At 43.9% G+C, this 71,677-nt stretch overlaps 4 protein-coding genes and 1 long non-coding RNA gene across 9 annotated transcripts in view; 2 read left to right on the plus strand and 3 right to left on the minus strand.

Moving 5' to 3' along the window:
- Positions 1–580, minus strand: part of LOC125519060 (F-box/FBD/LRR-repeat protein At5g22660-like) — a 1,369-nt gene extending 789 nt beyond the window's left edge. Inside the window, exon 1 of the mRNA XM_048683950.1 lies at positions 1–580. This exon is cut by the window's left edge and continues 317 nt beyond it. Coding sequence (XP_048539907.1) covers positions 1–532 — 532 coding nt within the window. The 5' untranslated portion in view covers positions 533–580.
- Positions 581–6,525: 5,945 nt separating this feature from the next.
- On the plus strand, positions 6,526–11,609 carry LOC125518013. 5 transcript variants are annotated; one of them, XR_007287934.1, is made up of 6 exons: positions 6,526–7,156; positions 7,830–8,029; positions 8,575–8,660; positions 8,927–10,144; positions 10,701–10,942; positions 11,361–11,609. It is a non-coding gene; the product is annotated as an uncharacterized LOC125518013 (long non-coding RNA). The 5 variants fall into 5 exon arrangements; XR_007287933.1 differs by having other exon boundaries at positions 6,527–7,156; positions 8,927–9,152; positions 9,242–10,942; XR_007287930.1 differs by having other exon boundaries at positions 6,527–7,156; positions 8,927–10,942.
- Positions 11,610–15,333: 3,724 nt separating this feature from the next.
- On the plus strand, positions 15,334–18,113 carry LOC125518012 (probable cinnamyl alcohol dehydrogenase 5). Its single transcript, XM_048682975.1, has 4 exons — positions 15,334–15,551; positions 16,590–17,217; positions 17,305–17,458; positions 17,586–18,113. Exons 1-4 carry the CDS (start codon positions 15,445–15,447, stop codon positions 17,801–17,803), a joined length of 1,107 nt encoding a protein of 368 aa, XP_048538932.1. The 5' UTR covers positions 15,334–15,444; the 3' UTR covers positions 17,804–18,113.
- Positions 18,114–19,373: 1,260 nt separating this feature from the next.
- LOC125520088 lies at positions 19,374–29,400 on the minus strand. The gene is made up of 14 exons (XM_048684894.1): positions 28,936–29,400; positions 27,138–27,720; positions 24,778–25,732; positions 24,583–24,660; positions 23,438–23,509; positions 23,245–23,349; positions 22,999–23,148; positions 22,217–22,402; positions 22,055–22,134; positions 21,526–21,598; positions 21,350–21,451; positions 20,806–20,917; positions 20,062–20,146; positions 19,374–19,972 (listed from the first exon to the last, which is right to left on the minus strand). Exons 1-14 carry the CDS (start codon positions 29,252–29,254, stop codon positions 19,789–19,791), a joined length of 3,084 nt encoding a protein of 1,027 aa, XP_048540851.1. The 5' UTR covers positions 29,255–29,400; the 3' UTR covers positions 19,374–19,788.
- Positions 29,401–31,396: 1,996 nt separating this feature from the next.
- On the minus strand, positions 31,397–36,897 carry LOC125525785 (110 kDa U5 small nuclear ribonucleoprotein component CLO-like). Its single transcript, XM_048690795.1, has 10 exons — positions 35,975–36,897; positions 34,680–34,748; positions 33,400–34,593; positions 33,223–33,321; positions 32,958–33,116; positions 32,787–32,872; positions 32,503–32,701; positions 32,287–32,397; positions 31,980–32,186; positions 31,397–31,894 (listed from the first exon to the last, which is right to left on the minus strand). The coding sequence occupies exons 1-10, from the start codon at positions 36,737–36,739 to the stop codon at positions 31,799–31,801; spliced, it is 2,985 nt and encodes a 994-aa protein (XP_048546752.1). The 5' UTR covers positions 36,740–36,897; the 3' UTR covers positions 31,397–31,798.
- Positions 36,898–71,677: the final 34,780 nt, after the last annotated feature.

Below are 71,677 nucleotides of genomic sequence, written 5' to 3' on the forward strand. Positions count from 1 at the left end.
CGTTCCGTACCAAGCCGAGCTTCCGGAGATTGGGGAAGGCGTTGGCGGCGAGCGGGAGGTCATCGGGGATCTTCCAGAGGGCCAGGGAGAGGGATTGGAGCGAGCCGTAGCAGAGGATGTCAGCAGGGAGGGGCGACAAGGTGGTCTGGGGCTGGGTTTGCTTGTTCAGGAAGGAGAGGTTCTCGATGCGCTTGGTGGCGAGGAGGCGCGGCCACTCTGGGAGCTCGAGATCCAGGGAGGAGGCTGTGCAGCCGAAGAGGCTCACGGTACGAAAGGGCCCCGGGTGGTCGGCGAGGGCCCGTGCGACAGTGGCGACGCGCGTGGCCTCAGAGAGGTGGGCGTCGGCATCACGCAGGACGAGCGGGGTGGAGCGCCAGATCTGGCGCCACTGGGAGGCGAAGGCGGCAGTGCGCGCAGCATCCGTAAAGGGAAGGCGGTTGATGATGTCGCCGAGGAGATCGTTGGGGAGGGCGCTGATGCGGTCCTCGCCGTTGTAGCGTCGGGCGGGGTGGGAGGCGGCGCCGTCGCCCATGGTGGAGAGGTGTGTTTTGACCGGAGAGCGGATCTGCTAGTTGGGCAAACAAGTGTGAGAAGCGAGTGCCCTCAGCCCTCGGGCCCGAAAGCTTTGTAGTCTAGTGCACGCTGCTCAATAGCACACTGGCACTATCTATTTCTGGAGTTGACTAACTAACACAGTTTTTTTTATCTGATGAACTAATCAAACTCTAGATTAGTTGTTGGCTAGTAATCTTGGAGTCATTGAGAAAACCCTAACATAATGTTTTTTTGAGAATACACAAATTACGTATCATATTTTTGTAGAAGAAGAAGCAAAACAGTTGATTGAAACTGACGAACACTATTGTAAAAAACTTACAAACACTTCATGTTCTCTTTCTATATACCCTTCGTATGTTTCAACTAGTAAATATTAGTGTATTGTTGTGCATTACTGGTCACTTGGTAGTGATTATATTATAAAGTATAGCTTTATTTTAGCAAACATGTTGTGCATTACTGGTCACTTGGTAGTGATTATATTATAAAGTATAGCTTTATTTTAGCAAACATGCTTTTGTTAGTCCAACGCCCACAGAAATTGCACAAGGCTTACATAGAGAAAATACAAAAGACCATCGCCCTTGATGAAGGTAAGAAAAATAAATTCGAAGAGATGCGCCACGTGATGAACTGATTTCCCTCGGGATGCAACGCTATCCACTTGGCAGCACACTAAACAAATATACAAAGAAACACCGCCATTGATAAAGACGAGGCAAATCTCTTGAAGAAATGTGGCACGTGGTGAACTCTTTCGGTGGGGATGCCATGCTACCCTCTCGGTAGCACACGTGACCAGTGTGCGTCTTCGTCATCAAGTAAGGGTACATCAAAGACAAACACCGGACCTCTGATTGATCTCACAATAGGAGAACTTGAGGTTGAAGGAACTGGATATAAGCCCAAGATAACGGTTGTGTTTATGTTTCAACATCATCCAGAGACATCCAGAGAGAATCCATTTACTAGGAAGGTCTCTCCAAAAATAGGCCAAGCATTTGCACCAACAGAAACGAACATCTGCTTCCTTCCAAGACCACATGGCGGGCCTCCAAAGTAGAGATCAAAAAAGGAAGGAAACAACTTGTCAAAATATGTTTACACAATGAACAACTTTCCTCTATTGCATGAGATGGAAAGTAAAGATTGCATAACCTTCACACCGTCCTACTCCAAACCTGCTAAGAAAATGATGAGTACATTTTGCATTAGTTTTTACCTTATTTCTTTTTGCATCTTAGTCATAGGATTTTTTGTGTTTTGCCGCGTTCGCATGCCCTTTTTGTCACATTTCACCAAGATTCCAAAGAAGTAGGAGATTTGAGCATTGGTGGGAGAACATCTATTTTAGTGTAAAATACGATAATTGCACATCATAAAAGCCTTCCATATGGAGATGATCAAGTGGGGAGAAACCAAGCCACTTCTGGTTATTTAGAAGAAAAGACAGTGCATGGTAACTTCACCCTCTCGTACCAATGGTCGTATCATACGTTGCCACCTCCCCCTAGTCGGCTAATTCAACCCCGTGGGATCAGATCTCAGATGTGATGAATAGAGAGACCCCAAACCATGAAACAGACGCAGAAAACCTCACCTACAAAAGGGATAAAGAGATGGAATTAGAAGAAGGGCAACATTGTCGAAGTTAAATCCGGCAGGTCCCGGGTAGGGGGTCGCGATCTGGTAGCCTTGCCACGATGGTAACAAAGACACGGGGACACATGTATTCACCCAGGTTCGGGCCCTCTCAAAGAGGTAAAACACAACGTCTTGCTTTGCTTATATTGATGTGGACGGGGTACAAAGTAGAGATGATTGATACGTCTCCAACGTATCTACTTTTCCAAACACTTTGCTCTTGTTTTGAACTCTAATTTGCAAATGGAACTAACCCGAATTAACACTCTAATTTGCAAATGGAACTAACCCGAATTAACATTCTTAGCAGAAGTACTTTGGTGTTGTTTTTTGTGCGGAAATAAAATTTCTCAGAATTGGCTGAAAGTTGGCGGAGATTTTTTATTCAATATACAAAAAATGCTTGTCAAATATCTGCTGCAGGGGGGCCACCACCTGCCCACAAGGCAGGGGGTGCGCCGAATTGCCTTGTGGAGCCCGCCGACCTCTGTCTGACCTAATTCCAACTCCATAAGTACCATCTTCCTGAGAAAAAATAGGGAGAAAGTTTCATTGCATCTTACGATACGGTGCCGCTGCCACCTCCTGTTCTTCAACGGGGGCCTAATCTGGAGTCCGTTCGGGGCTCCGGAGAGGGCAATTCGTCAGTGTTGTCATCATCAACCCTTCTTCATTAACAAGCTCATGATGCTCACACAGGGAGTGAGTAATTTCATCATAGGCATATTGGAGGTAGATGGAGATGGATGAGATACGTCATGTAATCAAGTCAATTTGTTAGCGCTTGATCCCTAGTATCAACTATGTACTAAGATTGATGTTAATATGCTTAATGCTTGTCACTAGGGCCTGAGTGCCTTGATTTCATATCTGAACCTATTATGTTTTCATGAATATATTTGAGTTCTTGATCCTATCTGCAAGATATATATATATATATATGCACATGTTATTGTTTTGAACTGTAGACCCCAAGGTGACAGTAATTGGGATATGATAGGATCATGTACCAGGGGTGGCTAACACCAAGGAACCCTGCCTCATCAACTACAAGGGGGCCCAACGGGCCCACGACATGGCGCTAACCCTAAGAGGCCAGACGACCTTCTTGACGCCCAAGACCATAGGACAGCGGCACCCCCAGACCGCATCTAGCATGTAAACCCTAGGCCTCTCATGTCTATATAAAGGGAGGTCTAGGGTTCCCCTTGTTCCATATATCCTCAGAATAGGAGAACTCTTGGTAGCAACATCGTACACCATTGTAACCCCTCGCACAAGATATCCTATAAATAACCGGAACCATCATGACATAGGGTACTGATATCCGGAGGCCCGAACCTAAATAAACCCCTTGTGTGACCTTCGATCCATGACTTCCAGCTGCGCTTGGACCTCTACCGTGGGACCTGATGGCAATATGCTTCGTCAATTGGCTCGCCAAGCACGGCCGGCACCGGGTGGAGACCGATCATGGATCGGATCTTTCTCTGCTTCCTGTAGCCTACCGCCGGGAGAGAGCTTAACTTTTGTCTCCCTCATGTTCGTAGCGGATGAGGCGGGCCGGGTTGACACCAACCTACCATCTGACCTCGCCGTCTCGGGACCTCGCAAAAGACCTCATGGTGATCTCGTGCAGACTATGGAACGTACCACGCCATCAAACCTAGATGCGACCCGCGAGCTTCCTTTGAAACATCCATGGAGTGGAGGCCGCGCCGACAATCTAGCTAGTCGTGATGGTCTGCGGGGCTTGTCACCTTAGCAAGGCATCCAGAGACTACCGTCACCATCCCAGGCAAGGACGAAGCCGCCGACGTGGCCAGTACAGCTTTGACCTCAGGCGACAAAAGAGACCACGCACCAATCTCCCTCACCGATGAGGACGAGAAAGCGGGCCTCCAACTCTTCCGCGAGGTCACTTACTCCGACCTCTGGGGAAGGAAGGGTCGTCCACGAGCTAAGAGACTGATGCCTCTTCCAATCAAGGGACATCCCTGTCCGGGGCCCCATAGGCGATATCTTTCCACCAGGTCATGATGACGGAACCAACCACAAACGTGCTACGCACGATAGAGTCGATGGAGCTCGTGGCCTTGGTACCTCCAGCGGCAAGACTGATGTCACCCGCAACTCAACAACAAATAGACTCCATGTTGACGCCTCAACCACAAGTCAGCACATGCCTCCCCATGAGTTCACCGATGGGTATCACCATGACGAATGTGACCTTATGGGATTCCACGTCAACACTGCCATCGATAACGGGGTACACCCTGAACTATCTGACAACCCTCATCGACGCACTGACCCCGCATCAAGGATGCTGGAGGCCATACGTGTTTCCTAGCTTAACGTGCAGTTCGCGCTTCAGCAAAAGGCGCTGTAGGTCTTCTCCCATGAGGCCCGATGGAACGAGACACAGGAAAGACTGTGTCGCCCATGCCGCCAACCGCAGAACCTCCTCAACGACTTCGCCAATGGAGGCCGGGAGCAAGGAGTCGACTTCAACGAACCAACATCGGAGCCCGCAACGCTTCCGCCATCGACCCCGGCCCACGGCCTCCAGGCAGCGACCGCGTTGGCAGACCGGCAGCGAACCATGCCAGGAGATCCCAAACTCCTGGCCGACCTCACCCACGTGCTCCACGGGATAGTCGAACTTCTGTATAACATCTCACACTCCATGGAAAGGCTGGCAGGTACCGAGAGCGTCCTCTGCACCGCCAACCACCCAGCCCGAGAACAAGGACGGGGGTCCATCCAGCGACCGGAGGCCGTGACGGCGGCCATGACAACGCATTTGTGACAACTGATATCGGTTGTCGCCCTGCAACAGTGTGTGGCCCTACCAGCAGTAAACCTCACACCGGCCAGACAATGATCATTACATAGGCATAACATCATTAGTAGACCGACTCCTTCCTGCATCTACTACTATTACTCCACACATCGACCTCTACCCAGCATGCATCTAGAGTATTAAGTTCATAAAAAATGAAGTAACGACTTAAGCAAGTTAACATGATGTAGACAAACTAAACTCAATTAATATGAATAAATCCCATCTTTTTATCCTTAATGGCAACGATACGAATACATGAACCATCCGTATTGTTCTAATTAATCGGATTCAAACATTTGTTGTAATTGAGATGATTATTGTATTGTATGGTGTTAAAACATTAAGGCCCTATTTGATAGCAAAGTATTATAAAAACCAAAGTATTGAAAACTACAGTAATTTAGTTTTTTTCTAATTGGAACACCTTGCATTCCAAAAATCACCGTGGACCAGCCAAATCAGCGGTCACCGCATCGGATACAACTCTAGGGAGGTTTACCGACCACACTTAGTAGCCAGCATTGACGTTCCACCTACCAATAGCCGCAAGTTCATGGGCAGGAACATTACACACGCGAGGACAGAAGGAAACATTCCACTCAATAAAACCAAGATGGAGGAGGTATTTGATCTCACGGAACAGGGCGCCCAGGGTGGACCGGTCAAGAGAAGTCGTCGTTGCAGCTTGCTGGATCCCGATGCAGTCTGTCTCGAAAACGACACGTCCCATACCATTCACTTCAGCCAGCTTAATTGCATGCATCAGGGCACACGCCTCCGCAATACCACAGTTTTGAAATAACAGAGTATATTGAAGTATTCGTGATACAGAGGACCTATTTGGTACAAAAACTAAAAATTAGCTGACTAGCAGTTAGCACTACAAACAAGCCTATTTTCTAGTTGTTTGTTAGTTGGCTAGCCATTGCATCCAGCAATAGACCGGCCTAAGAACAGCGCTGCTCTATCTGGCTGACCGTATCATGCATAAGAACGCAGAGATCCATGCATCTAGGTAGCTGCGATCCATTGCACCCCATGTGGAAACATGACATGCATGGCCTCCACAGGTAGCAGCGGCGAGCCATGCGACGCCTCCTACAATTTTGCCTCCGAGGGAGAACTCCAGAAACGACAAGGCGGTGGCAACGCGCGCATGGAAGCGAGGGGAATCGCGTAAGATACATACCGGGAGGAACCTAGCCTCCTCGTAGTTTAGCGCTTCCTGGCCATCGGATCTGGTCCTTGATGCATTCTCGTCCGTGTGATCATGAGATGGAGGGATCTGGGACGTCGGATCAAACCGTGAAATTGTAGATCGAAACAGTGTCGAAATCCTGTGCCACCATGTGTGATTCCAGTGCCCCGCCGAGGGCAATTTCGTCATTTCACTCACAGTACGATAAAAGGGCTGCTCCCGTGGAGACAACCCTGGCCGGCTCTTCTCCCTCTTGCTCCGCCTCCTCCTTCCCACCTGCGCCTCCCTCTCCTCCTTCCCCGCCACTGCCCGGCCTCCTTCCCACCCGCCGCCGCCCATCCTCCTCCCCACCCGCGTCTCCCTCTCCTCCTTCCCCGCCGCCACCCGGCCTCCTCCCCACCCGCGCCTCTCTCTCCTCCTTGCACCCTTCCGATCTGGCGCCGCCAAACCCTAACGCCCCGCCCCGGCCCCGGCCCCGGCTCCCACGGGAGGGAAGGAGGAATGGCGAGGCGAGGCAAAGGCGACGGCATATGGGACGCGGCGCGGGCGGCATGGCCCAGGGGGTCGGCCTCCTCCTCCCCTACGCCTCTCTCCTCTACTCCCAGCGCATAGTCGCGCCGCTCCTCTTCCTCTCCCACGTCTGTCCCGACGGCGACGGCGACTCGCAAGCAATGGGCGAGTCCCTGTAGGGGGGAGAGAGAGGATGAGGGCCTCTCGCGCTCGCTTGTGACCCTCAGTCGTGGCTAGGGTTTCGGGCTGGGCATTGCCTTCGTTGTCGGCGCGGCTCTGGTGGACTCCGGCGGCTCCTCTTCGTCTCCTCCCTCGCCCCCACGCGAGGCAAAGAAGAAACGGAGCACCTCACCTGGCTCCTCAGAACTCAGGCACTTTCGGCTATCGGAACCACTTCTCTTGTAAGTAACTAGAGATACTTGAAGTAATTAGTAAGTTTGGTCCTTGCTTAGCCATATAATCATAGGACAAATACGTCGTGGTTGCAGTTGTTTGAATCCAGGTGATGTTTTTAGGTGCTTCGTGAAAATAGCTACGGTTTTCTGTTTGAGATGGGGATATTCGCTACATTAGCAAATGCACATTTGATTATGATGTTATGTTGTGTTGTTAGCATGTAGGAATATTAGTATAAGCTCCGCAGAGAAGAAAAGCCACGAATTTGTAGGAGCTGGTTACATCATTTATTTGTGATGTTTATGGTTGTAGTGGTTGACGGCGACTATGTTCTCAAGACAGGTTCCGATGATTTGTATCTTTGTTGGTTATCTGATAGAAAATGTGAAGGTTCTTCATGACCACAATGAGACATCAGTTTTGTTTACTTTTGAACATAATGAGTACATGTTGAAGGTTTGCCCGTCATGCTTCCTCTATAGCCTGTATGAGCTTTAGTCGGATCACAGCGTGTCGATGGTATATATATGTGGAACTACCTAAGGTCACAATCCTATATCATTTGTTGATTTTAAATAATATGGAAATGGCCTAAGAGATCATGAAGTACTGTAGGATTATTTTTTATATGATATGTGCCTTCAATTGATCTTTGCTAACCACAATCTCTTGGGACAGATTGTTACATTACCTGAGATATATGTATTTTGTCTTCAAGGCTTTAAGTGTGGTTAGCACAACATACAGAGACACTTTGGTAGTAGTGCAATGGGGGTCTGGCTGCGTCTTTCAAGAGTGGTGTCAATAACGAGAGGCTTCTATGACAATGGAGGCAGCGACAAGCACATATATACTCTAGCTTTGAGGCACTAAATTGTGTATGTTCTGAACTTACATTAGAGCTTCACACATCATTATATCGTGAGCCAGCAAAAAAATTGCATTGCAAAATTGTACGCTTTTCTTTCGACCGTTTGACATCTTAATCGTTTTAGGTTGGCATGGAGGTCTATGATTGGATTTTTGTTATTGTGTTGAGCCATGCTTTGATCTATTATTTGGCCAATATTTGATGTCATATTTTCTTTAGATGCATCACTTGTAGTTATCCTTTGATTTCTATTAGTTGGCCATTATTTTTTTTCTGGAGCCGTAATTCTGTTATAGCATTTCCCTGCCTTTTTTTCTTTGAAACACACCATTGATCAGAAACTAATTGTGCCAGCAGGATATTTAAGCATAGCTAGGATATTTATATTTTAGTTGGCAAATAGTTCTGCCAGTTTTTTTGATTTATCTGTTATTTATTTATTTCACCTTTTAATACTTTGAATATATGAATATACTAGCACATATTGTTCGTTGCTTTGTAAAGTTAACTTTTGTAGGATGCTGATTTGCAAAGTTTAACTTTCTATAACAGTTTGGCGTGTTCCAACTAATCGATGCCCTGATGGTCCTCTTCGTGTCTCTGGCGGTAGTACCACTTGCCATCCAGCGGCCAATGAGGTACAATGGCACAACTGACATAATCTCTGTTTTTCCCTTACATTTAAAATTTTGTTAGCTGCCACGTACTTATGGTCATGTACTTACTAATGCTTTGACCTGAAACTATAACCACTGTAGTTGTACCGCCTCGATGTAAGGTGGCAGTAAAAGGCCTTTTGATTTTACCTTCAGCACTACAAGCAGCTAATAGATAGGCCCATTGCTTGCATGATGATAAGTTTTGACCACAAGAATGTTCTAACAAATCTTATCCTTGATTGCAGCTAAAAGAGAACTGACTAGGTCCCGGTCATCTCCGCCTCTGATGGTGCTCCTAGACGTGCTACACATCGCCTACCCGTCTCCTTGGCCGCTTCGGTGCCAGTGGCGTTCATGCTCGTCGGCGGGATGGTGCAAGGCGCAACTCCGACGTGGTTCCTCGCCGGTTGGATGGCGTTTAGGCGCAACCCCGGCGCCCACTGAGTACTGCCTCGGCTACAACCTCCCTTGGTGAGCTCCATCATCCTCTGCTTCGGCTACTATACGGAACATGGCCGTGGCTATGTTGATATAGTGCTTGTCTGGTTGATGCTCTGTAGTTGTGGATCCATGCTTGAGCTCTCTCAGAGCTCAGGCACTCTCGGCCGTCGGATCTTTTTCCTGATGCGATCTGGGTCGTTGGATCTCACCCTCGGTTCACCTCGTCCGTCGGATCAAAACTGAGGCCGTTGCAATGAACAGCGTGCGCCCCGGGCGCACCGAATGATGCATAGCTTTGTGATTAACCAGTTTGTGGTTGTTGAATTGTTCTGTACTGGATGGACTTTCTGTTTTGGCGAGTCCGCTAGAGTTGCTCTTAACTTGCGCGGGCTACGATGATCGATTATGGCTGATATAAGCATGCTCTCGAGCAATTGAGGCACTTGTGGGTATTAAGTTGGACCCCCCCCCCCCCTCGTTTCTTTGAGCCGTTTTGATCATGTGCTTATTTTAGTGGCTCTGTCCTTGGATGGTCATTTCTGATGAGTGATAACTAGGGCAGTTTCACCCTTGTAAGAACATATTGATCTGGTGATGGAGACACTAGGGGAAGGGTCATGATCGAGCAAAGGCGAATCTGAGCCCATTCAAATGCAGTTCTGGTCTCAAGCACGGTGTGCTATGTTTTTGCCGTTCTGTATTTGTATTTAACGCCTCTTTGGTTTGTACATTTCCACAATAATAGCTTCAAATCTCTTTTGCTATTTGAAACTGCAGTTTTTTAAGGGTCACACATACACATGATGTGTTCACATGTTAGTTGAAAACTTGGTGAATTAAATATATGTCTCAGCTACTATTGATAATCATGGCTAAAGCAAAATTTCTTCTTTAAGTTTGCTTCCCATGTACATGTGTTACTGCTTGTGAATCTCTACAGTTCATGAGAACTTGCTGCAGCTCACAGTAGAGCTGCCACAAAAAATTGTTGCTGAGCTGGCATTGATCCTTGGGAAACAGAGGTATGCCCATTCTATTGTGTTCTGTATGTTCCATTTGATGCATCTTGAATCTGCTTTTCCACACGTTCAGCTTCTAGCTCCAATACAGCACCTTCATATTACCTGCCAATTCGCAAGTGCATGTTCTGTATCAAATATAATTGTTCCCTCTGTCGAAACATAGATTCTGCATTGTATAGGATTCCAGCTCTTTAACCCTTTCTGCATGCTCTTACACATATGTGCTTTCATTAAGAAGAAAAATCTACCATGCTAGCTTAGTTGATCCAGGGCTTAAGCTATATACCAAAATAACACCGAGAGGAGATCTGTGAGAAGTACCTTGAGCCTTTTTATTTTTATATTCTGTTTTGCACACTCATTTAATGCCACTTGGAATATGAAGTAGAAAATACCTTAAAGAGCTTGATGCCTTATAACATTACTTGGTATTTTATCGTTCTTATTACTCCATCATAGGCTTATATATGTTATTTTCAGTCATACACCACATCGAACATCCAAATATTGTGTGGCAGACCCTATCCTATGCTCAACCTGATACGCTCTTTTGTAGTGTTGATTGTGTGTGTTAGGAATATGGCCTTTTGTTTTGCAAGAAGAAACTTGATCGAAGCTTTGTGTGATGAAGTTTGTGTTGCTTGCTATGAGTGTCTCGAGCAAGAGGACCAAGTGTTGGCGGGTGGGCGTCAACAAGGTGGGCTGTCAGCACGGTGTTCGAGTTGGTCGGTGTTGGTGCACCTGCGCCATGAATGGATCAATACTCTAGGAGGTTCTGTCGAGGCCTAATCCATCCAGGTAGTTTGTTATACTACTGATATGAATACACATTATTTATCAAGAGCTTTTGTATATCATATTATCAAGGAAAAAAATCTGTGTATGCATTTCTTATGTTCATGTGCAGTTCAGAGCCATTGTTATCCATCCAGCACTTAATTTAACTAAAGCTTGTGAAAATATTTTTGCCATAGAAATAATCACTTCGGATTGGTAGTGTCAAAAGGATGCAAAATATTTGTACACATTTTTCCCATTTTCATGAGACTTCCACTCTGCTATTGCATTAGTAATTTTCATTGCCCTGTATTACATCATTGATTGTAATCAGAGTATAATTATCTTGCTTCATGGTGCTTTAGGTCAAGATGTTTGGTATATGCTCATCTTGTTGAGTTTAACTTTTAGCTAATAACCGAATTGTTTCCTTTTCCAGGATTCTTCTATGATGGAAGATGTTCTAATCATCTTACAGTCAAGGGTTAGGGCAGATAAACTCACAAAAATATTTATTTGGATCTTTCGGTTTGGAAGTGCCATGTTTTCTACTTGTACTCTGCAGGCAGTGTTACTGATCTGTTTTCAATCTCAGTATGCCATCTATCCGGATTTTGTATCGCTTGCATAGTGCCTAATATCATGAGCCAATTCTAATATTATTTATAGAGCTTTCATATTATCATTAGTATGATGGAGCCTGTCAAGTATTGTCCACTACTGATTGCATTAGCTTCACCTCAGAACGTGGAAAGAGGAAGTAGAGTTATCAATACTACTGTAGATATTGATGTTTCCGGAGCATCGTTTCCAATTGTCTGTTATCTCATTGTGTTTATGAAGCAGATACATCTCCTGTGACACTTAGTCTTACACTTGCTGATATAAACTACTTGGCAATATTTATAGAATGTATGTCTTTATGTTTGTACTACTCGATACAAATCAGTTGTCCTCGGCAAACATTGTGGCTTGCTTTTGGTACAAATTTTGCCTCTATGATCTGTAGTTTTGTGTTTATCCTGGGCAACAACTACACTTTGCTGGGCATCAACTACACTTTGCTTTTGGTATATATTTAATTCTATATGCCCTATATTAAACTCAGTTATCCTGGGCAACAACTATACCTTGCTCTTGATGCATCTTTGTAGTGTTTGTGATATATACTGAACACATTATTATGGGGTGGTTATTTAAATTTCTTTTGCATGTTCTAAATGCTTTGTGATATTAAAGTTTTAGTCGTTGGGTCACCGTGAGGCAACACCCGCAAGGCGCGCTTCTGATCTTATCAGACCAAAACGTTCGGACCGGCACCCTCGCGCCAAGGCGTGATCCCGATCTAGTTGTTGCGAATAGTGGGGGAAAGATAACGATGTGTTCCCTCGTTTCTTTACGGCTGCTTTGTTAAAAGAAAGGTCCAGAGGTTTTTTTTATGCAGAGAAAAAACCACAGTTTCCTAAATACCGTAGTATTAAAACCGCAGTTTTTAGTGGCAACCAAACAGCTCGTTGTAACTAAAACTATGGTAATCTCAAAAACTGTAGTACTCTCATAATACTTAGAAAATACTTTGCTATCAAACAGGGCCTAATAAGTTTTATTTATATTATTGTTCTATTATGATAGGATTATGTTGTTTAAAATCACGAATTTGCCTAAAACAAAGAAAACTGGTTAGTGGTACCGCGCGGGCTCGGGCGAAACGGATGCCCTAAATTTGTTTCGTCATGCGGTACCGCAAACCAGTTTTTGGGGGTACCAAAAAGGCGCAAACTGATTTTGTGGGACGTGCTTTTTAGGATATGCTAGAGATGCTCTCATACAAAAAAAAAAAAAACTTCAGTGTGTATTACAACATTGATCGTTACATTAAGAAAATGCTGACAGTATATTACAAAAAGTTCATCGTGCATTATTAAAATGTTCATCGTACATTAAGAATTTGTTCAATGAATATTAAAAAGGTTCAAGATATATTTGAGTTTTGTTCAGCGTATATTACACAAACATTCACTCTGTATTAAAAAGTTGATCAGCGTATATTACACAAATGTTCAATGCATATTCAAAAATTGGTCAACCTACATTACAAAATGTTCAATGCGTACTCAAAAATTGTTCAGAGTATATATTCACATTCTCAAAATGTTCTAAATAAAAACCGAGCAAAAAAGCGGGGCGCTACAGTGCCAGTTCTATGGGAGCCACTAGTTAACGAACGCTCCTTCGGGAGCCTCGCAACAATCAACGCCACTTGGCGCGCTCTTAGCCATTTGCCACGTGTCACGCTCTGGGCGTTCCCTCCGGATTTTATTTTATTTATTTATTTTTTCACACGCGTTTTTGGCTATTTAAACGGGGTTTTTTTACGTTTTGGTTTTTCACATGTCTTTCTTAGCTTTTTGACCAAAAAAAATTTGAACAAAAAATTTTTTTGCGCGAAAAAACGTGTTTTCTTTTTTTTTCCCTTTCACGAGAGGCACGATTTTGCTTTCGCGAAAGTCACGGTCGTGCCTCCCGGAAACGGGAAAAAATATTTTTTCTTTTTTTTCTTTCACGAGAGTCACGGTTTTGCTTCCGTGAGAGGCATGGTTATGCTTTCGCGAGAGTCACGGCCGTGCCTCTCGAAAACAAAAAAAACGTGTTTTCTGTATTTTCTTTTCCTTTCGCGAGAGTCACGGTTTTGCCTCCGCGAGTGGCACGGTTGTGCTTTCGCGAGAGTCACAGCCGTGCCTCTCAAAAACGGATAAAATGCGTTTTTTTTCTTTTGCGAGAGTCACAGTTTTGCTTTCGCGAGAGGCACGGGTGTGCTTTCGCGAGAGTCACGGCCGTGCCTCCTCGAAAACGAAAAAAACACGTTTTCTCTTTTTCTCCGCGAGTCACGGTTTTGCTTGCGCACGAGGCACGCTTGTGATTTCGTGAGAGGGACGGGCCTGCCTCTTTCGGAAAGGGAAAAAACTCGTGCTCCCGTTTCGGTTTTTTCGTCTGTTTTTTTTCGGCCAGTTTTTTCGTGAAAAAAATTTCATCAAAACCTATCAACATGGGATCTAGTTTTGAAGATCTCGGCGCAAGGAATCCAACGGTGAAAACGGTTTGAGATTTGAAGGTTTGAGAGATAAAACATTTTGAATAATCGGATTTACGAAAAAAGGGAAAACTTTCAGATTGCGACTAAGGATGAAAATGGAGCGGAAACAGACGGAATTGAGTGCTAACATATTTGTTTTCATATATTTTTGCAGAAGCAAAAACGAATACAGAAACCCCGAAAATTAATACGTAAACAGATACAACCGAAAACGGACACGAAGCAAAAACAAAGCGGACACGAAAACAGAAGTGAGCATTGAACGGAACCTAAAAAATCCTTAAATCTCAAAAAAATCATCGAAATATATTCATATGAGATATAGCTTCGAAGATCTCGTCGCAAGGGATTTAATGATGAAAACGGATCTTCAATCGGATTTTTCTTTTAAAAGATAAAACATTTTAAAAACTAAAAATCTAAAAAAATTTCCACATGCATGCATGCGGTGACATGGCGCAGTTTTTATGTTATAGGACGTGTGAACGGATTTTACTTCCACCACACGTGTGGGCGTTAGCATTGTCCATAGAAAAAAGGAAAATAAACTTGAGAAAAGGAAATAAAAATGAAAGAAAATAAAAAAGAAAGATAAAGTAAAAAGAAACATAATAAGAAAGAACATAAAGAAAAATAAACAGAGAAATGAAAAAGAAGCAGGAAAAAAAATGAAATATAACGAGAAAAAGAAAAAAAAAGCGGTTCAAGAATCTTCTAGAAGCTTCCTAAAGCCGGAAAAACCCTGATTATAAACCTCCAGAAGCTTCCCAAAACCAGGATCGCTGAAGCGATTAAATGGGTCGGCCCAGGCAAATTGGTCGCTCGATGTCCCTGCGCGAAACAACGACAGTTTGACGCAGCGAGCGTCCGTTAGGTAATTCCGACGATTTTCTATACACAAAAAAGAGTAGGCGGGCGAACTAACCTCTGGTTGAATGGTTAGAGGGACTATGGTATCCCCAGCCCATCAGGTTCAAATCCTGATACTCGCATTTATTCCTGGATTTATTTTAGAATTTCCGGCGATGCGCATTCAGTGGGAGGGGACGTTCCCGTCGAAGACGAGACGCCTACGGTGACTTCGTAAATCTCAAGATGATATGTCGGCTCAGTCTTTCGAAGATGCTCATAGGGATAGGGTGTGTGTGCGTTCATAGGGATGAGTGTATATGCATGTATATGAACGCTTGTGTCTGTACTTATGATTAAAAAAAAGAATTGGCGCTGACTTCAGCGCCGACCACGGCCAGCGTTGGCCCACTTGGCGCGTCGAGACTTGCGGGCCTTCCATAAAAGGCGCCCCACCTCTCTTGTCGTCCTTGCCAGCAGACCTCTCTCTTATCGCACCACCTCCCTCAAAAAAAGGAAAAACTCGGTAGAAATTTCCGGGGTGTTGCTCTAGAGATTGCCGGCCGAGCCTCGCGTCAGGATGGCACCCACGGCGGCGGAGCAGAGCCAGCAGCACACGAGGAAGGCGGTGGGCCTGGCGGCGCGCGACGTCTCCGGCCACCTCGCCCCGCTCGCCATTACCCGAAGGTACGCAGGCCGCGCGTCTAGTTCGCGCGAGACGACGAGCCCGCGCCGCCGTGGCCCCCCGGGCACGGCGGCCGTGGCAGCGCTGCGCGCCGTTCGATCCGCTTGGCGTCGGGTTGTTTCCCCCCAATGCCATGATCCCTTTGTACAGTATACGTGCTACTACGTGGAAATGGGATGCATGGTTCCGTGCAATAATTTATTCTCGTTATTAAATCTGTCGTGTAGCCGACGACGATTGGCGGCTCATTGGATCTGGATTTCGCAACCCTCCAATGTTCTAAAGGTGGCGTCCGTGTGATTGCACAACTGCGCGCTATTATCTCGTATTCTCGTTTGTTTGTTGCAAATTCTCAAAAATGCCTCTGTGGCATGCCAATTTGTTTCCCTAGATTTGTAATGGTGGGTATTGGGTTGCTTTCCGTGATATCTTTTGCAGTTTTGGTAAAGCACATCTAGATGTGTCATAAATATTACACATCTAAATCCTATATCATTAATTTTCTCTTTTTTCTTTCTATGCTTACTTGTGTCACTTAGATGTACAATAACTAAGAGCCCTAGACAAAATCTTTTGTGAAATTTGGCCTTTGCAAAGGGGGCCTGAAATTAAGGGGTGACGTGACAGGTCAATGGCAGTGGCATACTTTGCACATGATGGAACAGTAAACTGCAGTTGGAACTGAATTTGTAGATGGCGCTAGCAGTTTTATGTCGCTATCATAGCCGCGCCAGTGTGCTACGAGCTGTACAAAGGTGGTTGATGGATGGCTGTAGGATTTGCGGTCTTAGAATTTGCTTCTGCAAAATATTTTCTAAAATCTCTATTTTCCAGAATAATTGTTGCTTGAATCATGACATTTGCTCTAACGGAAAATTGACTGTTTGCACGCATGACTGTTAGGCTAGAATGATTGCTTGAGTGACCACCGAATTGAGTAACCAATGATTTACTACTGAGATTATTATCTTGATTTGCACACTCGCATGTAATGGCATTTCTTTTCAAGACGTTCATGTTTGTCGTAATTCTTCCTTCAGGAGCACTGGAGACGACGATGTCGTCATAAAGATCCTGTACTGCGGGATCTGTCACTCTGACCTGCACAGCATCAAGAACGACTGGAAGGACGCCACGTACCCGGTGATCCCCGGGCACGAGATCGCCGGCGAGATCACCGAGGCCGGCAAGAACGTGACCAGGTTCAAGGCCGGCGACCGTGTGGGCGTGGGGTGCATGGTGAACTCGTGCCAGTCCTGCGAGAGCTGCGACAAGGGCTTCGAGAACCACTGCCCGGGCATGATCTTCACCTACAACCGGGTCGACCGCGACGGAACCCTCACCTACGGCGGCTACTCCAGCATGGTGGTGGTGCACGAGCGCTTCGTGGTCCGGTTCCCGGACGCCATGCCGCTGGACAAGGGCGCGCCCCTGCTGTGCGCCGGCATCACCGTGTACACCCCCATGAAGTACCACGGGCTGAACGCTCCCGGGATGCACCTCGGCGTGCTGGGCCTGGGCGGGCTCGGCCACGTCGCCGTCAAGTTCGGCAAGGCCTTCGGGATGAAGGTGACGGTGATCAGCTCATCGCCGGGGAAGAAGCAGGAGGCCCTCGAGAGGCTAGGCGCCGACGGCTTCGTTGTCAGCAAGAACGCCGACGAGATGAAGGTATGCCGATCAATGTGTCCGATCACCAAACAAGACCATAGATGGGTCTTTCTCCGGTGGTGCTTAATTGATATGTTGCGTTTGCAGGCTGCGATGAGCACCATGGATGGCATCATAAACACGGTGTCTGCAAACATCCCCATGGCCCCTCTCTTCGGGCTACTCAAGCCCAACGGCAAGATGGTCATGGTCGGCCTCCCAGAGAAGCCTATCGAGGTCCCTCCCTTTGCTCTGGTTGCCAGTAAGTCCTCCCATCTCACAAGCCACCTAGATATCCTCTCCGATCTCCCCATTGGAAGAAACCATGTGACCACAGGCATTTTGTGCCGAACTGATGCACGTTGTGCGTGTGGCTGATGAATGGACAGAGAACAAGACCCTGGCCGGGAGCTTCATCGGCGGCATGAGGGACACCCAGGAGATGCTGGACCTCGCGGCGAAGCATGGAGTGACGGCAGACATCGAGGTGATCGGCGCCGAGTACGTGAACACGGCCATGGAGCGCCTTGCCAAGGCCGACGTCAGGTATCGGTTCGTCATCGACATCGGCAACACCCTCTACAAGGCCGCCGCGGCCGCCAAGTGACCGGCTGACTGCCAGACATAACTCAGCAATGCTCACGGTCTACTTTGGCCTCTGGTCCTCTGCTATTGTCAGTACTATTAACAATGAAGAATGTAAAATTCTTGTCTGTGATGTATGCTGCGAAAACTGCGTTGGAGGATGGATTAACAAGTTCGCTTCTTGCCGGGGTAATGGAGCTCCTTCCTACTGTTTCCTATTGTCTAAGTGCCTCTTTGATTTGAAGTACTGTCAAAGGAATTGGAGGACTCCCCTGGAAATTTTCATCCACTCCAACCCCCCGTGAAGAATCTTATGGTTTTCATGTGCACAATTAAACGTCCAAACATTCATGTAGTATTTGAGATGACATCATGTTGTATTCATGTGTTTTAGAATTCCTGCAAATCATCAAAGAGGTAGTAAACTGTCCAGCTATCGAGTCATTTGTGTGCGCTGAACTCTAGCCACAATAATTACTCCATCCATTTTATCCATTCCACTTCGAAATATAGCACATTTTGTTTTGTTAACACAGGAGTTACACCAGAATTAACAAAATATTTGAAGTGGGGGAATTATGTTTTAACACCCCAGAGTTAACGAAGAAACGACACAAGTAGAGGTGCAGTTTTTGAAACAGAATCTCAATAACCTAGTGCTCTTCAAAAGAATATTAACTGCGCTCCTTTTGGAAAAATTTCTACCACAGCTGCTAACAGACTGACAAAACAGGGTAAACAGAAAATGAAATGTGGAAACTTACCATCGAACTGCCGATCTGTTCAACAGCTCCTCTTACCAAAGATCCGACGGCGCGGTTGGGAGAAGCCTGGAGAGAGGGTTTGTGAGAGTGAATATTGACGCCGCGTTCAGTTTAGTTGCGGAATCTGGCGCTGCAGGAGCTGTGACCAAGATATGACAAAGGTATGTTCGTTGCAGCGAGCTCCTGCAGGATTGCGCATGTGGCGGGTGCGACTGCTTGATTCTTGCAGGCCAAACCGGGTGCAGCAAGTTAACCGTCAACAGCGACTGCATGGACGTTGTGGAGTGGAGACCATGAATGATGGAGGGCGCTCCAGTTCTCTTGTTGCTGCCATTTACGAGGATTGTATCTTTTTAGTTCATAACTTATCCTTTTTGTTCATTGCCCTATGGAGAGTAATGAGGTGGCACATGTGCTTGCATCCAAGGCGGAAGGAGACCTGTCCGTGATTTGGCAGGGCCATTCGCCAGATTTTATCATTGATGTACTTGCAAACGATGTAAGCATATTTGGGTCTTCATAAAGTGCCATGAAGGCACGAGATCGCGGGCATCGTTCAAAACTGGCTGGCCTGGCACAGAGAACTCGGAGGTGAGTCTGCCTCCAAGCTCGCCAGAGGAGAGCTCGGAGGAAGAAGACCGGACGATGGAGAAGGCGGCCGACAACGAACCCCCGAGCAGGCGATCACTGACAGGGTCAATGTGGAGAGCTCGGAAGACGAAGACCAGATGATGTGTCCAATGCCCTTACTAAATCTCAGTTGTTCATTAAGCCTTTTAATTAGCATTTCTAACCCTTTTTTAGAAAGACACTTCTAACCATGTTCTTAAAAAAATGCACCTCTAATCATTTCCATAACCAATCTACTCCTCACTTGTAGACACGAAATGCACTAATATTGTGCAAACTCACACACTTTTCAGACCGTAATTTCTGGCTAGTAGTTTGTATTTCTATGACCGAGATTCACGGGAATATTATATCTATCACGGCAGCTTTACTTGGCAGCGCGTCAGGTGCCATTCGTTCAGCATGCAAAGAAACTCCTACTCCATACAAGATGCTCGCACAACCAGGAGGATTAGGAGCACACTGGGCTACTCCATTTGCAGCACAATACCTACACAAGATCGTTCAGGAAGAGGGTCAGCTCCAAGGGCGGCATTTACACAAGGTGGTGGGTATCCCATCAGATGATCAGATCTCCTGCACAGCTTGCACTTGGCGGCCTGACAGGCAAAGGTCAGACAGGCAATGCGTTAACCAGGCGGGTCACCATCCGGCATAGCCTGAGGATCATCACACGCCCCGGCTGAAGGTCGTCCCTTATGGAGGCCATCAGCTTGTCCAGGTTTGGCTGCGACAGTGTTGTCTGAGCTTGCCACACCTTGATCGGCAGCTCCGATGGCTCAGAAGGGTACACCGCGCTGTTCCAGATTAAGCAGAGGTGCCATTGTAAGCAAATAGTGTAGGGATGCATAGATAGATATAGAAGCTCTGGTTTCGCTGGACCAACCGGCTCAGGTCTGTCATGTCAATGGTGAAAGCAACCCTCTTGGCGCTCTTGTAACCGATGAAGCGCAGACTGAAGATGAGTTGCCCTGCTTGACATGGTACAGATTTTGTAGTGACTACACAATTTTCAGGTTAACAGTGTAAACAGAGCTAGTAAAGAATTGAATCTTACATACTTAAATTAGTAAGGCCATCATGTGGTGCTCTCCCAGTAAACTCGGAGTTGTTAGCATGCCACTATCTTTTGGTCATATGCCCTTTTAGTTTTATCACATAAATACTTACACACATAGAATCCGTTGCTATCTATAATGAGCAGTTTTAACTCCATGTGGAAAAAGGAGGTAAGAGGGACCATGTTAAAATTAGCCATCTATAATAAATCGTAACGGTTGTATGGGTCAAGTAAAGTAGTCTCCTCATTTCCAGATGTACCTTCAGCAAGCAACGCGTGGCAACATCTCCATATTTTTCCATTAGTTAACACTTGCCAGAAGTTCTGCTTACAGCCTAGCCTGTGCACTATCTGCTTACCTACTTTCCATAAAGCAAAATAACAATATACACACTGAGGATTTGTCTGAAAATAGTCGTGCATGTACCCGTTGTTCTGTTATGATTAGTAGGCATGAAACTTATTTCAGGAGTGTTGTAATATGTCAATAATATATGTTCATGAGTTAGTGCTTTATGATACAAGCAGTCACTGCATGAAAGTACAAAAGAGAATGGATAGAGAGGAAACCTGTCTGGGAGTCCACACTAAAATCTGCAGAGATCAGACTCAATAATTCCCCTTTAGCATCCTCGATTTCTTCTAGGACATCAATAAGATTACCGAGAAGCAAACTTGTTTCCTGCAAAAATATGTGGGGCTCGTTATACTGAATTTTGCTATGTAACTTCCGAGACATGACAGCTGTTGTGGTTGGCGCACACAGTTGTGAAGTCAAGCGCCGAGGGTTGGGTCTCACTTCTACCTTGATTTTAAAAGTGTAGGGGAACAAGTCTTACCCCTCAAATCTCGATTCTTTTTCCAAACCTAAAAGCTTAGGTGTCTTAATATTATTGTAGGCATAACATATCTCAAACTACAAATCAGTATGCAAATGTGGTCTAAAATATGTGTATGCCGTATGTGTACAAAGGTAGTGCTCCAATGTCTGCTTAAGGCACACAAATATATTTCATATGCGACTACATATTATAAGAATTACTTTAACTTCACTCACAAGAATTAGTCCAAATTGTCTCATATGTAAGAACTTTCAAAGTAAAGGCAAACTCACCATTGTCTTCTTCTGCAAGGATCGTAAGTCACTAAGTCTTTGATTCTCCTCAGCTTTGAAAACGAAACTGAATGCCACAGTTGCTTTCAAATTGGGAAATGCCTGACCAAGAGAACAGTACCATGAGTTTCGTACATGCAGACACAGAAGAAGAAATATCAGTTTCCTCATCTCACCTTTTCTATTTTGGTTCCCATCAGTGAGTTACTCACAAATATGGTTGACATATCACTAAGGTTTAAGATGATCCTGTAAAAGGCACAGTAACACAAGAAGTAAGACAAAGACACATGATAACAAGGTTGTCTTCCATTGCTGGCTTGTTGCTACCAATTGTTTTGCAAAACTGGCGGTCACAAGCAGGTACAAGATTGGCAAGATTATGTGCCCCAGGTTCAGGGTTAGATACCACCAAACATCCGATGTCGGGTTCATTTTACTAGCAAAAAGTTTTGGCTGGTTGAAGAAAGGTTTTACATTGAACATAGACATCCTTTCAAAATACAGTAAATAACTTGCCAAGTCCATGCAGATTCGTCAGGACTAGAGAAAAACAGTTTAAGGTTTAAAGTACATTGGGCCAGTTAAGGCCAGTAATTGGTTTCAACAAGTACCAAGACCTGGAAGTTTCCTGTTCCACAGTGGAGAGGGAAATCATGGTTGCTACACTATGCAAAAGGGAAGGTGAATACAAGGAGTCAGTACCTTTGTAAGAGCAAATTGCGATAGTTGAGAATGACATCACGCTTATTTTCCCTTTTAACAATGTCTTTCAACTCCCAGAGCTAAAAAACAAAAAGTAAATGTAAATGTAAATCACTGAAGGAAGAGAAGTATATACGGTAGACCTAAGGCATACACCAATACCGATGCTTGCTGGTTGATGATACGACACTGATTTCTCATCTTCAATTGCTCTTCAGCAACCCTGAGGACTTCACTAATATCACCTTTAATGTTGCAAAAATGTTCAAGCGAAATCTTGAGGTTCTCCACCTTCTGTTGAATCATGCTGAGTGCAAGCTTCTTTTCAGTTATCCTAGAATTTCCTTCCTGGGGAAACACATGATACGTTCCCCATAAAAATGTGTGAGTGAACACACAAATATTTGCACAAGTGCTATATTTTGGCAAATGCAAGTATGTAACGGGGATGATGGTAGAAGCAACTGAATTTATGGAAAAAGAAATAAACTAGAATAAGAACAAATGAGATAACTGGAAGTAAGAGCTGCATTAATGACAGTAGCACTATACTATTACAGCAAGAATCGTTGCTACTGATAGTTGATAGCCCAGAAGTAATACATCAGCTTCACGAAACATAACAGCAACCAAAGAAAAGAAAATATATTGCCGAATGTCAGATCATTTGCAGTTATTCAGTTAACAGACTCTTACAACTTTGGCAAATAAAACAATCATGGTCATTTGAAAGGAATGCCCGACAGTACGCCGAATGTCAGATCTTTTGCAGTTATTCAGTTAACAGACTCTTACAACCTTGGCAGATAAAACAATCATGGTCATTTGAAAGGAATGGCTGACAGTATGATATTTTGATATGCAACACAGAAAGAGCAGGAAAAAAGATATAATACTATGAATGACCATAATTATGCGAAGGACGGTAGTACACAGTGATGTACCAGTCTGTTGCAGGTATTAATCGAAGTTTCTGCATAAAGAGGACCTCCCTTCATCTGTGCAGCACCCACCGTAGGACGACGAAGCTGTGAAATCTTGGATTTCAAATAGCGGCATTCTTGAATTCCAACTTGACATAGTTGTGCTTTGTTCTGCACCAAAACAGAACGGGGGCAAGCTAATAGCTTACTGCACTTGTACCTTATAGGCTATCAAAAAAGCTGAAAGGAAGACAAAGAAATTCTTACTCGCAGTTTATCAAGTTTAACATGATTTATTTGCAGTTTTGCCTTTTCATATGAAAGCTTGCCATGGAGAGACATTGCCTCAGCTAGTCTGGAATCTTGAATCCTCTGCATTCAGAAAACGAACACAACAGATAAGTGGAAGTAATTTCCTAACAGAGACAGACAATATGACAACTAATTAATGATAGAATACCACAGCAGCAGGAAGCCTCTTATATGTTCTAGCCACATGAATCTTCCCCAGCATATCTCCTAACATATCAAGCTTCATTAAGAAAACAAGAAAAATATATAAGATACAACAAGCTCACGCTCCAACATTTCCACAAGATATTTTGAATGCTAGATCATTAGGTTGAACTACAGAATTGAACACATACAAGAATAAATCAAGTTGCAGCAAAAGGAAGTTCACAAAAGAGATATAGAGAACCATAGATTCTGAAGATCAATTGGTAACTGTACACAAGCTCCAAATAGGCAAGTGTGCCATATCAGATTGTCTCTAAAAAGTCTGCCAAACTTGTTGGGAGAGGAATTCACTCAGGACCGAAGATTCCAGATTTGCGAATAGAAACAGATATATTTGGAACAATCAAACGATGTTTGAAGGAATGGTGGTCAGAACTAATCCTAGATTACTTTTTCCAGCCAGCTTGTGTGTTTATTACGGAAGATAATGCTACCTCAAAACTCTTGAGAGTTAAAAGATGATTGCATTCCAAACAAAGTTACAAGGTCCTAAGAACTATGTGGAGCCAAAGTTTGATCCTAAAGACCACAATAATATATTTGCTCAGCTAAAATTGAAGGAATAATCAAGATCAAGGCTAACAACTTGAGTATGAGATAGTGATGCAAGAATCTATAGGACTAAAGAATTACTTTCACAGTGCAGTAGATATTTCATCTAAACAGTGTAAACGGTTTTATTCACTTGAAGAGTTAGCATAGTTCAAAAAAGGCGCGCCTAGGTAGGCGCTTAAGCACGCCTAGGCTCTAGGCGATAGCAAAACGCCTAGCGCTTAAGCATGCGCTTTGGCCATAAAAGTGCAAGGCGGCCATAAAAGTGCAAGGCGGTAACAAAATGCACAATTAACTCCTAGCACTTTTTTTTAACTTCGAGAGTTAGTGAGTTATACCTATGTTTGTAACTAGTTTTGAACAGAACCAGCAAAGAGAATAATTCGAGTAGAGTAATGTACTACTCCCTTCAGTATGAGCAATTACTGAAGCACATCAAAATAGAATAAGCAGTACTGCAAGGGTCTCTGAAGTATTCGAAGTGAATGAACAAGAAGACAGTAACTTAGACCGGTAACAGGGCAAAATGCATACCTGTTGTAGGTTAAGCTTACTAATAGATTCTGGGCGTATATGCATCTGCTTAATGGAATCAGATACGCTGAATACTACCTGCACGAGGGAAACGTTCAAGATTTTATACTGACTATTCACTCCAAAGTTCAAACATTTTGAAGACCAACAAACATGAACTTGGATACAGTTTAACCTGGCAACTTTCTGTCTTACCTTGTTCCAATCATCACTTAATGATTGTGCACTATCATGAGCCTCACTCTGATTTTCTTCTGCCATACGAGAAGACAATGATACACAAGGAAGTTGTTTTCGTGATGTTATTGGGCTTCTAGGTCCCTTTGCTCTTTTTTCAGGCAATGAATGTTCAGCACAGACATTTTCTTCAGAGCTCCTTTTTCTTCCAGTGCCATCCATATCCATATGAGAATTGCATTCATGATTTGCTAGGCTACCCAAAGCAGGGGCATCGCACAGAGTATCCTGAACCTCAGTGGCCTCACTCGGCTCCTGCCTTGGGGGAGCACCTAGAACAGAAGCCTGACCGGTTTTCTCTAGCTGTTGTGGTGTAACAGAAAAAGCTGACACAGTGCAGCCATGATCTTCAGCTTTGCTGAATGTGTTATGTGGTTCCTGAACAATCTCATTTCTCTCAACTAATGGTAATCGACGATTATGAGCTACAGGTGATTCATGAAGCTTGAACTTTAGTACATGATCGAGATCTGAAATTCTCTTTCCATGTTTCATAAACTCACTCCCCAAAGAAGATGCCTCATGGCTTACCACATTACCAGTGGAATGAACCACAGGACTGAAGATTTGCTGCCTTTTGGAGCGTAGGGAAGATACAGAACCTTGTGTAATTTGCAACGGCTGAACTTGCGTTTTCGGAGTATGTAAAACAGTTTCCGAATTCAAGATTTCACTTTGCTGGTGCAACTGCTCAGCATCCCTCATTGAAAAGGTAGGAACTGCACTTGCAGTTTGATTTGCTCCATGTGGTTCATCTTTTGACAATGATTGATCCAATACAGGAGGTTGCAAGTCAATATTACTCATGAAGGACCCATAAGGTGGAGGTGGAGAGAGCAACGAAGCAGTTTTTACAGTTCTATTGACATCAGGGTGAACGGCTATATGGTCATCACTGCAGTTCTCCTGCAAACTAAGCAATTCCAAAAACCAGGTAAGTTCCAAAAAGATGGATTGCCAGCAAGTCAACTAACTATTAGTTTCAGACCAAATCACAGTAAAGAAATTAAGAGAAATATGAGAAACAAAAAACTTGTAAATGATTTTAGCTTATATTCAACAGCCCTATGGTAGTATAAGTGCATAACTGTCTCCAACTATTGCTATGAAGAATGTTTACAGAGACAATGGCATGCTAGATAGCACACTAAGATGAACGATCAGTAAGGTCAAGTTCAGCCTTCAGGCTTCAGGTGCTTGACCCAATAGGTCACTAAGGAATCTCTGAGTACAAAACATCCATAAAAAGTTAGGGGGTGTTTGATTTGTGACTATGGTTGCCTTCGGTTGCCACGCCTAAGGTTAGGCGAGTTTGACCAACTTAGTGGGGTGTTTGGTTCAAGCCTCACCTTAGGCAAGATGTTTTTTGTCACACTAGGGCCCCACATCACATACACTCAAAAAGTGTGGCAAGATTCCCTTAGGCTTCCCAACTTGTGGCTTCCATTTTATTGAACTAAGCTTAGGCAAGTTTAGCAAAAGAATGTGTGGCAAAGTGTGGCATTGCAAGGCCTAGAGCCAAACAGCCCCTTATGATTTTCATGTTTGCTATCGAGAAGATTTGAAGTTTTTTATTACATAAAAAACAAAATGCCATCAGAAAACACTGATTGAAATGATAATTCCTAGGACATACCAATACTACGGACAGAAAACTGCCAAAAAACTTCTCAGTGATATATTAACCATGGTATTGACAGAGCGAGACTATTTGTGATTGAGGTGTTATGTGGCACACTGGGCTAACCGGTTATATTAGATATTTCTCGCTTTAAGCTATATATTATTGTTATATTTCTAGAAATTCAGTTAAATAGGGCTAAACCAAGTTCTCCAAAAAGACTGAATCCCAACCAGAACCTAAGTACACCAAAGGTTCTAAAGCTTGTACTGTTATTCACTCTAGGCAAGCAATTTACACATTGATTTAGCAGGTACCCACAGATGCTTATTGTACTCACGTCACTTAATACAACAGCTATAGGTAACAATAGCATGCCTTGTGCCGCAAGCCCGCAAATACTTCTTAACTGACAAGTAACCAAGCTGCAAGGAACATGCCCAATCACGTGCTATGAAATGCAATCATGATTTGTGTGCATTCACTCTTTTGCTACTTCTAACCAACAGATAGCTATATTGGCACAAGAAAATCTTTGAGACCGAATTAAACCAAAATTGGGAAGTAGGACAACCAAACAAGGTTTAGAGACTTTAGTAACATAATTTAATGTCATAGGTTCATGAACTGCAGTGATATCATGCATGGGCTGCTTTCTCAAAGAAAAAAAGGCAAATAAAAGAGAACTGTCAAATACCTGATCTGAGATTTATCATGAATATCAACTACCATTGCATTGTCTTCTTCGGTCGGATCAGAGCTACTAGTAATGTGCTCCTCAAGAGAACTAACGGAGACCAGCTCATCAGAAGACACACCATTGCCAATATATGATTTTTCTTGCCTGTGTTCTTTCTCAGATGCAGGCAGCGTCAAAGCATGCTTGGCAGTTATAAAGTCCGTTTCATCTTTAGGAGACGTTGGTTCCTGGACCTCTTGCAGTAAATTGTTCAATGTGAGTGACAAGTTAGTATAATCATAACGTTTAGGGTTTTCTGCACACAAACTCATGTCGGTCAACGCATCGCGGCCACCACTCGATTTTACAGACTCTGATCCCTTCAGTGCCTTTAGCGGTGTTGCAGATTCCAGACCGACTGTCCTCAGACTTCCAGCTGAGTGGAGTGAACAATCATCTGGAGGAATAACATTGTTGAAATGCAAAGAAAACGTGTGGGAATCTAAAGTTAAATCATGGCCATTGTCCTCCGACATTCCAGAATCTGATGGTCTCCCCGATTGAATAAAACTTGCTGACACGACCCCAAAGAAGTTGTCATCTGTCAAGACAAACAAGCATGCAATTAAGGAGATATAGCACCTGTACACAGAATAATCCAGCACACTAGCTAAGGAATAACTAAGAAAACAGAATGGCTAGTGTACAGTAGAGGAACGGATAATTTGCCATCGATGTAAACTACTCCCTCCGTTCCCAAATATAAGTCTTTATAGAGATTCTAACAAGTGACTACATACGGAGCAAAATGAGTGAATCTACACTCTAAAATATGTCTACATACATCCGTATATTGTAGTCCATTTGAAATGTCTAAAAATACTTATATTTAGGAACGGAGGGAGTATCATACATCATAGCAACATTTTAAGAGAAAGATATAGTGAAACTACTAACATGTAACCTCAAATGCATTAACAAGGTGTGGTCTGGAGATCTTAGTGAGCAGACAGTAACAATATCTGGTCCTTACTATAATTAAGCAATAAAATACCCAATATAATATGTATTTGCATGTACATTCAACAGTCTACCGGTCAACAGTCACTTTCTGTACAATCTGCATCGAACAGATCGAAGTGATATGGAAAATGATTTTGAAACCCAAATTGCTCAAGTTCTCACAACAAAGCATAAAGCCCAGCCTTAAGTGCTCACTGTGACACACTTCGCACAACAATCTGACAAAATAAAAACTATGGCATCATAAATGAATAATTTCCATCTTCAACCGTCTGTGGCCTCAGCTTTCTAAGGTAAATGCGTAGACAAGGACAAAAAGGGCATGACCCAAATCTTTGGTTCCAGCAAGAAAGTGAGCAAAAACAGAAAACCTGAAAGCACCTAAAATTAATGTTAGGGAGGATTTGGATTCAAATCCTATAGAATTTGAACCAAAAACGGAACCCTCCAAAAGATATCTAACTCATTCCAACGGCCCCTGAGACATAAGCAAATGAACATGGCTCAGCAACAAGTGAAACCGTTTGTCCATTGAAGACTGAAGGGTGAAGGCCAGCCTTAACATAAACCATTGACTCGAGCACTTAAAGTGAGGTGAGGAACCCCTGATAAACAAACATAAATAAACTAAAAATTGGCTTGATAGATGCAACATTCTGAGCCTCGAAATTAATTAATGCCCAAATTAACCAGTGTGCATCACCTGTAATGAGCTAAATGTGGGCTGGTAATGAAATGAAACAAGCTAATTCACAAGAAGAAAAATCTTAGACAAACGAAAGGAGGGGGCTACCTCCTTCGAACGAGGACATGGACCCGGCGGCGCTGCCGGGGGAGGCGGAACTGACACCCACATCCCCGAGCCAACCGAACGGTGACTCGTCCTCTCCCTCCGTCTCGTCGCCCTCCGCCGCGTCGCCCGCGAGGGGCCTCCCGGGGGACGGAGACGGGGAGGCGGGGCGCTCGTCCGGGGGCGTCTCAAAGTCCTCGTCGCGGTCGAACACGTGCACGGCGGTGGTGTCCGCGAAGCTCACGCGGCGGGAGCGCTTCCGCGCCATCGTCTCCTCCTCCGTCGCCGGCGACTGGAGGACGGCCCCGCCGCTGGTGTCCATGGGAGCGGGGGGCCTTTGGGTGACCTCGGGCTGGTGGAGCTAGGGTTCCGGCGTTCGAAACGGTGGGGAAAACGACGGGGTGTGCGGCCGTGCGGGGAGGGCTTTTGGAGGGAACTTTTTTTTGGTTGGCGAATTTCCGTGAACGGGAGGAACAGGTCGGGAAAGGTTGTTGGCCAATGGGGCTTCCGTTGCAACGTTTGGAAAGGGTAAAGTGTGCGCATATTTCGGTAGAATATTTGATTCTCAAAAAAAAAAACGGTTGAATATTTTTTTAAAGCTACTGTACTACTACTATTTCACTGTACTGTTCAGCAAAAAAATACAGCAAACGCCACAATGGGTGGCCATAGACATCCCGCCACCGGTGTGAAGAAAAAATACCATTGCGCAAAAAAAATATCAGTTCTATCTTGTGTACTTGCTAACACACTTTTTAGAGAGAAGAAAAAATGGTAGAGTATTCTCCTACTAAAATTTGAAAAAGGCACCCTAAAAGCATGGCAAAAATGACATCTGAAAGACAAAAACAAAAAAGGTTGTAAAAGATTCATGAAAATTTGTCCAACAAAAAAAAGACCTTTGTTCGGTAGAACTTCCAAAAAGAGGTTGCTCTAAATCTTCAAAAGGTTCAAAGAACATACGCAGATTACACTCAAACTCTCCGGGGAAAAAGGTTACACTAAAACTGAATTTACTTGCTCGCATGGGTTTGTTACCGTTTCGGGGGTCTTAGGTACACATTCAAACAAAAATCAACAAACACATGGGCTACTATACACAAGTGGTTGGCTGAAACCAAAGTGACATTGAAGTCCAAAGCCATGCAACTCTGGCAGTGAATATATACCAACAAACTAAGGGCAAACCATTACGCTTTTGTGTTATTGTTGGTTGAAACTAAATGGGAAATCAAAGTGAAAAAACCTCGTTGAGGAGCTCAAAGGCAACCCCGAGAAGATAAAGAAAAATGATGGCTCTAGCTCCCATCAATCTATTTGATTGGGTGACGAAGATCGAAGAGGAGCAAAATGGAGGAGCGAACGCACGAAACTACAAGTCACCGTGCCAAAAGAGGAGCCGACAAGTGGTGGGAAACAAGTGGGAGAAGGAGAGGGTCGCGCGTGATGGCGCGGCAAGCAAAATGTTCATCATATGGACGGGTATTTCTTTTCCTGCCAAGGAGTTGAAGAAGTAGAGGTACAGGCTCTTCATCATATGGACGGGTATTTTTTTCCCGCCAAGGAGTTGAAGAAGAAGTAGAGTTAGAGGCTCTTCGTAAATGTGCAAAGGAAGAGGATGGAGTACGGCCGAGAGAGGGTGAAAGACAAGTTGAACATTAAGAGAGAAAATAGATTTGCACATGCAAGAGAAATATGCAAAATGGTAGCTTTAGAAGGCGGCAACATTGAGAGAGTCAGGGATCATATTGTGGTACACTAGCCTCTTGGATTGGGAATACAAGAAGTGGTTGATCAACATGAAAAAGAGGATCAACAAGCGCAACCATGGAGGCATTTGATTCATTTGTGTATGGCCTATCTATGTATGAATTTTTTTTAAAAAAATTGTCATGTGTTGAATTATTGAATTATGATTTGTTTTGTTTTGTCAAATTGTTTAATTGATGATGAATTTGTGTATATGATGGACGTGCATGGATATGAAGGTTTTCCTTTGTGTAGGGTCTGGGTGGACAAATAATCATGTGACATAGCTAACTCCCATCTAGATTGGAATTAGCAAATCTGATGTTTGATACATATGATGAAAGTTAATCCAGAAAGGCCACATCATGGAAGGAAATAGATGGAAGTTCATTTCCGTTACCACTAAAACTACCAATCTCTAGCCAATCAGTGGACTTTTAATCTGTTTCGCCCTTAAGCTCCCATTCCCCCTCATTTAAACCAAATGGGCCCTTATGCATCATATGCCTTGCATGCCGGAAATGAAAGACTAGGCAATATGGAACGGACAGAGGGGGTAGTAACAGAAGACAAAATTCTCAAAAGAAAAAAACAGAATACAAACTTTGAAATATAGATAAAAGATTTAAGTCTGACACAGCATGACCATACCGATAGACATACACCACCTCACAGGAGTTTACCAGGAAGGCACATTACGTCCAGTAATCAATCCTGATAAAAACACAGATCAAATAGGCATGGCAAGAATCAAAACTATCCTCCAGAAACTTGGAAAGGTGCTCGGCGCTACAATGGTTGTAATTTGTGAAGAAAGGATCAAACAAGTAAAGGCATTATTGTCCCTGGAAATGCCATCGCCTATCAAAAATCAACCACAAGTCTCAGCTCTCTGTCGATGGTTACACTAACTGGTTAGACGACGTAGATGTTAGAGCGATAGTACATACATGACTACAGATGGTACTCAGTCTACAATGATCTGTTACAAATAATAATAATACCCAACCATCAAAACGCGGCGAATTGCGTCTCCTTGAAGATCGCGTCATGATAGCCCCATGAAAGTACTTGATATGTTCCCAGCGCACCAGGACAATGGACTTCCATCGTCAAACTACATCATCAGGTGGATATCTGCAGTCTGTTGCGCCAGCTCGTTCATCATGGCCTCGTCAAAGAACTTGTTGATGCTAACATCCTCGCTCATGCCCTGGAAAATGGGTGTGCATACGATTAATTCATGATCAGTTCAAAAGAGGTTGTATGTACGTTCAGTATCTAGATGTATGCCTCACCTTCCTTCGCCTGGTCTTTACCATGAACTCACGGGCAAGGTGTTGGATAGGTGCTGGTTCCAAAGGCCGGAGAACAATGCCCTTGTCAAGAGGATCGCCAGGAACAATAGCCCAGTGGTCAAACACTGACACACAAAATGCTTGTCCCTGTGTATGGTATCTGAGATCTGTCTCAAACCCAAAAGACTCTATGACAGGTAAAAATGCCTGGCAAATGTAGAAATTATACCATCAGCAAGAGTCATACAGGTCTTACGCAAGATAAAAAAATAAGGCTGGATCAGAAGAAATAGAGCACACTTCTTACCTTGACAACATATACTGGAGTGCCTGGCTTGGGTACATCGGCTGTCACATGGCCACGTCGCCGCGACAGGACCGTATATATAGCAGATACACAGTCAATTGGAGTTTGGATCTGCCAATGCCAAATGCACTCATTTGTCAGACCAGGTCATCAAATACACATGTTCTAGATAGTGATGATTAGTCTATGTACAAGAACCATGATTCCATGACTAACCTCAATGTAATAAACAGGCTCCATAAGTCGAGGATTAGCCATCAGAAATGCTGAGTAGACAACCCGGCGAGCTGTGGGGATTATTTGGCCGCCACCACGGTGCAATGGTTCTGGTGCGATATTTGCATTTAGGATCTTGAACTTCACATTCCTAATTGGTTCATCACACAAGGGGCCTTCTCTAGCACCCCACTGAAACCTGAGGTTAGGGTAGTAAATAAAATGGTTAAGGCACTGACAAATATTCCAAAGGAAATTTGAATTAACAGAACAGAGTGCCCTACCCTTGAACAATTGAATCTTTGACTGCATTCAGCAAGTTCTTATCCACCTCAACCGAAAGAGAGTCATCTAGTAGAATGTTAGGACCCTGCATGTCAAAGTAAGATACATTCAGTCCACAAAATGGAAATATCCTACACAATGACAGGTCAGTAAGCAGTTTGCCATCTTACCTGCTTGTCAGGTCCAAAAGCCCATATTGACCTTGCTGCAAGCACATCCCACTGGTAGCGTTGGCGAAAGAAGTCGGTGACTTCTTTCTGCCTTGAGTCAAGGCTGACAAGGCCATTCTCTATATCTTCTGCCAAGCCCTTCTCTAGTGGTTCAGCTAACTGCATGTTGTCACAGACAAAGAAAGCCGCAATTAGTTGACCATGTGTGTTTGTTTACCATGATGAAGAAGGATGGGCACAAGAAAAGCCAAAAACAAAATCTAACCATGGTAATTTTGTTCCTCTTGTTGGGTGTTTCAGCAAAACATTTCATAGAGGAAGTATCAACAACTGTTTCACAAAATGTCACAACTGGATCTGCAACCTGTGTACAAACAAGGCAGCAAAGTAAAAATCTGGTTCAAAAAAGAAGGAAAAATAAACCAAGTGCATTGCTTTATACCTTCACTTCTACCTCAGAGTAAAGCTCTCTGAGGTCCTTCATTATAGAATCTAGATATAGCTCACCAGTCCCAAGTATAGTGTGTTCGCCTGACTCTTCTACCTTAGTAATAGCAAGAGGGTAGCTCTTGCTAATTTTACGCAGACCTTCCACCATTTTAGGCAGCTCACTCGGGTTAAGAGGCTCGGCTGCTATCTTTACAACAGGTAAGGTATTGAAGCGTAGAGGCCTAAATATGTACACATCTTCATCCATGTTCATAGGACATATGGTTGCAGTTTTCATGATTGATGCATCCACGCCTTCAATAAGAACCCAAGAACCAGCAGGTGCCTTACTTATTGGAACACGGTACCGTGCCTGATAGACCCACAACTTGGTGACCTCTTTGACAGTCATATCCTCTTCATCATCAGGGGAATAGCCTTCTCCAAGCACCCGAACTGTCTGACCAGTCTGTATTGTGCCACTATAAACTCGTCCAAAGGCATCAAAGACACTACAGTCAGGCTTAGGATACAGTTTTGTAACATTGACCATAAGAGGACCATGGGAATCACATTTCTTCATTGCATCCACAATGGAGGAGTCTTGTTGACCAGTGTATATGTGTTCTATTTTCCTTGCAGCGCCATCCTTCACATTGGGGATGTTTTTCACTAACATGTCGGTAAAACCAGTAGCAGTGCCAAAAATTGAGCGGCAAGCAAGTCTCAGCAAAGGCCTAACATTAAGCTTATAAGCTGCATTGCTCAGTGTCACACCCAAGTCAGCGAGAGTTACTTCAAGAATTCTCTGTTGCTCTCCAACAACCTGACTATAGATTTTATACAGAGGCTCAAGGATGAACTCAATGAATGACCTATTAGCTCCTGCTGCTGGCGGCTTCTTTTTGAAGGTTCTAGAGTTATGGTCATAATACAAATCTCCCCATAGACGAGATGCAAATTTCTCATGGTCAAACTGAATCCCATGAATCTTCAAATAAAGATGTGCAAAAGATTGCAAGGTAAAAGACCAGCCAGCAGAACCACTCGCAAAGCAAACATTTCCAGCAGCTGGGTCTACCAGTTGAGTGCCACCTACTGTGGTAGAACAAGATGAGATTAGATCATTGATTGTGTCCAGTGTATGTCGTAGCTTAAAATACGCATCATTTGGGGGCAGCTTTAGCTCTGTTATCAGTCTGTCAACCTGTAAAACCACAACGTGAGAGCATACGTCAGCTTCAGCTTGGAATTGAATTGTATTAGAAATAAGTGGAACCAAGCAAAATGTACCTTGTTAATCACAACAACGATGGGAAGTCTTTCTTGGATCGCATGACGAATCGCCCTCTCAGTGTTTACCTACTCATCAACGGAGATAAAGAAATACAAATATATTTAGATACTCCAATAAAAAAGAAAATTAACTTAGCAATTTAATTCTGGGAATGCTGGCATGTACGCATACAGCCAAGCTACTCCTGTTATTGGCAAAAGGAAAAAACTCTACACCACCATCTTATATTCTGCTTCTAGTGCATGTTGCAGATTTGCAGTTTTTCATTTCAGTGAAAACAGTACTGGATGTCATTAACATGCAGCTTATAAGAATATAAGACCTTTTATATAAGCCCACTGCCCACCTAGTTTTAGCTAGTACAAGACGAACAAGCTGACAACAGATGTTTTGCTCGTCAGGCCTGTTACTATGTTCTAATTTATGATAATTTGTGCTCCATTTTTAAGACAACACAACAGAAACAAAACAATGCTGATAATTTCAAGAAAACAACACATTTTCAACATGCTGCCTAGTGTCAACTCTACTGATTTCTCAATGCCTTTGTCATCAGCAGGTGCAGCTGTTAGTGTCCCAAATGCAGCACCAACAAACCACTTATAAGTTCCAACTGAATAAAAGTTAAGCTCACATAAACCAAGTTAAACTAAAGCATTATCTATTTCCCTTCAGAACTGTTAGATGCAGGATAAATATCGTCTGTTTAAAACATGCAGATCTCCTGTTCTTATATAGTGCTAGCAATATTTGTAGCTTCAGGCGTTCAGTCTCCTGTTCTTAGGCGCCAGGCGACGGCCAAACCAGTAGCTGGTGGTTTACTCATTATCATGCCCAAAATTAGTGTCTATACGCCAAATACACCCCTGAGCGTCGCTTGGGCACTAGGCGAAGGCCAACAGCCTTGCATACGCCTAGCGCTACTTTGAACCAGTCATGTCATTCATTGTATTTTTTAGATGCTTGGGTAAGATGTGGTTGTTGTAATACTGATACACATACTGTTTTATCCACTTCCAACAGAAATAGGGAAATAACTCATTCTTGAAAAGAAATTCAATGAACTTGTGAAGCTGTAAAGATGTATCCCTAGCAAGTCTCTTGTTCAAATGAATTATGATGAACCCATATCTCACATTCAGACAAATGCAATTGTCATATCCTTATCTAACAATTAAAAAAAAAGACACAACACTAATTCCAGTTTAATACTTCCTACTCCGATATAGCAAACAGAGTTCAATCCATCAGTTGAGCAGAGATATATAAAGCAATAGGATCAGTGAATTACCATGACGCCCTCAGCAGCATCGACAACAAGCACAGCCCCATCCGCTAGCCTGAGCGCAGCAGTCATCTCGTCGGAAAAATTGACATGCCCAGGCGTATCCATGATGTTGCAGAGATAGGACTTGCCATTCCCTGACTCTAGCACGAGCGACATCGGCACAGCCTTGATGGAGACCCTGCGCTCCTGCTCGTCCACCCGGGTGTCTGTGAACCGGATGTGGCGCTCGCCCTCGGAGTCGAACGTGTCCACCTCGTGGGTCTGCTCCACGAGCATGTCCATGAACACCGTCTTCCCGTGCTGCAGGTGGCCCACGAGCGCCACATTGCGGACCAGCAGCGGGTTGGAGGCGAGGCCGAGGATGAAATCGGTGGAGGCGTAGGTGGAGGTCGCACCGGCGCGGGTGCCGACCTCGAACTTGACGACGCGGGGAGGCGCGACGATGGGCTTCTCGAGCGCCTGCTCGTCCTCGTCCATGACGAGCGCCTCGACGCCCGGGCCGTAGACCTCCTCGGCCGTGGGGTAGTACTTCTTGTCCTCGGCGAGGACGACGGCGTTCTGGGCCGCGTCGGCGTAGTCGTCGTCGTCGACGTCCATGAGGGCGGCGGGGCGGCGGGAGTGGGGGGAGCCGGAGGGGGGGCGCGCCGGGGAGGGGGAGCGGGACTGCGAGGGGGACGGGGAGGCGGCGGCGTCCGAGTCATCGGCGTCGGAGTCGGCGAGCTCCGGGCCGATGTAGTTGCCGAACTCGTCGTAGAGGCTGTCGTCCATGGCGGCGGGATCGGCGGGGGGCGGGGGCGGGCTAGGGTTTTGGTGGCCGCCGGAAGGGGGGCGCGGAGGTTTGGGATTTGAGGTGGGAGGGAAGAGGAGGGAGGCGGTCCAGCACAGCGGGGCAAAGTGAGGTCGAAACCGGCATACGCGAGGGCGAGGGTCCGGTCGTCTTTTGGATCGGGATCCTGCCGCTCAGCTCAGGAGACAGGAGCAAAGGAGGCGGTGAAAACTGCGGTGATGAAAAAGAACTGGGTCATTGCCATGTGGATTATTATCTTTTCGACGAAGGTAAATTTTGGGGTAAAAGAAAAACGAAGGCACAGTAGATTTTATTAGTATAGCTTACAATTAAAACAAAGCATCCAAGAGGGATACAAATGCAATGAACACACACTCCGCCTCTATGTACACACAAAACAAAAACAACGGCAAAGAGGCGAGATTTGTTTCTGTGTGTCGTCGGCGTTTGTCGCCATTCGCGGCGGCGCTGGCGGCCAGGGTGAGACGGATGTTATGGAGCGAGGAGGTTGGTCCGATGGTGGTGGATCTTTCGTTCTTCCCCAACCTCGTCGATGGGATGCGGCGGATCTAGATTCAAGGTAGCACGGGGGCCTCCCTCGGTCGACGTGCCACAGCGACATGTGCCTCGTTCCTTGTAGCAATTCTGTTCATCGACTTAGGAAGCCTCGTTGGCGATGGTGCTTCTTTGGATCTGGTAATGGTGGAGGCTCATCGACTCCGTCGCACGTGCGCCTTGACGTCGCTGGAATTGGGTCGCGGTTGCTGGCTTCGCCGAGTGCAGGAAACCCAAGGGATAGTTTTGTATTTTTCTATCTCTTAGGGTTCTATATTCAAAGTTTTCAGGACAATCTTGTTTTCTTGGTTAGTCTTTTAGTTTTCACATGTGGTTGATTATGTAACTTGATTTTCTATTTGTGAAATGAAATAGGTGGTTGCTGTAAAAATAATAGTAAGAAAGAGCAAAATCATACAAGATAAATCTATGCATAAGCAAGAAAATATAAAAGACGAAGTCATCAAAACAGCTTGACAAATTATAACAACGACCATATCCGCACCAACTATATTTGATACCACAATGAGAACGAGAAAGGTCTTAAACAATAACGGCTTCAAGAAGGAAATGATGCTCAACCGTCGTTGTCACCGGATTCAATCACCAAAGGCCGGATTCAAGCTTTTTACCCTGAAGAACAAGTCCAGGCATATCCAAACAACGTCGTTAACAAGATAACAACGCAAAAACATCATCATTGTCGGTTATAACCAACTCAGGTCATACCTAGTGTTTGCACCCCAGAGTTCAAGACATGGTACTTAGGAAGCACACCAAATAAAAATTAGTCGTGCATTGTCGCCACCACTTTTCGTGATCCGAGCAGCTACATGTGTTGGGCTAGAAATCCCGCCATCGCCACTGCACAGTCATACCTCTGTGTTAACTCATCGTCCATAGATTGCATCTCACCATCAAGGCAAGCTTATCAGAGTGAGAGTTACCAAAACTAACAAAGGGGCCTTTCGGGTGCATCATGCAACCTCGCCAACACGAGCCGCCCGCGGCAGCCACATGATCTGTGGAGAGGAACCCTCACGAAGACGCTTCAGTGGCCACCAAAAAATGCAACTCGACTGGCTGACTTGTGCTGCCATGGCCAGGTCTAAAGGATAAATGCAATTGTCGAATGGTGTTAGACACATGGAGGGTGCCGCCACAAGCATAATCCAGGCAGTAGAGGCCTTATTCGACGCACAGTCGTTGCCTACTATTGCATGGACTAGCACCGACAGCGGAGCACATGTTGCAACTGCATCGGTGCTAGCCGCGTAGATCTGGACGAGACATGCTTGAGATAATTCCTTCGGTCGCTGATGTTTGCTTGAACTACGTCGGTATTTTCCCAAAGAGGAAGGGATGATGCCGCACAACAACGCTAGATATTTCCCTTAGTGATGAGACCAAGGTTATCGAACCAGTAGGAGAACCACGCAACACCACGTAAACAACTCTTGCACACAAAGAACAAATACTTGCAACCCGACGTAAGAGAGGGGTTGTCAATCCCTCACGGGCAAAAAGATAGGTAAATTGTAGTAGATTGGATAAATAGATCTCGTGGGAATGCAAGATAAAATAAATAAGAATAAATTGCAACAAGATATTTTTGTATTTTTGGTTTAATAGATCTGGAAATAAAAGCAAATAAAAATAGATCGCAAAGGTGATGTTTGCTTGAACTACGTCGGTATTTTCTCAAATAGGAAGGGATGATGCAGCACAACAACAGTAGGTATTTCCCTCAGTGATGAGACCAAGGTTATCGAACCAGTAGGAGAACCACGCAACACTACGTAAACGGCACCTGCACGCAAATAACAAAATACTCGCAACACGACATATTAAAGGGTTGTCAATCCCTTTCGGGCAACGGCGCCAGAAATTGGCAAAAAGACGGGATAAAAATATGATAGATTGGATAAATGAATCTCGCGGAAACGCGAGATAAAATAAATAAGAATAAATTACAACAAGGTATTTTTGTATTTTTAGTTTAATAGATCTGAAAATAAAAGCAAATAAAAGTAGATCACGAAGGCAAAAATAATAAAGAAGAAGCCCGAGGGCCGTAGATTTCACTAGTGGCTTATCTCGAGAAAAATAGCAAACGGTGGATAAACCAATTACTGTTGGGCAATTGATAAAACTTTAAATAATCATGACGATATCCAGACAATGATCATTATATAGGCATTACGTCCAAGATTAGTAGACCGACTCCTGCCTGCATCTACTACTATTACTCCACACATCGATTGCTATTCAGCATGCATCTAGTGTATTAAGTTCATGAAGAAACAGAGTAATGCAATAAGAACGATGACATGATGTAGACAAGATCTATTTATGTACAAATAGGCCCCATCTTGTTATCCTTAATAGCAACGATACACACGTGTGGTTTTCCCTTCTGTCACTGGGATCAAGCACCGTAAGATCGAACCCATCACAAGGCGCCTCTTTCCATTGCAAAACAAATAGATCAAGTTGGCCAAACAAAACCCAAATATCGGAGAAGAAATACGAGGCTATAAGTAATCATGCATATAAGAGATCAAAGAAGACTCAAATAACGTTCATGGATAAAAAGATAGATCTGATCATAAACTCAAAACTCATCGGATCCCAACAAACACACCGCAAAAAAGAGTTACATCATATGGATCTCCAAAAGACCATTGTATTGAGAATCAAAAGAGAGAAAGGAATGTTGGGGAACGTAGTAATTTCAAAAAATTTCCTACGCACACGCAAGATCATGGTGATGCATAGCAACGAGGGGAGAGTGTGATCTACGTACCCTTGTAGACCGACAGCGGAAGCGTTATATCAACGCGGTTGATGTAGTCGTACGTCTTCACGATCCGACCGATCCAAGCACCGAAACTACGGCACCTCTGAGTTTCAGCACATGTTCAGCTCGATGACGATCCCCGGACTTCGATCCAGCAAAGTGTCGGGGAAGAGTTCCGTCAGCACGACGGCGTGGTGACGATCTTGATATTCAACTGTCGCAGGGCTTTGTCTAAGCACCACTACAATATTATCAAGGATTATGGTGGAAGGGGGCACCGCACACGGCTAAGAAAACGATCACGTGGATTAACTTGTGTGTCTAGGGGTGCCCCCTGCCTCCGTATATAAAGAAGCCAAGGGGGGTGCGGCCGGCCCTAGTAGGAGGCGCGCAGGAGGAGTCCTACTCCTACCGGGAGTAGGACTCCCCTCCCTTTCCTTGTCCAAGTAGGAGAGGGGAAAGGAAGGGAGAGAGGAGAGGAAGGAAAGGGGGGGCGCCGCCCCTCCCTCCTTGTCCAATTCGGACTAGGGGGAGAGGGGGGGCGCGGCCTGCCCTGGCAGCCCCTCCTCTTCTCCACTTTAGGCCCATGAGGCCCATTAACCCCCCGGGGGGTTCCGGTAACCCCCCGGTACTCCGGTTTTATCCGAAACTTTCCCGGAACACTTCCGGTGTCCGAATATAGCCGTCCAATATATCAATCTTTATGTCTTGACCATTTTGAGACTCCTCGTTATGTCCGCGATCATATCCGGGACTCCGAACCAACTTCGGTACATCAAAACTCATAAACTCATAATATAACTGTCATCGAAACCTTAAGCGTGCGGACCCTACGGGTTCAAGAACAATGTAGACATGACCGAGACATGTCTCCGGTCAATAACCAATAGCGGAACCTGGATGCTCATATTGGCTCCCACATATTCTATGAAGATCTTTATCGGTCAGACCGCATAACAACATACGTTGTTCCCTTTGTCATCGGTATGTTACTTGCCCGAGATTCGATCGTCGGTATATCAATACCTAGTTCAATCTCGTTACCGGCAAGTCTCTTTACTCATTCCGTAATACATATCTCGCAACTAACTCATTTAGTTGCATTGCTTGCAAGGCTTAGGTGATGTGCATTACCGAGAGGGCCTAGAGATACCTCTCCGACAATCGGAGTGACAAATCCTAATCTCGAAATACGCCAACCCAACATGTACCTTTGGAGACACCTGTAGAGCTCCTTTATAATCACCTAGTTACGTTGTGACGTTTGGTAGCACACAAAGTGTTCCTCCGATAAACGGGAGTTGCATAATCTCATAGTCATAGGAACATGCATAAGTCATGAAGAAAGCAATAGCAACATACTAAACGATCGAGTGATAAGCTAACGGAATGGGTCAAGTCAATCACATCATTCTCCTAATGATGTGATCCCATTAATCAAATAACAACTCTTTGTCTATGGTTAGGAAACATAACCATCTTTGATTAACGAGCTAGTCAAGTAGAGGCATACTAGTGACACTCTGTTTGTCTATGTATTCACACATGTATTATGTTTCCGGTTAATACAATTCTAGCATGAATAATAAACATTTATCATGAAATAAGGAAATAAATAATAACTTTATTATTGCCTCTAGGGCATATTTCCTTCAGTCTCCCACTTGCACTAGAGTCAATAATCTAGATTACACAGTAATGATTCTAACACCCATGGAGCTTTGGTGCTGATCATGTTTTGCTCGTGGAAGAGGCTTAGTCAATGGGTCTGCAACATTCAGATCCGTATGTATCTTGCAAATCTCTATGTCTCCCACCTGGACTAGATCCCGGATGGAATTGAAGCGTCTCTTGATGTGCTTGGTTCTCTTGTGAAATCTGGATTCCTTTGCCAAGGCAATTGCACCAGTATTGTCACAAAAGATTTTCATTGGACCCGATGCACTAGGTATGACACCTAGATCAGATATGAACTTCTTCATCCAGACTCCTTCGTTTGCTGCTTCCGAAGCAGCTATGTACTCCGCTTCACATGTAGATCCCGCCACACCGCTTTGTTTAGAACTGCACCAACTGACAGCTCCACCGTTTAATGTAAATACGTATCCGGTTTGCGATTTAGAATCGTCCGGATCAGTGTCAAAGCTTGCATCAACGTAACCATTTACGATGAGCTCTTTTTCACCTCCATATATGAGAAACATATCCTTAGTCCTTTTCAGGTATTTCAGGATGTTCTTGACCGCTGTCCAGTGATCCACTCCTGGATTACTTTGGTACCTCCCTGCTAGACTTATAGCAAGACACACATCAGGTCTGGTACACAGCATTGCATACATGATAGAGCCTATGGCTGAAGCATAGGGAACATCTTTCATTTTCTCTCTATCTTTTGCATTGGTCGGGCATTGAGTCTTACTCAATTTCACACCTTGTAACACAGGAAAGAATCCTTTCTTTGCTTGATCCATTTTGAACTTTTTCAAAATTTTGTCAAGGTATGTGCTTTGTCAAAGTCCAATTAAGCGTCTTGATCTATCTCTATAGATCTTAATGCCTAATATGTAAGCAGCTTCACCGAGGTCTTTCATTGAAAAACCCTTATTCAAGTATCCCTTTATGCTATCCAGAAATTCTATATCATTTCCGATTAGTAATATGTCATCTACATATAATATCAGAAATGCTACAGAGCTCCCACTCACTTTCTTGTAAATACAGGCTTCTCCAAAAGTCTGTACAAAACCAAATGCTTTGATCACACTATCAAAGCGTTTATTCCAACTCCGAGAGGCTTGCACCAGTCCATAAATGGATCGCTGGAGCTTGCACACTTTATTAGCTCCCTTTGGATCGACAAAACCTTCCGGCTGCATCATACACAACTCTTCTTCCAGAAATCCATTCAGGAATGCAGTTTTGACATCCATCTACCAAATTTCATAATCATAAAATGCGGCAATTGCTAACATGATTCGGACAGACTTAAGCATCGCTACGGGTGAGAAGGTCTCATCGTAGTCAATCCCTTGAACTTGTCGAAAACCTTTTGCGACAAGTCGAGCTTTGTAGACAGTAACATTACCGTCAGCGTCAGTCTTCTTCTTGAAGATCCATTTATTCTCAATTGCTTGCCGATCATTGGGAAAGTCAACCAAAGTCCATACTTTGTTTTCATACATGGATCCCATCTCAGATTTCATGGCTTCGAGCCATTTTGTGGAATCTGGGCTCACCATCGCTTCTTCATAGTTCGTGGGTTCATCATGATCTAGTAGCATGACTTCCAGAACAGGATTACCGTACCACTCTGGTGTGGATCTTACTCTGGTTGATCTACGAGGTTCAGTAGTAACTTGTTCTGAAGTTTCATGATCATTATCATTAGCTTCCTCACTAATTGGTGTAGGTGTCACAGAAACCTGTTTCTGCGATGTACTACTTTCCAAAAAGGGAGCAGGTACAGTTACCACATCAAGTTCTACTTTCCTCCCACTCACTTCTTTCGAGAGAAACTCCTTCTCCAGAAAGGATCCATTCTTAGCGACAAATGTCTTGCCTTCGGATCTGTGATAGAAGGTGTACCCAACAGTCTCTTTTCGGTATCCTATGAAGACACATTTCTTCGATTTGGGTTCAAGCTTATCAGGTTGAACTTTCTTCACATAAGCATCGCAGCCCCAAACTTTTAGAAATGACAACTTTGGTTTCTTGCCAAACCACAGTTCATAAGGCATCGTCTCAACGGATTTTGATGGTGCCCTATTTAACGTGAATGCGGCTGTCTCTAGAGCATAACCCCAAAACGATAGTGATAAATCTGTAAGAGACATCATAGATCGCACCATATCAAGTAAAGTACGATTACGACATTCGGACACACCATTACGCTGTGGTGTTCCAGGTGGCGTGAGTTGCGAAACTATTCCGCATTGTTTCAAATGTAGACCAAACTCGTAACTCAAATATTCTCCTCCACGATCAGATCGTAGAAACTTTATTTTCTTGTTACGATGATTTTCAACTTCACTCTGAAATTCTTTGAACTTTTCAAATGTTTTAGGCTTATGTTTCATTAAGTAGATATACCCATATCTGCTTAAATCATCTGTGAAGGTGAGAAAATAACGATATCCGCCACGAGCTTCAACATTCATTGGACCACATACATCTGTATGTATGATTATATGATTTCCAACAAATCTGTTGCTCTCTCCATAGTACCAGAGAACGGTGTTTTTGTCATCTTGCCCATGAGGCACGGTTCGCAAGTACCAAGTGATTCATAATCAAGTGGTTCCAAAAGTCCATCAGTATGGAGTTTCTTCATGCGTTTTACACCGATATGACCCAAACGGCAGTGCCACAAATAAGTTGCACTATCATTATCAACTCTGCATCTTTTGGCTTCAACATTATGAATATGTGTATCACTACTATCGAGATTCATCAAAAATAGACCATTCTTCAAGGGTGCATGACCATAAAAGATATTACTCATATAAATAGAACAACCATTATTCTCTGATTTAAATGAATAACTGTCTCGCATCAAACAAGATCCAGATATAATGTTCATGCTCAACGCTGGCACCAAATAACAATTATTTAGGTCTAATACTAATCCTGATGGTAGATGTAGAGGTAGCGTGCCGACCGCGATCACATCGACTTTGGAACCATTTCCCACGCGCATCGTCACCTCGTCCTTCGCCAGTGTTCGCTTAATCCATAGTCCCTGTTTCGAGTTGTTAATATTAGCAACAGAACCAATATCAAATACCCAGGTGCTATTGTGAGCTCTAGTAAGGTACACATCAATAACATGTATATCACATATACCTTTGTTCACCTTGCCATCCTTCTTATCTGCCAAATACTTCGGGCAGTTCCGTTTCCAGTGACCAGTCTGCTTGCAGTAGAAGCACTCAGTTTCAGGCTTAGGTCCAGATTTGGGTTTCTTCTCTTGAGCAGCAACTTGCTTGCTGTTCTTTTTGAAGTTCCCCTTCTTCTTCCCTTTCCCCTTTTTCTTGAAACTAGTGGTCTTGTTGACCATCAACACTTGATGCTCCTTTTTGATTTCTACTTCCGCAGCTTTTAGCATTGCGAAGAGCTCGGGAATAGTCTTATTCATCCCTTGCATATTATAGTTCATCACGAAGCTCTTGTAGCTAGGTGGCAGTGATTGGAGAATTCTGTCAATGATGCAATCATCTGGAAGATTAACTCCTAATTGAATCAAGTGATTATTATACCCAGACATTTTGAGTATATGCTCACTGAAAGAACTGTTCTCCTCCATCTTGCAGCTATAGAACTTATTGGAGACTTCATATCTCTCAATCCGGGCATTTGCTTGAAATATTAACTTCAACTCCTGGAACATCTCATATGCTCCATGATGTTCAAAACATCGTTGAAGTCCTGATTCTAAGCCGTAAAGCATGGCACACTGAACTATCGAGTAGTCATCAGCTTTGCTTTGCCAGACGTTCATAACATCTGGTGTTGCTCCAGCAGCAGGCCTGGCACCCAGCGATGCTTCCAGGACGTAATTCTTCTGTGCAGCAATGAGGATAATCCTCAAGTTACGGACCCATTCCGTGTAATTGCTACCATCATATTTCAACTTTGCTTTCTCAAGGAACGCATTAAAATTCAACGGAACAACAGCACGGGCCATCTATCTACAATCAAACATAAACAAGCAAGATACTATCAGGTACTAAGTTCATGATAAATTTAAGTTCAATTAATCATATTACTTAAGAACTCCCACTTAGAAAGACATCACTCTAATCTTCTAAGTGATTACGTGATCCAAATCAACTAAACCATAACCGATCATCACGTGAAATGGAGTAGTTTTCAATGGTGAACATCGCTATGTTGATCATATCTACTATATGATTCACGCTCGACCTTTCGGTCTCAGTGTTCAGAGGCCATATCTGCATATGCTAGGCTCGTCAAGTTTAACCTAAGTATTCTGCGTGTGCAAAACTGGCTTGCACCCGTTGTAGATGGACGTAGAGCTTATCACACCCGATCATCACGTGGTGTCTGGGCACGACGAACTTTGGCAACGGTGCATACTCAGGGAGAACACTTTTATCTTGAAATTTAGTGAGAGATCATCTTATAATGCTACCGTCAAACAAAGCAAGATAAGATGCATAAAAGATAAACATCACATGCAATCAATATAAGTGATATGATATGGCCATCATCTTCTTGTACTTGTGATCTCCATCTCCGAAGTACCGTCATGATCACCATCGTCACCGGCGTGACACCTTGATCACCATCGTAGCATCGTTGTCGTCTCGCCAATCTTATGCTTCCACGACTATCGCTACCGCTTAGTGATAAAGTAAAGCATTACAGCGCAGTTGCATTGCATACAATAAAGCGACAACCATATGGCTCCTGCCAGTTGCCGATAACTCGGTTACAAAACATGATCATCTCATACAATAAAATTTAGAATCATGTCTTGACCATATCACATCACAACATGCCCTGCAAAAACAAGTTAGACGTCCTCTACTTTGTTGTTGCAAGTTTTACGTGGCTGCTACGGGCTTAAGCAAGAACCAATCTTACCTACGCATCAAAACCACAACGATAGTTTGTCAAGTTGGTGTTGTTTTAACCTTCGCAAGGACCGGGCGTAGCCACACTCGGTTCAACTAAAGTTCGAGAAACTGACACCCACTAGCCACCTTTGTGCAAAGCACGTCGGGAGAACCGGTCTCGCGTAAGCGTACGCGTAATGTCGGTCCGAGCTGCTTCGTCCAACAATACCGCCGAACCAAAGTATGACATGCTGGTAAGCAGTATGACTTATATCGCCCACAACTCACTTGTGTTCTACTCGTGCATATAACATCAACACATAAAACCTAGGCTCGGATGCCACTGTTGGGGAACGTAGTAATTTCAAAAAAATTCCTACGCACACGCAAGATCATGGTGATGCATAGCAACGAGGGGAGAGTGTGATCTACGTACCCTTGTAGACCGACAACGGAAGCGTTATATCAACGCGGTTGATGTAGTTGTACGTCTTCATGATCCGATCGATCCAAGCACCGAAACTACGGCACCTCCGAGTTTCAGCACACGTTCAGCTCGATGATGATCCCCGGACTCCGATCCAGCAAAGTGTCGGGGAAGAGTTCCGTCAGCACGACGGCGTGGTGACGATCTTGATGTTCAACTGTCGCAGGGCTTCGCCTAAGCACCACTACAATATTATCGAGGATTATGGTGGAAGGGGGCACCGCACACGGCTAAGAAAACGATCACGTGGATCAACTTGTGTGTCTAGGGGTGCCACCTGCCTCTGTATATAAAAGAGCCAAGGAGGGTGCGGCCGGCCCTAGTAGGAGGCGCGCAGGAGGAGTCCTACTCCTACCGGGAGTAGGACTCCCCTCCCTTTCCTTGTCCAAGTAGGAGAGGGGGAAGGAAGGGAGAGAGGAGAGGAAGGAAAGGGGGGCGCCGCCCCTTCCTCCTTGTCCAATTCAGACTAGGGGGAGAGGGGGCGTGTGGCCTGCCCTGGCAGCCCCTCCTCTTCTCCACTTTAGGCCCATGAGGCCCATTAACCCCCCGGGGGGTTCCGGTAACCCCCGGTACTCCAGTTTTATCGAAACTTCCCCGGAACACTTCCGGTGTCCGAATATAGCCGTCTAATATATCAATCTTTATGTCTCGACCATTTTGAGACTCCTCGTTATGTCCGCGATCATATCCGGGACTCCAAACCAACTTCGGTACATCAAAACTCATAAACTCATATTATAACTATCATCGAAACCTTAAGCGTGCGGACCCTACGGGTTTGAGAACAATGTAGACATGACCGAGACATGTCTCCGGTCAATAACCAATAGCGGAACCTGGATGCTCATATTGGCTCCCACATATTCTACTAAGATCTTTATCGGTCAGACCGCATAACAACATACGTTGTTCCCTTTGTCATCGGTATGTTACTTGCCCGAGATTCGATCGTCGGTATATCAATACCTAGTTCAATCTCGTTACCGGCAAGTCTCTTTACTCGTTCCGTAATACATCATCTCGCAACTAACTCATTTAGTTGCATTGCTTGCAAGGCTTAGGTGATGTGCATTACCGAGAGGGCCTAGAGATACCTCTCCGACAATCGGAGTGACAAATCCTAATCTCGAAATACGCCAACCCAACATGTACCTTTGGAGACACATGTAGAGCTCCTTTATAATCACCCAGTTACGTTGTGACGTTTGGTAGCACACAAAGTGTTCCTCCGGTAAATGGGAGTTGCATAATCTCATAGTCATAGGAACATGTATAAGTCATGAAGAAAGCAATAGCAACATACTAAACGATCAAGTGCTAAGCTAACGGAATGGGTCAAGTCAATCACATCATTCTCCTAATGATGTGATCCCGTTAATCAAATAACAACTCTTTGTCTATGGTTAGGAAACATAACCATCTTTGATTAACGAGCTAGTCAAGTAGAGGCATACTAGTGACACTCTGTTTGTCTATGTATTCACACATGTATTATGTTTCCGGTTAATACAATTCTAGCATGAATAATAAACATTTATCATGAAATAAGGAAATAAATAATAACTTTATTATTGCCTCTAGGGCATATTTCCTTCAAGGAAGCCATCTAGCTACTAACTACGGACCCGTAGGTCTACAAAGAACTACTCACACATCATCAGAGAGGCACCAATGGGCATGATGAACCCCTCTGTGATGGTGTCTAGATTGGATCTGGTGGTTCTGGAACTTAATTGATTTTCGTCGACTCCTCTAGGGTTTCTGAAATATTGGGGTATTTATAGAGCAAAGAGGCAGTGCGGGAGGCCACCGAGGTGGGCACAACCCACCAGGGCGCGCCTGGGCCTCCAGGCGCGCCCTGGTGTCTTGTGCTCACCTCGGGCTCCCTCTTCGGTAATTCTTTGGCCCACTGGATGTCTTCTGGTCCAAAAAAACCCACAAAAAGTTTTGCTGCGTTTGGACTACGTTTGGTATTGATTTTCTGTGATGTAAAAAACATGCAGAAAACAACAACTTGCACTTGGCACTATGTCAATATATTAGTATCAAAAAATGATATAAAGTGACTATGAGATGATTGTAAAACATCCAACAATGATAATATAACAGCATGGAACAATCAAAAATTATAGATACGTTGGAGACGTATCATGGAGTCTGTTCCTGGAAGTCCGAGAAGGACTCTTACTTATGGGCAAAACCGACATTGAGGAGGCTCTTTCTCCAAGTTATGACCCCAGGGCTCAACATATAAATATAGGGGCAGGGCTAGCACGTGGAACACATCATGAATCACCAAGTCGTGTGCCGGCAACCCCATCCCCTCTAGTTTATCTTCTGTCATAGTTTCCGTTGTGCTTGGCGAAGCCCTGCAGAGATTGTTCTTCACCACCACTGTCACCACGTCGTCGTGCTGCGGGAAATCATCTACTACTTCGTCCGTCTTGCTGGATCAAGAAGGCGAGGACGTCATCGAGCTGAACGTGTGCTGAACGCGGAGGTGCCGTACGTTCGGTACTTGATCGGGACGGATCGTGAAGGTGTACTACTACATCAACCACGTTGATAAAACGCTTCCACTTTGCGATCTTCAAGGGTATGAAGATGCTCCCCCCCTCTCGTAGCTATGCATCTCCATGGATAGATCTTGCGTGTGCGTAGAAATTTTTTGTTTTCCATGCAACGTTGATGTCACTTGAAGCTACCTCGGTATTTCCCCAAAGAGGAAGAGATGATGCAGCACAACGGCGGTAGGTATTTCCCTCAGATACGAAACCAAGGTTATCGAACCAGTAGGAGAACCAAGCAACACAACGTAAACGACACCTGCACACAAATAACAACTTCTCGCAACCCGACATGTTAAAGGGGTTGTCAATCCCTTCCGGGGTACGACGCCTCAAGATAGCCAAACGAACGTGAGATAAATTTGTAGTAGATTGATAGATCAAACGCCAAATAAAATAAATAAGAATAAATTGTAGCAAGGTATTTTTGCATTTTTGGTTTAATAGATCTGAAAATAAAAGCAAGGAAAAATAGATCGCAAAGGCAAATAATCTGAGAAAGAGACCCGGGGGGGCGTAGGTTTCACTAGTGGCTTCTCTCGAGAAAAATAGCAAACGGTGGTGAACAAATTACTGTTGGGCAATTCACAAAACTTCAAATACTCATGACGATATCCAGGCAATGATCATTACATAGGCATCACGTCCAAGATTAGTAGACCGACGTCTGCCTCCATCTACTACTGTTACTCCACACATCGACCGCTATCCAGCATGCATCTAGTGTATTAAGTTCATGATGAAGAAACGAAGTAATGCAATAAGAACAATGACATGATGTAGACAAGATCTATCTATGTAGAGATAGACCCCATCATTTTATCCTTAGTAGCAACGATACATACGTGTCGGTTCCCTTTCTGTCACTGGGATCAAGCACCGTAAGATCGAACCCACTACAAAGCACCTCTTCCCATTGCAAGATAAATAGATCAAGTTGGCAAAACAAAATCCAAATATCGGAGAAGTAATACGAGGCTATAAGAGATCATGCATAAAAGAGATCAAAGAAACTCAAATACTTTCATGGATATAAAAAGATATATCTGATCATAAACTCAAAGTTCATCGATCCCAACAAACACACCGCAAAAAGTTACATCATATGGATCTCCAAGAGACCATTGTATTGAGAATCAAGAGATAGAGAGATGAAGCCATCTAGCTACTAACATCGGACCCGGAGGTCTACAAAGAACTACTCACGCATCATTGGAGAGGCACCAATGGAGGTGGTGAACCCCATCCGAGATGGTGTCTAGATTGGATCTGGTGGTTCTGGACTCTGCAGCTGCTGGATTAATATTTCGTCAAGTCCCCTAGGGTTCTGGAAATATTGGGGTATTTATAGAGCAAAGTGAAAGTGCAACTATCCCTGGGTGGTTTTGGTAATTCCTAACAACATATAGCTCATTGAGCTAACATTATTCCAAGATTAATATTTCAGGAAAAGCTCAATGAATGGCATGGCATGGATGAGGAAAGTGGATCCCTCAAAATTCTAAGGACAAAAAGTTTGGCTCAAGCTTTAAGCTCAAGACTCTACATTTTATATTTTAGTGATCCAAGATCACATTGAGTCTATAGGAAAAGCCAATACTATCAAGGAGGGATGAGGTGTTGCTTAATGGCTTGCTTGCTCAAAATGCTTAGTGATATGCTCCAAAATCTTCAACTACCTTCCCACATCCACATATGACCTAAACCAAAAGTCAAACTCGGCCCCACCGATTCTTTCTATCCGGCGCCACCGAGTTTCAAATGTCATAGCCATTTTCACAAACCCTAGGCAAATCGGTCTCACCGATAGGGATCTCGGTCTCACCGAGATGGGATTGTAATCTATCTGTTTCCCTTCGTAACATTTCGGTCTTACCGAGATGAGCGATCGGTCCTACCGAGATTGCAATGTAAACTCTCTGTTTCCCTTTTGTAACACTTCGGTCTCACCGAGATGAGCGAATCGGTCCCACCGAGTTTACTTGACCAACTCTCTGGTTAGCTTATTACCAAAATCGTTCCCACCGAGTTTGTGTAATCGGTCACACCGAGATTACGTTATGCCCTAACCCTAACCATATCGGTCCTACCGAGTTGCATCTCAGTCCCACCGAAAATCCTAACGGTCACTAGGTTTGCTGAATCGGTCCGACCGAGTTTAACCATTCGGTCCCACCGAGTTTGGCAAATTGTGTGTAACGGTTAGATTTTGTGTGGAGGCTATATATACCCCTCCACCCACTCTTCATTCGTGGAGAGAGCCATCAGAACATACCTACATTTCCAATACACATTTTCTGAGAGAGAACCACCTACACTTGTGTTGAGGTCAAGATATTCCATTCCAACCATATGAATCTTGATCTCTAGCCTTCCCCAAGTTGCTTTCCACTCAAATCTTCTTTCCACCAAATCCAAATCCTGTGTGAGAGAGTTGAGTGTTGGGGAGACTATCATTTGAAGCACAAGAGCAAGGAGTTCATCATCAACACACCATTTGTTACTTCTTGGAGAGTGGTGTCTCCTAGATTGGCTAGGTGTCACTTGGGAGCCTCCGACAAGATTGTGGAGTTGAACCAAGGAGTTTGTAAGGGCAAGGAGATCGCCTACTTCGTGAAGATCTACCGCTAGTGAGGCAAGTCCTTCGTGGGTGACGGCCGTGATGGAATAGACAAGGTTGCTTCTTCATGGACACTTCGTGGGTGGAGCCCTCCGTGGACTCGCGCAACCGTTACCCTCCGTGGGTTGAAGTCTCCATCAACGTGGATGTACGATAGCACCACCTATCGGAACCACGACAAAAACATCCGTGTCTCCAATTGCGTTTGAATCCTCCAAACCCTTCCCTTTACATTCTTGCAAGTTGCATGCTTTACTTTCCGGTGCTCATATACTCTTTTGCATGCTTGCTTGAATTGTGTGGAGATTGCTTGACTTGTGCTAAGATAGCTAAAATCTGCCAAGAACTAAAATTGGGAAAAGGCTAGATTTTTATTTGGTCAAGTAGTCTAATCACCCCCCTCTAGACATACTTTCGATCCTACAAGTGGTATCAGAGCTTTGGTCTCCATTTGCTTTGATTTCCAAAGCTTTTGGCGGTCATAGCCTTGGTTTCACAACCTAGGAGTGTATGGCGTCTAGCGAGGGAAATTATCACCGTAGAGGTCCTTACTTTGATGGCACTAATTTTGCTAGTTGGAAGCATAAGATTAAAATGCATATTCTTGGACATAACCCTGCCGTTTGGGCTATTGTGTGTATTGGCTTGCAAGGTGAATTCTTTAACAGGAAAGAACCGAACCATGAAGCCACCGCGGAAGAGTTGAAAATGCTGCAATACAACGCTCAAGCTTGTGATATCCTCTTCAACGGATTGTGCCCCGAAGAATTCAACAAAATTAGCCGTCTTGAGAATGCAAAGGAAATTTGGGATACTTTGATTGATATGCACGAAGGTACCGACTCCGTCAAGGAATCCAAATTGGATGTGCTTCAAAGTCAACTTGACAAGTTCAAAATGAAGGATGGTGAAGGTGTTGCTGAAATGTACTCTAGGCTTTCTCTTTATCACAAATGAGATTGCCGGCTTAGGGAGTGAAGAGATGACTGATAGATTCATCATCAAGAAGATCCTAAGAGCCTTGGATGGAAAATATGATACCGTGTGCACATTGATCCAAATGATGCCAAATTACAAAGATTCAAGCCAACGAAAGTCATCGGAAGAATTGTTGCTCATGAGATGTCACTCAAGGATAAAGAGGAACTTCACGACAAATCAAGTGGTGCTTACAAAGCCTCATGTGAAGCCCCCACATCATCGAGTGAGAAACAAACCTTCAATGAAGAATTGAACTTAATGGTGAAGAACTTCAACAAGTTCTACAAGAGTAGAAGCAAAGAGAGAAGCTCCAAGTCAAGGTCCTACAATGACAAAAGATCTTCTAGTCGAGAGCGAAACTGATACAATTGTGGAAGGCCCGGACACTATTCCAATGAGTGTACGGCCCCCTACAAGAGAAGAGAAGATTCTCCCAAGAGAAGAAGTAGAAGAGAAGAACCACCGTCTAGAGAAAGAAGGAGTAGAGATGATCGTTATGAACGAAGACCCTCACGGAGAAGCAAGGATTCGGAAAGAAAGGACAAGTCATCAAGGAGATACACAAAGCGAAGACATCAAGCTCATGTTGGTGAATGGGTATCCGACTCCGACTCTGACAACCACTCAGAGAGAAGCTATCACGCCGACTCCGAATATACTCAAGATGAAGGTGTTGCCAGTCTAGCACTTGTGACAACCAACTCCTACGACATATTTGACTCACCAAATGAAGGAGTTGGAACATGCTTCATGGCTAAAGGCCCAAAGGTATCACACCCCGAGTATGTTGATTTCAATAGTGATGAAGATGACTTGTTAGGTGATGATGATTTACTTGTTGACAACTCTAGTGATGAATACTATGATGAAACGTCAATTAATCATGCTAATCAAGATAAAACGAATGACAATGATAAGGAGAAGATTGAGTCTCTAACTAAAGAACTAAACACTCTTAAGTTAGCTCATGAAACTATCTTATGAGATCATCGAGAACTTTCAAGGACTCATGAGAAATTGCGCTTTGAAAAGCTCAACCTTGAGCAAGAGCATGAGTTCTTAAAAGCAATCAATGATGATCTTCGTAAGATAAGTTCTTCTTACATTGCCAAGTGTTTACTCTTATCCACTTACATGCCTCAAGTCAAGTCTAGTAACAAGAACAAGACAGATTCTTCCTCTAGTAGTAACAATAATCATGCTAAATCCAATATTGTTGCTTCTAGTAGTTCTCTTGATTCCACTAATGATTCTCTTAGCCAAGTTACACTTGAGCAAGAAAATAGCTTATTGAAGGTAATTATAGAGAAAGGTGTTTACAAGAGCCTTGCTGGAAGTAAGCAATTCGAGGAAATTGTGCGCAAGCAAGGAAGGCACCGGAAGAATCAAGGTGTTGGTTTTGAACGAAAGTTCAATGCCAATGGAGTTGAGTGGGAAGAAGATCAATACCCCAAGACGAAGTTTGTTCCTCAACAAGAGAAGTATGATCCTAATTATTTCAAAGGGACACAAGCTCAAGATGATCTTCCACCACAAGACCACAAGCAAAAAGGCAAGGACAAGCTTCAAGAGGAAACTGATGCATTTGAAGAAGCTCCTAAGGCCTTGGTCAAGTGGGTTCCCAAGACTACTTCAAGTTCCACTTCATCAAGTACAACTACAACACCAAGGATTCCCATCAAGATGGTGTGGATCCCGAAGAAGAAGAACTAGAGAGTTCTTGAGGGTGACTCCGCCAACATACTTCACTCTTATCATCTTAGCAAGAACAAGTGCAATCAACTTCCACATCTTGCACTAGTTCAAGGAGTCACAAACCCTCTTGTTGGTAATACAAGGGACAAGGTAACCTAAAAGCTTTCATAGACATCATCTTGTGTGTGCATCACTTTATGTCTATGGAGATCCTTGTTTGTTCCTTGTGGGACTAACCCGTGTAGGTATTGAAAGTGCAACTCACTCCAATGGATAGCTTCAAATGATCTACATCAACATTGAGCATCCACATCTTCAACATCTACATGAAGTCATCATCGACAAAACCCAAGGTTAGTTCATCCCTCTTAGGGGGGATCTCACATCTAGGGGGAGCTTTACTCTAAGAATTGAGCTAAAGCAACTCTAATGGTGTGAACACAACAATGCTTTATGTAAAAGTCGTAACCCCACTTGTGCTTAAACGATGAGTATGACCTATGATCAAATGTTCTCATTTGACTCCTAAGTCAATATACTCATATATAGATGACCTAGTCATCGCAAATTGTTTGATAGATGCTAGAATTGGTTGTGCATGCTTTGCCACATATTTCAATTGCCATTTTATTGTGTGAGCATGTTGATTGCATATTTTACTCATTCAAGGACATCCACTTGTTGTTTTGATTGATTGGTTTTCTTTTCTTTTGCCAAGTGGATGGACAAGAATGCCTAAGAACCCTCTCTAGCTATCTATGCTTTTCTCGTCTCAAACTCTATTCATGCTACATCACAAAATTTGATCAAGTCAGATTCGAACCACTCTGTGTGAGGAGCACTCGGAGTCCCCGATTCATCATAGACTTAAACTTCCAAAACTTCTTTGTGCGTTTCGGCCTGACCAATTCATCCATTTCGGTCATACCGAGATCACTAAGTCGATCTAGGTTTTCAATCTCGGTGCAACCGATTTGAACCTTTCGGTCACACCGAGTTTCAGTAACTGATTGCAGTTATGAATCTCGGTGCCATCGAGTTGTTCCACTCGGTCACACCGACAGGGTCGGGCTATATATACCCACGGGTCAAATTTTGGAAAACTTTCCGAACCTCCTCGACCCGCGCTTAGCCCGCTCTGCCTCCAGGGTCTCCGGATCGTCTTCCTCGTCGCCAGCCGCCTCCTGCTGCTGGTCTCCACCGCCGTCAACGGGAATCATCCCCGCCGTTGCCGCCGTAGCGAGTTCATCGCCGAACTAGGGTATGGACTCGATCACTGTGCTATCCCTATCTGATTCCTAGCACATTGTGTTCGCCATGTATCTTGCCACGATTGAGATCATTCTTATCCAGTCAAAACACTCCGTAGTTTAGTCGTGAATTGGAAATTTAGGGTTAGGTTTCCGCCGAAACCATCTCGGACCCACCGAATTGTGGAACTCGGTACCACCGATTCGGCTCAGGCCATTGCACATGTAATGTTCGGTCTGATCGAGAATTGCAAATCGGTGTGACCAAGTTCAGGACTTTGTGAAACCCTAGTAGTCTCGGTGCCACCGAACTGTGACTCGGTCTGATTGAGTTCACTAGTTTAGGTTCCAACAGCTGCTTCGGTATCACCGAGTTTACAAATCGGTTGATCCGAAATGCTTTCTGTGGAAAACTAAAACTAAGTTTTTGACTCATTTTTTGCAAAAACCTCTACATTTTGTGATGCTCATCCACTCTATCTCATCTATATCTATTCACAGGGTCTGCTGTCAGTGTTTGCAATATGTCTAATCAGAGTGACAGCCAGAACAGGTCAGAGGAGCAGGTTCACCTGAGTGAGGGCACTAGTCCCTCTAGCAGTTCAGATGATGGTAGCAGGAGCACCCCAAGCAACTTACCCAAAGCTGCCACCAGGGCCAGAAAGAAGAAGACCTCTGAATCTGAGGATAAAGACTATGTGGCAGTTGAGGGTGAGGCCACTTCCAAGAAGAAAGTGGTTAAGAAGGAATATAGCACTGCTGCTGCCACCAAGCCAGGCATGAAGCAAAAGGTTCCTGCAAAGAGAATTCCAATGTCTAAGGCCAGAGCATCTACTCAAGTCCCATTGGGATCTGAACCCAAAGAGGCTACTGCAGAAGGGAAGAAGAGGAAGGAGAGGATCAAAAAGACCACTGATAGAGTGCTTGGGAGATCCTCAATCATGAGAGATTCTGAAGAGGAAGAGGAAGAAGAGGTTGCTGCACCAGCACCCAAGGCACAAAAGCTGATGGGTGATGCTATAAAGTCAGGGGCTGCAACATCAAAGCCCAAAGAAGCACCCAAAGCAGCCTCCAAGCCTAAGAGTGCACCTAAGAGGAATACCAGGAGTATACCAGCTACTGAGAAGAACAAGGCCCCAGTGCCTGAAGTTGCTGCTGATGAAGATGATGAAGGACAAGTCTTGAGGAAGCTCAAACCCAAAATCCCAGATCACAATGATGCTCATCCAGTAGCTGAGAACATGAAGATAAGGAAGGACTTAGGTCTGAGGCTATGGAGAGAGTCAGATCCATATGCCACTAGGAGAAGGACTGCTGTTGATTACAAGTTCCACACAAAGGAATAGCAGGACTTCTATGAGACAGTGTTGCTTGATAAGAAGCCCATAGTGTGTGACATGAGATGGGTCAACTGGGACTACATCAAGGAGAATGAGGATCACTATCCAGGTGTACATGATAGTTTCAAGGCTTGTGGAGTCGATGAGTTTGTGGCTTAGAAGCTCACAAAATGGAATGATGAGCTCATCATGCAGTTCTACTCCACAACTCATTTCTACCCAGATGGAAGGATTGTCTGGATGTCTGAAGGTACGAGGTACCAGTCCACGGTTGCTGAATGGGCGAAGTTGATCAATGCCCCAAAAGAGAGTGAAGATGACTTGGATGTCTATGCCAACAGGAAGAAGGATCACAACACAATGGCACACATGTACAAGGAGATCCCAGATGCTGCTCTTGAGACACATAAGTTTGGATCTGTACATTACCTTCTATCAGGCTTGCCAACCATCAACTGGATCCTCAGGCACACTCTCTTGCCAAAGTCAGGTGATCACAAGATGATCAGAGGCCATGCAATTAACTTGCTTCACATCTTTGATGTCCCACAGAAGTTCAAAGTCATGAGCCTAATAGTTGAAACTATCAAGAGGACAACTGCAGACCAGAAGAGGAGTTGTGGGTATGCCCCACAGATCCAGGAGGAAATCAACTCTAAGATGGGCACTGGTACATATCTGCTGGACAAGGAGCACATGCCTATCTATCCAGACTTCGAGGACAACATTGTGGTTATGAATGAGGATGAACCATCTTCTGTGCACGCACAAGCCAAGAAGGAGAAGGCAAAAGCTGAAAAGGCTGCAAGGATGCCAACTACTAAAGAAGCATCTCAGTATCTCCTGAAGAGCAAGCAAGATCATCTTGGCTACCTGATTGCATCCACTCTGAGGATTGAGAAGGGACTGGCCACCCTGACTCAAAACCAGGAGAGCTTGGAAAGAATCGTGGAGCAAAAATTCTATGACTTGGATGTGAAGGTAACTGAGATTCAGTCTGTTGTGGAGCAACTTCAAGATGATATGCAGGAGAGGAAGGGCAAGACAACCACTGATGCATTTGCCAGAGTGCCTAGAGCTCAGAGGTCTGCTGCAGTGCCTGTTCCAGACACTAGAGCCACTTCATTTACACCAGCTACAGCTTCAGCGCAACCAGCTCCAGCACCTACTCCATCAGCTCCATCTACTTCGACTGAAGCCTTCGTTCTTGGAGTTATCCGGACACCACCACCTGAAGACCAAGCTTGAGAGACGTTTTAGTGCTATGCATTTTCTATGAACTTTTTGGTAACTTGTTGCCAAAGGGGGAGAAACATGTATAGATCATAGGCTTCGAGAGAGAGTGTTGCTTTTTATCCTCTCTTGCTTTGGTGGTTGAACTTTGTTTGTCTTTTGATTGCTTGAGATACTATGCTATTATCTATGAGACATTGATGATCATGTGGTTGATCATAAGCTACACTTATGCTTGTTAGATGATATTATCTTACTTATCCTTATATGATCATTCACTTTGCTTGGTGATGAGTGCATGTATTCAATCTTTATTATTTTGAGTGCTCCACCAAGATGTATGTGACATGGAAGAGTAACCCATGATCCTAACTCATTGTACATTTGCAGTCCAAAGCAAATCTTAAGATATGCACAAATTTAGGGGGAGCTCTTGCTTTTCACATACTTCTCAAAGCGACAATATCTTTCACTCTTATTATCATTTGTCGAAGCTTTGATCTATATGTTGTCATGAATTACCAAAAAGGGGGAGATTGAAAGTGCAACTATCCCTGGGTGGTTTTGGTAATTCCTAACAACATATAGCTCATTGAGCTAACATTATTCCAAGATTAATATTTCAGGAAAAGCTCAATGAATGGCATGGCATGGATGAGGAAAGTGGATCCCTCAAAATTCTAAGGACAAAAAGTTTGGCTCAAGCTTGAAGCTCAAGACTCTACATTTTATATTTTAGTGATCCAAGATCACATTGAGTCTATAGGAAAAGCCAATACTATCAAGGAGGGATGAGGTGTTGCTTAATGGCTTGCTTGCTCAAAATGCTTAGTGATATGCTCCCAAATCTTCAACTACCTTCCCACATCCACATATGACCTAAACCAAAAGTCAAACTCGGCCCCACCAATTCTTTCAATCCGGCGCCACCGAGTTTCAAATGTCATAGCCACTGCCACAAACCCTAGGCAAATCGGTCTCACCGATAGGGATCTCGATCTCACCGAGATGGGATTGTAATCTCTCTGTTTCCCTTCGTAACGTTTCGGTCATACCGAGATGAGCGATCGGTCCCACCGAGATTGCAATGTAAACTCTCTGTTTCCCTTTTGTAACACTTCGGTCTCACCGAGATGAGCGAATCGGTCCCACCGAGTTTACCTGACCAACTCTCTGGTTAGCTTATTACCAAAATCGGTCCCACCGAGTTTGTGTAATCGGTCACACCGAGATTACGTTATGCCCTAACCCTAACCATATCGGTCCTACCGAGTTGCATCTCAGTCCCACCGAAAATCCTAACGGTCACTAGGTTTGCTGAATCGGTCCGACTGAGTTTAACCATTCGGTCCCACCGAGTTTGGCAAATTATGTGTAATGGTTAGATTTTGTGTGGAGGCTATATATACCCCTCCACCACTCTTCATTCGTGGAGAGAGCCATCAGAACATACCTACACTTCCAATACACATTTTCTGAGAGAGAACCACCTACACTTGTGTTGAGGTCAAGATATTCCATTCCAACCATATGAATCTTGATCTCTAGCCTTCCCCAAGTTGCTTTCCACTCAAATCTTCTTTCCACCAAATCCAAATCCTGTGAGAGAGAGTTGAGTGTTGGGGAGACTATCATTTGAAGCACAAGAGCAAGGAGTTCATCATCAACACACCATTTGTTACTTCTTGGAGAGTGGTGTCTCCTAGATTGGCTAGGTGTCACTTGGGAGCCTCCGACAAGATTGTGGAGTTGAACCAAGGAGTTTGTAAGGGCAAGGAGATCGCCTACTTTGTGAAGATCTACCGCTAGTGAGGCAAGTCCTTTGTGGGCGACGGTCGTGATGGAATAGACAAGGTTGCTTCTTTGTGGACCCTTCGTGGGTGGAGCCCTCCGTGGACTCGCGCAACCGTTACCCTCCGTGGGTTGAAGTCTCCATCAACGTGGATGTACGATAGCACCACCTTCCATGCTAGATAGCACCATCAACGTGGAACCACGACAAAAATATCTGTGTCTCCAATTGCGTTTGAATCCTCCAAACCCTTCCCTTTACATTCTTGCAAGTTGCATGCTTTACTTTCCGCTGCTCATATACTCTTTTGCATGCTTGCTTGAATTGTGTGGAGATTGCTTGACTTGTGCTAAGATAGCTAAAATCTGCCAAGAACTAAAATTGGGAAAAGGCTAGATTTTTATTTGGTCAAGTAGTCTAATCACCCCCCTCTAGACATACTTCCGATCCTACACAAAGAGGCGGTCCGGGGGGGCACCTGAGGTGGGCACAACCCACCAGGGCGCGCCTGGGCCTCCTAGCGCGCCCTGGTGGGTTGTGGTCCCCTCGGGGCACCCTCGAGGCGCAGCCAGGACCCGTTGTGTTCCTTCTGGCCCATAAAAAATCTCCGTAAGGTTTCATGGCATTTGGACTCCGCTTGATATTGATTTTCTGCAATGTAAAAAACATGGAAAAAACAACAACTGTCACTTGGCACTGTGTCAATAGGTTAGTATCAAAAAATGATATAAAATGACTATAAAATAATTATAAAACATCCAAGATTGATAATATAACAGCATGGAACAATCAAAAATTATAGATACGTTGGAGACGTATCAACATCCCCAAGCTTAACTCCTACCCGTCCTCGAGTAGGGAAGTGATAAAAACAGAAATTTTTGATGTGGAATGCTGCCTAACATGTTATATCATATTCTTTTGTTTATAGCATGGACATTTGGACTTTTATATTGTTCAAAGCAATAGTCTAGTTTTGACCTGATGATTTAAATACTCAAGCATATCAACAAGCAGCCATGTCTTTCAAAATATCAACGCCAAAATAAGTTATCCCTAGCCCATCATGCTCAATCATTGATCCATTCATGAAACACACTCGCATATTAGCTACACCCAATACTCAAGTACGATCATATTGCCTCCTAGTTGGTGCTTTTTATAAGAGAAGATGGAGACTCAAATTCAAAAATAAAAACTGCATAAAGTAAAAGAAAGGCCCTTCGCAGAGGGAAGTAGGGATTTGTAGAGGTGCCAGAGCTCAAAGTGGAAAACTTAGAGGTAAAAACATTCTGGGAGGTGTATCCATCCCACCAACGAAAACGACTTAGAGTTCCCAACACTTTCCATGCTAGATATATCATAGGTGGTTCCCAAACAGAAAATAAAGTTTATTCCTTTTTCCACCATACTTTCACTTTCCATGGCTAACCGTATCCACGAGTGCCCTCCATACCAACACTTTCCAAGGAATTTATTATTTGACAACATAAAGTAAATTCAAATTTTTCATTTCAGGACTGGGCATCCTAATACCTTTACCTCACGCTCGTGCAATGACAAGTGAATAAACACTCATCGTGAGAATAACACATATAGCATGGAAAATATTAGCCACCCCTCACCGCTCTGCGAGCGAAACGAACACACAAAAGTGAATTTTATTTTGAAAATTAGAGATGGCACATGCGAATTTGCTTAGAACGACAAAAGAATACCGCATATAGGTAGATATAATGGAAGCATGTGGCAAAACTAGTTTAAAGGATTTTGGATGTACAAATAGTGATCATACTTAGTGCAAAATGAAGGCTAGCAAAAGATTGAGAAGCGGCCAACCAAGAAACGGATAATCTCATAAGCGAGCATTAAGCATAACTAACACCGAATAATGCACCACAGATAGGATATAATTTCATTGCACAATTATTGACTTTCGTGCTTGCATAGGGAATCACAAACCTTAACACCAATATTCTTACTAAAGCATAATTACTCATCAACATAACTCACATATCACATCATCATATCTCAAAACTATTACTAAGAATCAAGTTTATTTTGTCCAATGATCTTCATGAAAGTTTTTATTATATCCTTCTTTGATATCTATCACTTTGGGACTAATTTTCATGTGTTGCTTTTCATGAGCTCAAACAAATATAAGTGAAGATCATGAGCACAAAATTTCTTTCTTTCTCTCAAATTAATTTAAGTGAAGCAAGAGAGAATTTCCTGAAAATTTTACTAACTCTCAAATAAATCCAACTAAAGCAAGAGAGCATTTCTTCAAAAATACTAAGCACACCGTGCTAAAAAACAAATAAGTGAAGCACTAGAGCAAGTCCATAGCTCATAAAAATTTAAGTGAAGTATAGAGAGCAGTTTTAACAAGTCATGACATAATTTTGGCTCTCTCAAATAGGTGTGTCCAGCAAGGAATCAAGACTTAAAACACACAAAAAAACAAGCAGAGACTCATATCATACAAGACGCTCCAAGCAAAACACATAGTATGTGACGAATAAAAATATAGCTTCGAGTAAAATACCGATGGTCATTAGAAGAAAGAGGGGATGCCACTCGGGAGCATCCCCAAGCTTAGTTGGTTGCTCATTTTTGGATAATAGCTTGGGATGCCGGGGCATCCCCAAGCTTAGGCTCTTCTACTCCTTATTCCTTCATCCATCGTAAGATAACCCAAAACTTGAAAACTTCAATCACACAAAACTCAACAAAACCTTCGTCAGATCCGTTAGTATAAGAAAGTAAATCACTACTATAAGTGTTGTATCAAACCAATTCATATTTTGTTCTTGCATTATATCTCATTTATTCCAACTTTTCTATGGCAAAAACTCATCAAAGAAAACCATAGAGCCATCAACATAAGCACACAACACAAAGAAAACAGAATCTGTCAAAACAGAACATTCTGTATCAATCTGACTATTTTAAATACTTCTGTAACTCCAAAGATTCTGAAAAATTAGGACGACCTGAGAAATTTGTATATTGATCTACTGCAAGTGGAATGGGTATTTTATCGCTCTCTGGTAAAAAATGAAATTTTTTTCGTGAGCGCAAAAGTTTCTGTTTTTTCAGCAAGATCAAACAACTATCACCCAAGAAGATCATAAAGGCTTTACTTGGCAAAACACTAATTCAAAAATAAAAAAACAATCATAACAGTATCATAATTGTGTTAACACTCAAAAACAGGAAGCAAAAAGCAAAAATAAATTTTATTCATTGGGTTGCCTTCCAACAAGCGCTGTAGTTTTACGCCCTTAGCTAGGCATAAAACAAGGATGTAAGTTTTGTCATCTTTGGTTCGAGATCCATAAGATACCCTCATGATTGATTCATATGGTGGCCTAATTCTTGTTCTAGGAAAGTGTTCCATACCCTTCCTCAACGGAAATTGGGACTTAATATTGCCTTCTTTCATATCAATTTACGACACCAATAGTGCGTAAAAACAGTCTACCAAGAATAATTGGACAAGATGGATTGCAATCAATATCAAGAACAATAAAATCTATGGGCACATAATTCCTATTTGCAAGAATAAGAACATCATTAATTCTCCCCATAGGCTTTTTAATAGTGGAATCCGCCAATTGCAAATTCAAAGAACACGATTCAATATCGGTAAGACCAAGCACATCACATAAAGATTTCAGAATTGTAGAAACACTAGCACCCAAGTCACACAAAGCAATACACTCATAATTTTTAATCTTGACTTTGATAGTAGGTTCCCACTCGTCATGCAATTTTCTAGGAATTGAGACTTCTAATTCCAATTTTTCTTCAAAAACTTTCATCATAGCATCAACAATATGTTTAGTAAAAGCTTTATTTTGTTCATAAGCATGGGGTGAATTTATCATGGATTGCAACAAAGAAATACAATCAATCAAAGAGCAGATATCACAATTAAAGTCTTTGTAATCCAAAAGAGTGGGCACATCACTAGCTAAAGTTTTGACCTCTTCAAACCCACTTTTATCAATTTTCTCAACAAGATTTTCACCCTCTGAATCATTGGGACACCTTCTACCTAAAGTTGACTCTTCTCCAGTCCCTTTTTCATCAATCTTAACTTTACTAAACAAGGAATCAATAGAAGAAACACCAATCATTTTAAGATCTTCATCACTTTTGCGAAAGAAATCACTAGAAACGTTTTTTCTAAAAATTCTCTTTTAGCTCTAAGCATAACGGTTCTTTTCTTACTTTCATCCATAGAAACATAAAGAGATTTAATTGATTTATCTACTTTAGGCACAAAAATTTTCATCTTGAGATTTTCCACATCACGAGCAATTCTAGCAACATTTCTAGACAAATCATCAATCTTAGTCAACTTTTCCTCTATGGAAGTGTTGAAAACTTTTTGTGTGTTGATAAATTCTTTAATATTGTTCTCAAGATCAGAGGTGTTCCTATTATTATTATTATTATTAGATTGATTTCCATAGGAATTACCATAATTATTAGAGGAATTACTAGGAAAAGGCCTACGATTAAAATTACCTCTATAAGCATTATTATTGAAATTACTTCAAGAGATAAAATTCACATCTATGGCATCACTATTTTGCTCAATCAAAGTAGACAAAGGCATATCATTAAAATCAATAGGAGCACTTCTACTAGCAACCAATTTCACAAGAGCATCAACATTTCCACTCAAAAGAAGAAATTTCTTCAACCGAATTAACTTGTTTACTAGTGGGAGCTCTTTTGGTATGCCATTGCGAATAATTTGCCATAATATTATCAAGAAATTTGGTGGCTTCACCCAAAGTAATTTCCATAAAAGTCCCACCCGCGGAGGAATCTAAAAGATTACGAGAAATAAAATTCAATCCCGCATAAAAAAATTGTATGATCATCCAAAGATTTAACCCATGAGTTGGGAAATTCCTTAGCATCATTTTCATCCTTTCCCAAGATTGTGCAACATGCTCATGATCAAGTTGCTTGAAATTCATGATCTGGGTTCTAAGGGAAATTATTTTTGCGGGGGAAAATACTTAGTGATAAAAGCATCTTTGCACTTATTCCAAGAATCGATACTATTGCGAGGCAAAGAAGAGAACCAAATTTTTGTAGAATCACGCAAAGAAAATGGAAATAATTTCATCTTTACCACATCATTGTCCACATCTTTTTTTCTTTTGCATATCACATAATTCCATGAAGGTATTAAGATGGGATGCGGCATCCTCATTAGGAGTACCAGAAAATTGATCTTTCATAACAAGATTCAGCAAAGCAGTATTAATACCACAAGTCTCCGCACTAGTGGCGGGAGGAGCAAGCAGAGTGCCAATAAAATCATTGTTGTTGGTATTTGAGAAATCACATAACTTGGTGTTCTCTTGAGTCATGATGACCACACAACAAGATTGCACTCAAAAACAGATTCGGCAAGAAAACGGAGAACGGAAAAGAGAGGCAAATAAAACGGCAAATTTTTGTGAAGTGGGGGAGAGGAAAACGAGAGGCAAATGGCAAATAATGTAAATTGCGAGGAGATGAGATTTGTTATTAGAAACCTGGTATATGTTGAAGATACTCCCCGGCAATGGCGCCAGAAATTCCTTTTGATGTCGCTTGAAGCTACGTCGGTTTTTCCCCAAAGAGAAAGGGATGATGCAGCACAACGGCGGTAGGTATTTCCCTCAGATATGAAACCAAGGTTATCGAACCAGTAGGAGAACCAAGCAACACAACGTAAACAACACCTGCACACAAATAACAACTTCTCGCAACCCTACGTGTCAAAGGGGTTGTCAATCCCTTCCGGGGTACGGCGCTTAAGATAGGCAAACAGACGTGAGGTTAATTTGTAGTAGATTGATAGACCAAACGCCAAATAAAATAAATAAGAATAAATTGCAGCAAGGTATTTTTGTATTTTTGGTTTAATAGATCTGAAAATAAAAGCAAGGAAAAATAGATCGCAAAGGCAAATAATATGAGAAAGAGACCCCGGGGGCGTAGGTTTCACTAGTGGCTTCTCTCGAGAAAAATAGCAAACGGTGGGTGAACAAATTACTGTTGGGAAATTGACAAAACTTCAAATACTCATGACGATATCCAGGCAATAATCATTACATAGGCATCACATCCAAGATTAGTAGACCGACTTCTGCCTGCATCTACTACTATTACTCCACACATCGACCGCTATCTAGCATGCATCTAGTGTATTAAGTTCATGGAGAAACGGGGTAATGCAATAAGAATGGTGACATGATGTAGACAAGATCTATATATGTAGAGATAGACCCCATCATGTTATCCTTAGTAGCAATGATACATACATGTCGGTTCCCTTTTTGTCACTGGGATCAAGCACCGTAAGATCGAACCCACTACAAAGCACCTCTTCCCATTGCAAGATAAATAGATCAAGTTGGCCAAACAAAACCCAAATATCGGAGAAGAAATACGAGTCTATAAGATATCATGCATAAAAGAGATCAAAGAAACTCAAATACTTTCATGGATATAAAAAGATAGATCTGATCATAAGCTCAAAGTTCATCGATCCCAACAAACACACCGCAAAAGAGTTACATCATATGGATCTCCAAGAGACCATTGTATTGAGAATCAAGAGAGAGAGAGAGATGAAGCCATCTAGCTACTAACTATGGACCCGAAGGTCTACAAAGAACTACTCACACATCATCGGAGAGGCACCAATGGAGGTGGTGAACCCCATCCGAGATGGTGTCTGATGTCTACTACGCAATTTTATTCTTGTAGACACATGTTGGGCCTCCAAGCGCAGAGTTTTGTAGGACAGTAGCAATTTTCCCTCAAGTGGATGACCTAAGGCTTATTGAAAGGATGGAGAAGAGGTGTCTAGAGGGGGGGGGGGGGGAATAGACTCTTAGCAAGATAAGTTGCAGCTTTCAATTTCTTTAAGTTGAAGTGGAGTTTTGGCACAAGTTTGAGCATTCACAATACATATCAAGCCAGCATGACAAGAGTATATGAGCAGCGGAAAGTAAATCATGCAAGTTGCAAGAATGTAAAGGGATGAGATTGGAGTGTGCAAACACAATTGAAGACACAGAGATTTTTGGCGTGGTTCTGATATGTGGTGCCATCGTACATCCACGTTGATGGAGACTTCAACCCACGAAGGGTAACGGTTGTGCGAGTCCACGGAGGGCTCCACCCACGAAGGGTCCATGAAGAAGCAACCTTGTCTATCCCACCATGGCCATCGCCCATGAAGGACTTGCCTCACTAGGGTAGATCTTCACGAAGTAGGCGATCTCCTTGCCCGTACAATCTCCCTGGTTCAACTCCACAATCTTGACGGAGGCTCCCAAGTGACACCTAACCAATCTAGGAGACACCACTCTCTAAGAGGTAACAAATGGTGTGTTGATGATGAACTCCTTGCTCTTGTGCTTCAAATGATAGTCTCCCCAACACTCAACTCTCTCTCATAGGATTGGATTTGGTAGAAAGATGATTTGAGTGGAAAGCAACTTGGGAAGGCTAGAGATCAACATTTATGTGGTTGGTGAGGGAGTCCTGGATTAGGGGGTCTTCGGACAACCGAACTATATCCTTTGGCCGGACTGTTGTACTATGAAGATACAAGATTGAAGACTTCGTCTCGTGTCCGGATGGGACTCTACTTGGCGTGGAAGGCAAGCTAGGCAATACGGATATGTATATCTCATCCTTTGTAACCGACCTTGTGTAACCCTAGCCCCCTTCGGTGTCTATATAAACCAGAGGGTTTTAGTCCGTAGGGCAACATACAATCATACCATAGGATAGCTTCTAGGGTTTAGCCTCTTTGATCTCGTGGTATATCAACTCTTGTAATACTCATATCATCAAGAACAATCAAGCAGGACGTAGGGGATTACCTCCATCAAGAGGGCCGAACCTGGGTAAACATCGTGTCCCCTGCCTCCTGTTACCATCCGCCTTAGACGCACAGTTCGGGACCCCCTACCCGAGATCCGCCGGTTTTGACACCGACATTGGTGCTTTCATTGAGAGTTCCACTGTGTCATCATCATAAGGAGGATGGCTCACCTCGTTGTCAAGGACAACATCACCTCTGGGGGAGCCCTGGCTGTGGGCCAAACTCTCCGACTAGGCGGCTTCGTCATGACCGCCTGCTCGGCCGCAGCGCCGACGATGACTTCTCGGGTCATCGAAAATAGCCTCCACATCGGCTCGAAATTTGCCGAGCAGATGGATCCAATGGAGCTCTCCCCTTTGAACGAGCTCTTGGATCGCATCGCCGTGCTGGGAGTCACTACGGACTACGATCGGATCGGGCTTAAACCCGACCGAAGGGAGATTAACTCTCCGTCGATCACCCATCAGATAGCGGTGGTGGAGGAGCAATGCGGCGATTCTCCCTCTATCCTAAGGACGAACTATGTCCGGATTCTCGAGCTCCCCGAGCCGGATACTCGCTCACGGGAGGACACCGCCCTAACCCTGAATCCAGAATCAGGCCGCATACCGAACCCACAGGGCAACATCCCGGAGCCCGAACTTCCAAGATCGGAAACTCCCCTGCCCCGGGATCACAGATTGGGTCAAGGTCTGGACTTAAATCAATCCACCCACCCACCCAGATACAAACGATCTTTCCCACATTAGGCAAGCGCCCCAAGAGACAGTACATCACTATTGGGCCAGATTCCTCCTTGTAATGAACAAGGTCAAGGACTGTCGCGAGGAAGACGCAATTTCGTTCTTTTGCAACAATTGCACAGACAAGGGAGTCCTCAACACCATAAGTCGCTGTGACATATCACACTTCGCTGACTTGGCGGCCATAGTACGGAAATACTGTGTGATGGAAAGTACCTGGAAAACCCAAACGCAATTTTGGGATAATCCGGCTCTGACAAAACCCCCAGTCCGAACTAAAAGGGTGCACTCTCATAAGTCGCCCGACTCAATTATAAAGAAGCAAAAGCCCACTACAGGGCGTGGAACCGTATTAGAAGGATGGCTTAACGGGCCCTGCAAAATCCATAGTACAGCGGATACCATATCAACACACAGCCTTAGAGCATGTTGGGTACTCCGGCAGGTGGCCAAAAGCGGTGAGGATCTCCTCACCCAAAATACCTCAGAGCACCTTCCCACGGATAACAATACAGTATTAACGGTCTTCGAGACCTTCGCCTCAAATAATAGGCGTAAGTGAGCACTCCGTAGCCTTGCCGAAGTCTGCCACGTGGTGGCAATAAACCCATGGAGCGACACAGCTATCACCTTCAATGCCAGTGACGAACCTAAATTCCGAACAGCCCGAGCACCAGCCGCTTTGGTCATCAGTCCAATTGTGGACGACTTTCGGCTCACTAAGGTACTCATGGACGGCGGCAGCGGATTAAACCTCATTTATGAGGAAACTCTCCAAAAAATGGAAATAGACAGCAACCGTATTGAGCAAAGTAGTACGACCTTCCGAGGAATCATCCCTAGTCAGGAGGTACGTTGCGCTGGGAAAATCACACTTGATGTGGTATTCGGCACTCCGGAGAATTATAGGTCCGAAGAAATTACATTCCAAGTGGCCCCGTTCAGTAGCGGATACCACACCCTTCTAGGGAGGGAGCCATTCACGATTTTTCAAGCCATACCCCATTACGGGTACATGAAGCTCAAAATTCCCGGACCCAATGGAATCATCACTCTAGTTAGTGATCCGGACATAGCACTCTGCGCCGAGAACAAAACAGCCGCACTAGCCCTCGAGGCATTATCCGAAGCCCTTGTGGCGGAGGAGTTAACCGCGCTGCGCTCCACGGTGGACAGGGACGACGTGATACTAGACAAAAGATCCAAGTCCACCTCCTTTAAACCAGCGGATGAAATAGTTAAATTCCAAGTCCATCCAACGGACCCCACAAAAACAGCATCCATCGGGGCACAGTTAAACCCCGCTGTAGACGCCGCACTACGGGAGTTTCTGCGCGAGAATTGGGATATATTCGCCTGGCATCCTTCAGACATGCCAGGAATCCCACGCAGATTGGCCGAGCATAGCCTTAATATTCTAAAAGGATTCAAGCCAGTCAAGCAGAATCTTCGGCGTTTCTCTGAACCTAAGCGTCAAGCCATGGGAGAGGAGCTAGCCAAGCTACTGGAGGCCGGATTTATTAAAGAAATAAAACATCTGGACTGGCTAGCAAACCTGGTGATGGTACCAAAGAAGGACAAATCCTGGCGCCTATGCGCCGACTTCAAAGACCTTAATAAGGCTTGCCCAAAGGATCCCTTCCCACTCCCTCGCATCGATCAAATCATCGACGCTACCGTAGGACACGAATCATTGTGCTTCCTCGACGCATACTCCGGTTACCACCAGATTAAGATGGCGGAGTCTGATCAAGTCGTAACGACATTTATCACGCCATACGGCCCCTTCTGTTTTAACACAATGCCCTTCGGGCTCAAAAACGCCAGCGCAACATATCAGCGCATGATCCAGACATGTCTGGAAAAGCAGATCGACAATACTGTGGAGGCATATGTAGATGATGTGGTCATTAAAACCAGACACGTCGACTCTTTAATAGATGACTTGAGGCTCATGTTCACCAATCTACGAACATAAGACATTAAGCTCAAACCGAAAAATGCGTTTTCGGCGTTCCCGCCGGAAAGCTCCTGGGCTTCGTCGTCTCCAGTAGAGGAATTGAAGCAAATCCGGCTAAAATCCGAGCTCTGTAGCAGTTGGCTATCCCAACTGACCTCAAGCAAATCCAGAAATTGACTAGATGTGTGGCGGCTTTAAGCCGCTTTATCTCCCGATTAGGAGAAAAGGCACTTCCCCTTTATCGCCTTCTTCGGCGCACCGAACACTTCGAGTGGACGGACGCAACCACGGCCGGACTGGAAGAAATAAAAGCCATCCTGGCCACCAACCCAATCTTGGCCGCGCCAACTGTTGGCGAACCAATGCTATTATATATAGCGGCAACTCATCAAGTTGTAAG

Source organism: Triticum urartu, chromosome 7 (assembly GCF_003073215.2).
Source record: "Triticum urartu cultivar G1812 chromosome 7, Tu2.1, whole genome shotgun sequence".
In the NCBI taxonomy this organism is placed as follows: Eukaryota; Viridiplantae; Streptophyta; class Magnoliopsida; order Poales; family Poaceae; genus Triticum; species Triticum urartu.

Excerpts from the sequence above, each read along its gene's own strand:
- LOC125518012 (XM_048682975.1), top strand. The coding sequence starts at position 15,445 with ATGGCACCCACGGCGGCGGAGCAGAGCCAGCAGCACACGAGGAAGGCG. Across the intron at positions 17,218-17,304 it reads AGAACGCCGACGAGATGAAG|GCTGCGATGAGCACCATGGA; the intron begins GTATGCCGATCA and ends TTGCGTTTGCAG. Across the intron at positions 17,459-17,585 it reads TCCCTTTGCTCTGGTTGCCA|AGAACAAGACCCTGGCCGGG; the intron begins GTAAGTCCTCCC and ends ATGAATGGACAG.
- LOC125520088 (XM_048684894.1), bottom strand. The coding sequence starts at position 29,254 with ATGGACACCAGCGGCGGGGCCGTCCTCCAGTCGCCGGCGACGGAGGAG. Across the intron at positions 23,510-24,582 it reads GTAAGCTTAACCTACAACAG|CTTGATATGTTAGGAGATAT; the intron begins GTATGCATTTTG and ends TTCTTAATGAAG. Across the intron at positions 20,918-21,349 it reads CCTTGCAGAAGAAGACAATG|GAAACAAGTTTGCTTCTCGG; the intron begins GTGAGTTTGCCT and ends ATATTTTTGCAG.
- LOC125525785 (XM_048690795.1), bottom strand. The coding sequence starts at position 36,739 with ATGGACGACAGCCTCTACGACGAGTTCGGCAACTACATCGGCCCGGAG. Across the intron at positions 33,322-33,399 it reads ACTCTGAGGTAGAAGTGAAG|GTTGCAGATCCAGTTGTGAC; the intron begins GTATAAAGCAAT and ends GTTTGTACACAG. Across the intron at positions 32,187-32,286 it reads CTCCAGTATATGTTGTCAAG|GCATTTTTACCTGTCATAGA; the intron begins GTAAGAAGTGTG and ends TACATTTGCCAG.